Source organism: Octopus sinensis, linkage group LG1 (assembly GCF_006345805.1).
Source record: "Octopus sinensis linkage group LG1, ASM634580v1, whole genome shotgun sequence".
Classification (NCBI taxonomy): Eukaryota; Metazoa; Mollusca; class Cephalopoda; order Octopoda; family Octopodidae; genus Octopus; species Octopus sinensis.
In genome coordinates, this window is record NC_042997.1 from 185404815 (window position 1) to 185476903 (window position 72089).

Sequence of the window (72089 nt, forward strand, 5' to 3'; positions counted from 1 at the left end):
ACTCTAGCTTCCTATCAATCAACCTTTATTTTCTTATACATGTATATATATTCACGCACGATTCGAACACACACAAAACGAAAACTGAAAACGCAATATTTAAAGATAAGAGAAGTGAGATACTGAAAAGCCAACAGAAAAAAATAAATAAGGAGAGAAAAGATAAAGAGAGGAGAGGAAGATGAAATGAAAAGAGAACGATATTATTTTTATTGATATTTGTTTCTTTAGCGCATAAATTTCGAAATTTCGATGGTGAACTCGGAAGTAATTTTCACAATTTCTAAGTTATGTTTTTACGCAAGCACACGAATTTCTACTTTCGAACTCATATATGATAATCATATTGTTGAAATGGAGGAAAAAAAAAAGAAGAAGAAAACTACAACTTAGTTTAATACAAGGATAGACTGGTGAATTCGTCACACAACACGCACATACATATAGATATAACTAAATAAGATTCGGATAAATATATATGTGTATGTATAACGGAGTAGTCTTGTTATTTATATAAAGGGGAAAATCACAAACTTAGTAAAGAGCTGAATGCTTTGAATGCTGAGTATCAAATCTTTTTTTTATGGAATGTTGAGAGAGTTACTATTGTGTTTCATTATTGATGTAGAATTCTTCAGAACATTTGGCAAATGTTCCTAAATTTGCATATATATAACATGGAGCGACAAGCAAAAGTGGAGAAAACATAAAAAAAGAAAATAGGAAACGAATGAAGTTAAAGAAAAAAATTAAGGTGGAGAGAAATGAGTGAAGTAGGGGGTATAAATAAAACCATTAAATTCTATTTTGAGTCAGAGATATATGGACAAGATATTGATTTAAACTCTTGGGCAACATAACCAAATATGTCTGATCGATTAATTGTAAAAAAAAAAAAAGGAAAGAGAATTGCATATGTTATTTAAGAAAAAGAAGCCATTTTCTGCCTGAAAATGGAGAAAAGTGGGGGCAATTTTGAAAATTTCCATTTTGAAAGTCTACTGTTATATCAAAGCAATGATTGAATCCTTATGTACGAAGATTAAAACGGCTCGATGTGTAGGGATGGAAGATGATAATTGAATGTTGTACTTGAATAACTTGTTTCAGCATTTAATCGTACATGATAAGTGTTAGCCCTACTGATATACATATGTATGTATGTATGTATGTATGTATGTATGTATGTATGTATGTAAGTATGTATGTATGTAAGTATGTATGTATGTATGTATGAAAGCATGTATGTATGTGTGTTTGTGCATGTATGTATCAGTGAATATATATATATATATATATACTTCTCACTACTGTTTGTCTCTGTGTGCGTACAATATTGGAATATAGGCGGAAACAGACCTAACTTTTCAAGGCAAAGAACGTTGAAGTACACATGGTAGAGCACAATAATTTAGGCGAGGAGTCTGAATGGGAGGTACACTGATTTTGACGTGTGATATTGTAGCATATAGGAATTTTGTGAACAAAATTTTGATGTAAGATGCATGGAAAGGAATAATTTAGAACGGGTTTTTTTATGCATCGGCTGCGTGGTATTTGAAAGAAATTAAGGAACTCTTTCATTGCAATTTTTTAAAGGAGTGAAGGATAGCAGATTTTGCAGATGAGATCGTTTTGGCTAGGATCCGCAACGACTAACGAAAATTTAGGAATGAAGGAACTTGCATACTTTACGCTTCATTAATGCTTCGGTTGCTTTGCTAATGGTTATCTAACAGCATTGCAGTAATGCGGGATTTCCTTAAAAACTAGCTGGGAATACCTTTTATATTTATACTTGAATGTATTGTGCGATATATGGAGACACGAAGACATATACGCATGAGTTCGGTAAAAGTTTAGCAGTGAAGATGGACAAAAGTGAAGTACATTTTCTACTAAAAGTTTATTCGCATTTCGGCCAGAATAAATGACTTGATTTGCATTACTACTGCTGGTGTGTTGCTTTTTTAGGTCATCTCAAAACATTACTGTTTATATGAGCACACAACACCAGAAACAGTGAGGCATTTAACACTATTGTGCAAAATCTCCCTTTACTAACTAGAGATCCAAAGATGAACGACATCCTGAAAACGTAAAAGAGGAATAAAATGCCGACACAAAAATAGCTTTACGTATAATCAAATGAAAAGTATATGAAAACATACCCCACCCCCAGTATGTAATCTCTTAAACAATTACGAGGAAGATTGTTAAATGTAGTTTTAATAGAACAATATAATAATATTAGATTAGATACGGATATACAGGCGCAGGAGTGGCTGTGTGGTAAGTAGCTTGCTTACCAACCACATAGTTCCGGGTTCAGTCCCACTGCGTGGCACCTTGGGCAAGTGTCTTCTACTATAGACTCCGGCCTTGTGAGTGGATTTGGTAGACGGAAACTGAAAGAAGCCCGTCGTATATATGTATATATATATATATATGTGCGTGTGTGTTTGTGTGTCTGTGTTTGTCCCCCTAGTATTGCTTGACAACCGATGCTGGTGTGTTTATGTCCCCGTCACTTAGCGGTTCGGCAAAATAGACTGATAGAATAAGTACTGGGCTTACAAAGAATAAGTCCCGGGTCGAGTTGCTCGATTAAAGGTGGTGCTCCAGCATGGCCGCAGTCAAATGACTGAAACAAGTAGAAGAGTAAATGAGTAAAGAGAGATACCTAAATTCAAGAATAAATGTAAAGAATATTTCCTTTAAAAGGATTATACAGGCCACATATTAAATAAAATAAATGTTTAAATCTTGAACACTAGAAAAAAAATCCAATTATACCTAAAGATAAGAGTATCTTATTGTTATCTCCCCTTGAATTCAACCTCTCAAATGATATCAGTGTCGAAGAATTTTTTTAGAGTACTGTATTTTATTCCCATAATACTTAGCCCAGTACAGAAGGTGCAGCCATTTGCACAGGTTAAAGGAGTAAACATCCAGATAAGTAGTCTTCCTTTATTAATTATTGTAAATAGTTTCATTTACTAGTTCTATTCAATTAATTTATAACATATATAGAGTTTTTTTTTTTACTTTTTAAATATTATTCACTTACGTTTGACATCAATTCCCGTAAAGTTTATATAGATAGGCGTTTTAATTTACCGTGGTTATAAAATAGTCGATGAGGGTTTCTTTATGTTTAGTACTTTCTATAAATATATATATATATCGCTATTATATTTGCAGGTGTTTAGTTTTATTAAATTTTAATGAATTTTTTAAAGTTTATATTTTTTAATTTTTAAAATCTTGTAAATTTTGTAAAAATATATTAGGAAGTTATATATATACATATATTTTTATTTTTAATGAGGATATGTCAGAATTTGTATGATTAAGTTGGATCCGTTAATAATAATAATAAGAAATATAACCTGAGGACGTAATGGTGGATTTATGTATTAGGTATAGCCTGTAAAATAAACCACCAGGGCAGAAACGGCGTTGATTAATATTATCTTTTTTCTCCACAGACTAATAACAGGTAAGGTATATATATATATATATATATATATATATTATATATATATATGTTTAAATATTACTTATTTAATTCTAATGTACCTTATTTTATTGTACGTTATAGTAGGCTTTAAAAAGATTATATTATAAGATTAATATTTTGGATAAAACATTCTATGTGTACTCCATATATGTATCTATATACATTGATATATATATACATAAATATATATATACACACACACATACATATATTCATATATATACGTATATATATTTAGATATATACATATACAAATTTATATATATATTTACCTGCCAATTCTGTACAAGACATTGTAGATCTTTAGCTGGGCTAAAATGTCACATTCGATCACAGCACCAATAACGGTTAAGATTCGTGCAATGGCCATACTCGATAACGAGGGGGCAGCCATCATATATATATATATATTCTTTTAGTCTTTTCAGTCATGCGGCTGTGGTTATACTGGAGTACCACCAAATATCCGCAGCCGCGTAATAGCCACCTTCAAGCTTTTGAAAATGAACTCTGGTCTTTAATTAAGGACACGCATATCTCGCTTGTCTATGTCTTTCAGGTGTTATAATACCTGACAGAACATTTTCCACCAACACAAATCGCGACCTACCGGCAAACAGCCTGATTGTACGCCGTGTATATGTGGTTGATATATTTCTCTCTCATATATATATATATATATATATATATATATATATAAAAACTCGTAGGGGAAACAGAGGGAGAGGGACAGAACTGAGGGGGATAATAATGAGGTAGATAAACAAATCATGCAGCCGGGAAAGACGGACAAGATATGCAACCTACTATTGACAATAAAGCAATAACTCATCGAACTCTCAAATACTTTTATATCGAACGACGACTTTTTGCATGATTTTCCATCAGTTCAATTTACTTCAAAAAGATACCAAAATATAAATCTTAAGGCAAGCCAGAAGATTTAAAAAGATAAACTCGAAGCAATAAATTTGATTTCTTGCTTCAGTAAGACTCTCCTAGCTTTGATCATTTCATTGGTACCATTCACATCTTTTCTAACAAAAATTACACATGCATGTAAAGCCATATATATAAATGTATATATATATATATATATATATATATATGTCTATATATATATATATGTCTATATATATATTATATATATATATATATATATATGTATGTATGTATGTGTGTGTATATATATATGTATGTATGTATGTGGTGTATATATATATGTATGTATGTATGTGTGTGTATATATATATGTATGTATGTATGTGTGTGTATATATATATGTATGTATGTATGGTGTGTATATATATATGTATGTATGTATGTGTGTGTATATATATATGTATGTATGTATGTGTGTGTATATATATATGTATGTATGTATGTGTGTGTATATATATATGTATGTATGTATGTGTGTGTATATATATATGTATGTATGTGTGTGTATATATATATGTATGTATATATATATATATATATATTATAATATATATATATATATTATATATATATAGTATATATATATATATATAGAGAGAGAGAGAGAGAGAGAGAGAGAGAGAGGAGAGAGAGAGAGAGAGAGAGGCGTAGTCTCGTGTATTTACCTAAACTTAGATATGCATTCAAATACATATACACAAACATAAACACTCGCGCACATACACATGTATATGCACATATAGTATGGCCTCCAACAGAACTAGTGATTTAAAGAAGTATGTTTTATGTATAATCAAACTATTTATTTAAATTAGTATACGCTATGCATAATTTATTCATAAAAACTCTCACTTGTATTCATTGAGATGAATACATGGTGTCGACTTGGACATGAGCAGAGAGAAAAATTTCTGACTGAGCGGATCATCGCATAGTATTTGATTTACGACCCGTCCAATTTGTTGCGAAACTTTTATTATTCATTATAGTAGATACTCTGTGGAACACGAGAAAATATTTGCTGACATTGTCTCTTTCTTTTACATAAAAATGATTTCTTTACAGCAAAATGCTCAATGGAATGAGAATTATGATCCATTGTCATTTGCTGCTCTCTTGAAAAAAAAATCAAGCGAGAAAGTTTGTTGCGGCATAACATTCATGATTATTAACTATAATACACCAACTCAGAAGAATGATTAATCATGCAGAGTGATGCCTTGAATCAAAGATTTTGAAATGTTTCAGTAAGTGGGGGGGGGGGGGAATGTGTCAATACAATAGTGTCGATAGTTATTGCGAAGTTGAAAAACAATAATCAAAAATGGTCCTTGATAACTTAGAGAAGAATATTATCAAGATTTGTGAAAGCAAATTCCAAAGTGATACACCAGATGCCTATATTAGTAGTTAAATGGGATTTCTATCGTCCTTGTGTGGGATTCTAAGGTGTTACAAAACACCATTTCGGGAAACAAACATCTTTCAATGTTGCTGTAATCATGTATGATGGTTCGAACAAAGAATTTTGTAAAGAGATATCATCATGGCGAGAATTTATAGATACAAAAGAGCCTGACAATATTGAAAGATGGCATAACTGCGTAATATTAACTGAAGAGCAAAGAACAATAATAACGTAATATAAACACGGATAGTAATGTAACATACTTGGAGCTGTTACAGAAATACAAGGTGGATATTTTGGCTGGTACAAAATTTTAAAAGATTTAAAAAGGAATAAGTGAAGCTGCACGGAGTTGGGGCCGGTAAGCTTCATTACATATTTCATTTCATTTTTCATTTCATCTTGTTTACATACGTTGTTTCTTTTTGTTTGTTTCATGTCCCCACATGTTTTGTATTGTCCCCCTTCAGTGTGTACCCCTTGTGGGAAATAAAAAATTTAGTTCGTAACTTAGTCTTCGAAGTCCAAGTACAGTTTACAGTTCGAGTTAGTGTGTTGGAAATATTGATTGTTGGTTCGTAAAAGATTGTTAGTTCTTTGCCGCTGTGTCTTTTTTTTTTTTTTTGCTGTTATAACTCTCTTACAGTGTATTCTTTATCTATTGTCGACAATATCAACAGTACTACGATATTGGAGGCGTAAGGATATAACACCAACTATTTTAAAGCATTCAATATGAAGTTGATCGAAATATTAAAATATACTGCAAAGAATCAAAGGTTTGTTTACTGAAATGAATATCAGAAAAGAGATCTACAAAATTTGAGATATATTCATAAATTCTAAACTGCGATAAACCTTACACAATAGAAGATTTCAATATCTCTATTTTTACTAATCTTGATGGAAGATATCAAAGTATAATTTGAATGGTTTTTGAACAAGGTAACTACCCTTTAGATGATTAGCATCGTCTGAAAGATTATGCTCACAGCCTAAAGGATTGATTACTTTTTTCTAAGATCAATTTTATTAAACCATACAAATTTTTCGAGCATCACTTTATTGACAGCGATTATATTTACATTACGGATATTAGCTGCAAACTGGTACATGTAATTCGAGATTGTGGATTCACTTTTAGAAATAAAACACCTTTAATGCCAGGTCTTGTGTGTGAATCTATAGTTAGCTTATTTTGTTATATTTTGCAAAATGGCTTATTGTTTGAACGCAGGGTTATTTCCAGACGATTCTTGATAAGCACACCTTATATTAAATATAAATAAAACAGGTGCAGCAGCTATCATGTATATAGTTATAAGACATTCCTCGTCTTGAGAGAAAGTAACGAAACTGAAACTGAGTATCCGGCAACAGAAACGTGAGCAATCTGATAGCGCCATTTGCTTTCACCGTAGAGAGAAAAAAAACAGAGAGCGGGGAGACAAAGGAATTCCGATGACAAGAACATTTCCAAATAATGTTGAAACTATCGAATGAACGAAAAATAGTAAATAGTAAATCAATTTTGGGACGTGTTAGAACGTCAGGGACTGAATAGTCTAATCCTTTGTGCTTATATATATATAAATATATGTATGTAAGAAGTTAGTGAACAAGGATTATTTGGTCTTAAAACTTCACCGTGTTATTTAAGGATCACCCCAAAACGATGTATATATGTGTTCGTAATTCCTACGTACTATCCCCAGCTTATGTAATCTAGTATATGTTTGTGGCAAATGCACACCTTTTGTTCTTGGATGTTAGATGTACATTGTCTCTTTGTTTAGCACTATTGTCTCGCACTTAGGCATCATTGTCTTAGCTAAATCTGCCGTAAAATTTCGGATCCGATTTCTAGTCGAGGAAAAAACATGCTATCTTGATGTGCTCTTTATTGTGGCAATGGATAAGGCGTTGTTAAATCAATTTCGGAAACCATGTAGAAAGGTAATAAGTGCACTCTTTTCTCCTTTCGCTTATATATATTTATATATATAATCACATACAGCAGCACCATGAAGTTCTCTTTTCGTTATGAATTCCGGATAATAAAATTTACATTTGCACGAGTAATAAAAAACGTTCTAAATGTTCGTTGCTTTGGGTGTGGCTCTAGTGACCTTGCATATCATAAAGATAAAACGAAAAGTGCTATTTTCATATAAATGTAGCAATAGAAGCCAACGTTTTTGCTGAGATTTGCAGTTGCAAAGGTTATAAAAGCAAATAAAATTGATATTGGTTTTTTTTTCCTGCTGCACCTTTTCAGGAATTTATGGGTACATATTAAAATACCAGTGTCTGTGAATCTAGTTGATATTGAGTGAAATCTAAAGTTTACTGTTTTACGAAATTGCTTATCTGGTTCAAATACTCTCAAGCAGACTTTACTAAATTTACAGACAAACACACACATATACACACATACCAACTCGCACACACATGCCCTCGCGCGTTTGTGTGTTAAAATAATGTTGGGTTTTTAATCAATTTTAATATCAATGAAACATTTACTTTGTAATGTGTCCTAAAAATGTCTTCATATGCGTTACCTTCGGTGACATAAAATGAATGATACATCAGATTACTTTCAATTCTGTATTGAGATTTCACGAGCGTCTTAATAGCATCTATAGGGACATTGCATATAAACTCGCGCGTTAAGCGATTTTCTTAAATATTATATAGTATAATACCGAGTATACCAGTAAAATTTAATGAATTGTATGTTATAGACAAATGTAAAATTCTTCATAAAATATCTGTAAATACCTCACACTATCTACACCTGTCTACTGCTTAAATTATTAGCTACAACCTATACACTTCGGTGTATATTGTTGAAAAACAATATTAACAAACTAGTAATTTATTAATCGAATTAGCAGTTAAATATCTTATGTAACTTAGTCTCTTATGTACTTAAACTATTACTAAGCAATAGCCGTGTGGACAGTTGAAGATGATACTCAGACAATAAACTCTCAAAGCAGTATTGTAATTAGTCTAATTCTTCGCCTTTTTGTCCAGTGTATTCATTTGTCTACTACATACACAGTTGAGTAAAATCATTAGATATATTCTGTAGCACATAATATATGTGCTAAGAAAACGGTTCTCTCTTTTACTTGTTTCAGTCATCTGACTGTGGTCATGCTGGAGCACCGCCTTTAGTCGAGCAAATTGACTCCAGGACTTATTCTTTGTAAGCCCAGTACTTATTCTATCGGTCTCTTTTTGCCGAACCGCTAGGTTACAGGGACGTAAACACACCAGCATCGGTTGTCAAGCAACATTGGGGGAGGGAACAAACACAGACACACAAACACATACATATATATACGACGGGATTCTTTCAGTTTCCGTCTACCAAATCCACTCACAAGGCTTTGGTCGGCTCGAGGCTATAGAAGACACTTGCCCAAGGTGCTACGCAGTGGGACTGAACCCGGAATCATGTGGTTCGTAAGCAAGCTACTTACCACACAGCCAATCCTACGGTTATTAATAAATTCTAAATGGTATAACATCCTACTGTTTAACAGCAAATGTACAATGGTCATATAAAGCCATTCGCCTCGCCTACTAAGATAAATTGGGTTTTGTTGCAATTCCTGAAGAATCTTCTTAGATTGTTGATCCAACAATTCCCTTATTTGTTCCATAAGTAGACTTAGGTCACATGATTATATGTGAAGGAATTCATGCAAAGTTTTCAACATGGAAGGCGTTGTTTATTCTAAGACAAGCAAATACAACTTTATAGTTATAGGAGTAGCTCAAACGATCAGATATTCCATTATCAAACACATTCAAAACTGTGTAGCATTCTTGACTTGTTATACGCTGATGCTGTAAGCGTCGACTTGCCGTAGGTTATCCATCACACCGATATAAATTTCTAATCTAAAACCTGTCAGATCCTGTAAGATTCGAAGAAATATGGATTTGTTTGTTATCATGTAAATGTTTGTTTGGAGCAGTAGATTATTTGTGAAAGTCAAATGCTTTTAGAATATAATAGCCTTGCATTAATAAGCTATTAATCTTAAGACACCATTCCTAAGTTGAATGATAGTGATCAGGACGGCTGTCAGCCTATGTGTGATGTATACATGCGGGTAGAGCAGACGATAGTGGCTGAAACAAATGGAAACAAATCTGACAATGTTATAAAGAATGATATCAGCTGAATGGTCTCTTTTAAGCAATAATAATTGTAATTGGAGTTCAAGGGTTGGAATTTAAACAAAAATGTGTATACAGTGCTTTTATAAATGATATAAGGCGCGGAAAATTTTGGAAATAATCCAGAAAAGAAATTGGTTCAGATGCAAATGCGTCAATGTACCCATGATGGAAGACCATTTGAATATTGCTTTTATAAGGCCGTTCTATTGCAGCGAAGAGAATGGGTGTATACATAGTATATGCGTATGATGTATGAATAATTGTTTCTAACAGAGGCAAAAACTACGAAATTTTTGTGAAGATATGATAAGAGTAATCGCCAAAGTACTTGATCATTACTTGATTTTATTCTCCGAGAACGGTTTAAGGCATTCCAGTCTTGACCCGGTTTTGATTTAGACTAATTCAATAACACAAGGAATTTCTTTTTTCCAGCTCGTTGCTAATTCAGCGTTTTGCTACTCTTAGTGATTACTAACGGTAACGACAAAAAATGTCGCGTACGAATCTTCTATCAATGTACAATACGTGTACACACATATGAATACACAAATACACACTGGCCCATATGCACACACTATGAAAGAAAAAAACAATAGCATTCGCTATTTTGGTTGTCTTCGTTAGCCCCAGCACAACCAGACTGAAAGGCTTCCGTGAAAATCCGAGTAGCCTTAGTCAAAATAATCAACTTTATACAAATAAACAAACACTAGCGAATCTATTCATTACTCTTTTTCACGTTTGTATTCCAAAACTGAATATCTACATAAACAAATGATGTATATCTATGTGTGCGTATGTAGAAAAATGGTGAAAGTGCACAGAGCTTCATTTAGAATTTTTTTTTTAATTAAAGATATTTAAAGACAACTGGTTTTACAGATGTCTTTGATTTTCAAAAGTTGAGAGGTAGGCGTAGTAGTGGCTGTTGTGTGGTAAGTAGCTTGCTTACCAACCACATGGTTCCGGGTTCAGTCCCACTACGTGGCACCTTGGGCAAGTGTCTTCTATAGCCTCGGGCCGACCAAAGCCTTGAGTGGATTTGGTAGACAGAAGCTAAAAGAAGCATGTCGTATGTATATATATGTGTGTGTGTGTGTCTGTGTTTGCCCCCCACCCAGCATCGCTTGACAGCCGATGCTGGTGTGTTTACGTCCCCGTAATTTAGCGGTTCGGCAAAAGAGACCGATAGAAGTACTAGGCTTTCAAAGTCCTGGGGTCGATTTGCTCGACTAAAGGCGGTGCTCCAGCATGGCCACAGTCAAATGACTGAAATAAGTAAAAGAGAGTAAAGAGAAAAAGACCGGGAACTACAGTACAGTTGTCTTGCTTCTGATTGTATTTCAAAAATTGCCTTGTTTTTATAAAGAGAACATGGCTCCAATTAGTATGTGTTTTGAATAAGTTTTGATTAGTCGAGGATGATCACGTGATCCGGATCTGGTTTAGAAATTTTTGTAAGTTCTCCACTAAATCCATTATTTAATGTCATGATAATATATTTGGTGCTGTCAGTTGAAGCTGTCACGGTTGTGTGAATATGACTAGTGATAATTCATCAACGCTGTCTGAATTCTGTCGGTCAAATGTAGGCTACAAAGAAACAACGACTATCCATTCTACCAGTTGACAGATTAAATTTAGAAAGCATTATTTTCGGACTGTCACTCAAGCAACTTTGATTTTCGGCACAAATATATAGTCACATGATATTAACGCTCGGTCGTAGTGGGGATCCTACAAGTGCTTCTAAGATTTCTAATCACCTGATCATCCTCTACTACGTTTGGAAGATAAAATTCAGACAGCCATAACAACTGAACATTATAACCTATCCTACACAGACAACACCAGACAGACTACTATAAGACATAAGCTTAATCAGTACTCGGTACTGTAATACGAACAACTCATACCCTACCCAATTACCACTCAATAATGTAACACAACTCACAATTCTCAAGGCAAAAACTGTACACCATATCTTACACTAAATGACATAATAGGATAACTCACGTATCGAATATCAAACACAATTCGCATTGCATATGCTATAAATTGTATAAACTAGGGTATTCGTCTATGACTGACAAGTATATTCAATTTATTGTAATTAATGATACACGCCGTACAGGGTCAGATGCCGAAGTTTATTTTAAGATGTCATAACATCAAAATGGACACTGGCTATGTGACAGTAATTTAATAGAAATAAATGCCAAGAAAACATCAGTTATGAACATTAGTTGTTCAGATACATAAAAATATACCTACCTATCTACCCACTCACACACACGTTTATAAATACGTAGTTCACGAAGTACAATCATAACGACCTTTGAAACTTTAGTCCATTTGACTTCTCTTTTCTCTGTCGACGGTGGAATTGTATTTAAAAAGACAGTCATTTACGGCTGAATGATATATTTGATTAATTAAGATTAATTACGTTCGCAGTGCAAACTCAGATCTACAGCTTTTTCTGTTGTGTATCATTGAATCAGAATTTGCTTAGAGCATAAATAACAAAAGTGAAGTGATATAACCTCAAACAGGAATCTAAACTGCTTTTTCTCTTTCGCGTTACGGAAACCTGTGATTTTTTTTTTTATGTTACGCCGCTAATAATCAAGTGAAGTCAAATTCTGGCAGCTTTTGAGGGGGGGAGCAAGTCAGTGACATCAATCACAGTACTAAATAGGTATTTATTTATCGACCCTGAAAGGATGAAGAGCGAAGTCGACTTTGGTTGAATTTGAAATTAAAACGTAAATATGAACGGAATGCCGCTAAGCACTATGGCCAGCGTGCTAACGATTATGACATCTAACCGCCTTTTTCCTAATAGTAATATCCTTTCTACTAAAGTTACAAGGCCAGAAATTTTGTGGGAAGGGGACTAGTCGATTACATCGACTCCAGTGTTTCACTGGTACTTTATTTATCGACCCCGAAAGGACGAAAGGCAAAGTCAACCTCGTCGGAATTTGAACTCAGAACATTAAGACGGACTTGCTAATAATTCTGCCAACTCGACGCCTAATATCATTAGTATATTACTTATTTCTTTATTGCCCACAAGGGTCTAAACATAGAGGGGAAAAACAAGGACAGATAAAAGGATTAAATCGATTACATCGACCACAGTGCGTAACTGGTACTTAATTTATTGATCTCGAAAGGCTGAAAGGCAAAGTCGACATCGGCGGAATTTGAACTCAGAACATTAAGACGGACGTGCTAATGATTCTGCCAACTCGCCGCCTAATATCATTAGTATATTACTATTAAAAGAAAGGCGGCGAGCTGACAGAATTATTAGCACCCCGGGCAAAGTGCATAGAAGCATTTCGTCCCCCTTTACATTCTGAGTTCAAATTCCGCCGAGACCAACTTTACCTTTCATCCTATCGGGGTCGATGAAATAAGTATCAGTTAAGCACTAGGGTCGATGTAATCGACTTACTCATCCCACGAAATGCTGGCCTTGTGCCAAAATTTGAAACCAATATACTAATTATATCGGAGTACTAGGAATGGCGAAGATCTACATGAACAAAGCCATAAAATAATGATATTCGATGTACATTTGAGATTTGGTTTGAGGTAGCTTGCACTCTCCTCGGGTAGTATTTTTAGGCAAACTGTATTTGGTTAGTGGAAGAACATCATATAAAATCTGAGTTAAATACGGAGCCATGACAAAATCGAACGAATTTATAAATATCTTCCTCTCCAAAAATATCAACGAAAGTTATTGATGTGACCCGTACATTTGAGAACAATTTATGAAAATACTACGTAGCGCTCTTTAGTGTTTCGTTTACACGGAATTGTTAGCTCAAATATATTATACTCACCTGGTTGTGTTGATGTCATTAAAAAGTTGATGCTAGTGTCATTAAAAAGTTGACGCTAATGTCATAAAAAAGTTGACGTTGTGAAGCACATTAAAAGTATTAACTGTATAAAATTTTTTACTGACTCTTTCTAACAAAACACTAAAATATTTTGATGTTGTTAAACCCGTTTATTATTTTAACAAAAGGTATTTATGACGTTGACAAACTGTAACTTATGACACTCGTGCAGAATCATAAAGTGTCTAACTGACCAAATGTTATAAAATATCTTAGTGAGTCAATATTGTAAAACGGCTGCATCGATAAAACATTTTCCTGTCAAATACTGCAAGACAATTCCCTGAATTACAAAATAACTTCTAGTAAATTGTCTTACAGAATTAGTGTCGTAAAATATTTTCCTATAGTTATTGTCATAAAATTACTTACTGTGGTAGAGAAATGTTTGATTACAGATGTTATAAAATACTTGAGTGTAATAAAACATCTTAAACGCTTAATGCATTAATATAATGAAACATCTCTCCCTCTAACTCTCCCTTTGTCTCCAGACTTCTATATGAATGTAGTGTTTTGGGTATTTTTGCTCTGTCACGTTAAATGTAAATATATATTCAGTTATTGTAGTCTGTAATCTAGTGACTGTTAAATACATCGACGACACAATGAATAAGTTTAAATAATAATGTTTAAATAAAAGCATCACCGGAATTAATACTATTCTGCTTAACGCTGAGGAAACCACATATTATTCATTGTTTCATTAAACATTTTTTAATGTAATTAACATTTTATATAGGTTTCTACCTCTAACATAAAAAATGTGGAAACACCATAAAAATATTTCATCCCTCATGGGTGTTGTCTGACTGTCTCATAACGAATATAAAAAAATGATTAGGTTTTCGTTTTCTTAAAAGTGTTTCATCACTTTGTGAATACCACGTGAATCATGTTATTGGTTTTGAGAATTACTTTACAATGAGCGTGAAGTGACAAGAAGAGGCTAAAAAAAATTCTGCTGTATTTGAAGAAGGTAAAAGCCTGCAAAAAATTATTGTATAAAGGAAAAAAATGGGTGAATTAGCTATCACAGAGTGCGCTTAAAAAAAAAGGAGTAAATACCTTTTTAAATTGCGGCTCAGACAAATTCGTCGCGAAATCATTTAGATCAATGTTTCTCGTTACAAGCTCTTAATAATTTGCAAAATGTTATGTTGTTTGTCGGGAGAGAAAAAAAGTGAAAAGAAAAAGAGGAACAAGCAAGGAAAAAAACGAAAAGCTGATGCAAAGAATATAGGGGGCAGAAAAAAATAAGAGAGAATGGGGAAAAAAATCTTTCAAAAATAAAGGTTTTAAGAAAAGTGATAGAAAAAAAATATTAAAGAAATGAGAACGAGAGAAAGAAAGAAAGAGGCTAGCAAATATGAAAATACGTTGTTGTTCCTACTACTTTCTACGTTTTCAACGTTCGGAGTCCTATGTCAGCAGGGACCAAGAAGATCTGAAGTTTTTCAACAATGATAATTTCACCGCTTTTTTCAGGTAAAGTCTATGTAGGATTTGCTTCCTTACCTTATGAATCCTGGTTCAGTCCCAGTACGTGGCACTTTGGGCAAGTGTCTTCTAGTATAGCCTCGGGCTGACCCAAAGCCTTGTCAGTGGATTTGATAGACGGAAACTCAAAGATGCCTATCGTATATATATATATATATATATATATATATATATATATATATATATATATATATATATTTGTGTGTGTGCTTGTATATTTGTTTTCCCCCAATACCGCTTGACAACCGGTGTTGGTGTATTTACGTGTCCATAACATAGCACTTCGGTAAAAAATACCGATAGAATAAGTACCAGTCTTTATATAAAAAATAGTACTGGGGCCGATAAGTTCGGCTAAAATTCTTCAAGCGGTGCCCCATTATGGCTGCAGTCTAATGACTAAAATAAGTAAAAGGTAAAAGATACATCTTTGCTTCGTAGTAAGTTATCGTTTCAGAGATCTTTACTTCCTATTTCTAGCTGGTCATATGACTGCAGGGAATCCATCTCATTAGCAAGTAAACGTTGTCACAATTTTTAGTGTTTTAATAAAATTGTAATATTTCAGACGTCTTTCCATCCTTGGAGATAAGAAATAGATCGGTATGCTTTCATCTGCATTACATTTCTTTCAGTTCAATCATATATCCGTTTCTACTTTAGGCACCAGGTCCGTAGTTTTGGGGTGGAGGTCAGTCGATTAGACCGACCCAAGTACGCAAGTGTACTTAATTTATCGACCCCGAAAGGATGAAAGGCAAAGTCAACTTCGGCGGAATTTGAACTCAGAACATAATGAAAGACGAAATATCGCGAAGCATTTCGCCCGGCGCGCTAACGTTTCTTACGTCTTTATTGCCCACAAGGGGCTAAACACAGAGGGGACAAACAAGGACAGACAAAGGGATTTAATCGATTATATCGACCCCAGTGCGTAACTTGTACTTATTTAATCGACCCTGAAAAGATGAAAGGCAAAGTCGACCTCGGCGGAATTTGAACTCAGAACGTAGCGGCAGACGATATACCTATTTCTTTACCACCTACAAGGGGCCAAACACAGAGGGGACAAACAAGGACAGACAAACGGGTCAAGCCGATTACACCGACTCCAGTGCGTAAATGGTACTTATTTAATCGACCCCGAAAGGATGAAAGGCAAAGTCGACCTCCGCGGAATTTGAACTCAGAACGTAGCGGCAGATGAAATACTGTAAGCATTTCGCCCGGTGTGCTAACGATTCCGCCAGCTCGCCGCCTTTGTTTAATTATACATCGCCATGATATACGTTCTTTGTGGAAGTGTACCAGCACTAGACCCGATTCGAACTTGGAACATTATTATTAGACTAAGAGTAAGCACGATTTTTTTTTATCAAAAAGTCAATGTCACATTAATCCACACTACATTATTCAGTGTATCTTTAAATTTTCCAAGACGTAGAATTTACTTTGACAAAGGTTTGTCTGTCTACTATTTCTACTAGATTGAAGTGATACATTTGTTAAAGTCGATTTATTGGTTTACACGAAGCAATTTTATATATTTGAAAATATTGCGGATCTTTTCGGCTTGAACGGTAGTTTTTAACATAATTTCTAGGTAACTAAAAAATTTTAAACTTCGTATACTGGTAGAATGTGTTTGTAAAACATCTTTTTCTCTTAGCTTTATTGAAAAAAATTCTATAGTTTGTAAGATATTTGTTCTTTTCTTCAATTTCTGCAATTTCAACCAATCACTGATGTCCATCGAGGTAAACATTCTGTGCCGTATGAATATGTCCTTGGTTTAAGAAACAGATTGGGTTTATTTACATTTGTGAAGAAAAAAAGATACCCTTCCCCCTACCCCTGAAATAGATTGAAATGCAATAGATCGATACTAGGGTTATAATTATGGGTGACAATTTCATATGACACCACTAGAAAAAACTGCCGTTCAAACCGAAAAGATCCAATATTGCAATGGCATTAATGAACAGATGCTGTTGTCTATCTCAGAATGTTTGCAGAATGAATAAAGAATATATTCCTCATAGTGTGTTGGATAGGGTGGGTGGGGTCTCTGTAATACAAGCTAACACAACATACGAGCCAACCAGCGAGCGTCTATGTGGTGCTTCATCTGCTAGAAATTGCAGTAAATATCCCTTCAACCCAAATACTACCAGTTTGAAAAGAGAAATTTCCAGAGACGCTCTGTAGTATTACTATAAGGATTGGGTCATTAATAATTCATATTGTACTAATAAAAAAACGATACACCAACCTAGAAGTATCACTACTTGGAAGGAATCCACAACAATCCAAAGGTTGTTGATAAAATATTTTCAAAGCTATTTTGTTTATGAAATTCCGAGAATCATAGCGGAATCCAGCCGACACAAACTTTACTGAAGCTAAACAAACGTGAGTGTATTTCGAATCTATAGTTATCCGTCTGTTTAGCAAGACCATGTCACGCGCTCGTTCAATGTTATCATAATCATAGAACATTGTCGAGCGTCCAGCTCCTTGATGTGTGACACTTACACATGCTATTTTGACCTTTCCAACCCATTCGTGTATAGTATGATTTGCTGTATATAAATACAGTACTTATACAAAGATATATGGAATGCGAATCATATAAACAACACCATGGATATTTTAGAAGACAACCAAACACTCTGCTGTCTGAGATACTGTACGCGATGGAATTTCAAAGAGAGAATCTTCAGCGAAAATCCAAGCAGCCGGGTGGTTTAAAAGAAAGTTGGTAATAGGAAGAAATAAGAAAATGGAAAACCAAGTCAGAGACTAGAAAATGAGATGTAGAGAAATTAATAATTAAACAGCGAAACGGGAGTTAGGGAGAAGACCAATACAGAGGGAGGATGTAAAGAATGTATATAAAAGTGTATACGAATTTCAAAAACTGTATAACAAGTTTATAAGTAAGACTCTAGAGAAGTCAAGAAACATGCGAGAGACAGGAAAATAGAAAAGAAAATATCATATTGATATTTAGCTACATTTTCAAACTACATTGCAACCAACATAAGTTGTTAGGTGGTGCATTGAACTGAGGGCGAGACCCCTATCAAAGCTGATAAGCTTTCCTACACATCTCTGTGTTTCTTCGGGAGTATGTAGTGGAAAGTTGGAATCAATTTGGTACCCGTTATGTTAACTGAATCAGTTAAGTAGCTTGTCTAGACACGCAGTAAAAAAACAAAATCTAGGTACTTCGGTTAGCAACAAACGTCTATATATTCGATTTTATTTTTATATGGACAGAAAACATAAAAACTGTTATATGTCCGAGTTAATAAGAGCATTGAACTATTAACCGAGCAGTCACAATTTATTAGCACTAGTGTCTGGGAGAGACATATAACTCACCATGGCTGTAAATAGGTGTAAGTAGCCATTCAGGTTCACCTCTCACCCCAAATTTGGAGTATCTTAAAGTGGATAGATCTACTGTCAGGTTCCAAAAATGTACTGAAGTCGAACGATTTACCAGAATTTCTGCAATCTGGGGATGCTCATGAAGTTACTTTCGGTGCTACATGAGTTCTTTGTTTATCTTCTGAGTAAAAATACCAATTTAACTGAAGTAATATTTTACTGGTATTAAATATAATGTATTACAGATATTCTTTATATTTTAGTGATACTAAAACGACGAAGTACCGTCTTCATCCAGTCAAGAATAGTTTATCATCTTACAATTGCAGCTGCCACGAAAGTATTATATAATTATAAAATATATTACATCTTTACATTACTGTTATAATGTAGATTCTCGTCCACTTGTATGTTATTGTCGGCACTGTAATATTCTTGTCACCACTATTATGTTGTGGCGGTATTCCACGTCTTATCTTTGACTGGTCTGTCGTGCTATCGCAATAGAATGACTTTGAAATGTCAACCTTAACGGTAACTCGAACTCTTATATATCACGTAACTGACACTAACTCCAACTGAGAAATCGTTCAACGACTCCGCTACTACCGACCTGTTTCTTTATCATAGCCATAAGTGCTCAACATAGAGGTGGACAAACAAGAACAGACAGGACAACACAGAGAACTATTATGAATGAAATGGTTATATAACAATGAAATTATGAATGACTGCATGCGCCCCTTATCACATGCAGTACCATTAATCTTGTTTACAATAAATTATTATCGGATTTTTAACTAACAAATAACTAACATTTAACATTCTATTGCAAGTCACTAATCTGTGTATTATCCGGTGGGCCACATCGGATTAGCGACGCATTGTCTTTCCAATAAAACAGTCTTATTACTCGCCATCCACTGACTGAGGGCCATCTGAAGGACAGTCCCTTATTAGCGGTATCACGTCATCTCAGTCTATCACCGGATCCACCCTTTCGAACTCGACCTCAAACTGCACCACTTTCATGTCGCACCCTCCTTTCAACTCCTCATAGCAATTCGGCTCTATTATTACTGCTCTTATCTTATCCTTGCCAAAATCCTTAGGCAATTTTACCCGTATTACCGACCTCATTTTCAGGATCTCCGCTTCCGTATGTATACTCTTCTGGTACTCTACATTATAACGTCTCTTTCTCTTCCAATTCTCAGCCCCCCCCCCTTCATTCCTTTGTTATTCAACCCTCTTGAACCTCACCTCGGGAAAAGAAGCTTCCTCTTCTTTTCTTCTTGTCACCATTTCTTCTCCGTTACCTCCCATCGCCTCCTTTTCCTTTCCAATCTCTCCGGTGGAGAACCCCTCCTACCCTTTCCTTTCTTCGGCTTCACCTTCACGAACTCCTCTGTATCCACTGTTTCAATCCTCTCTCCACGCTCCACCACGTCTGCCTCTCTCTCAGCGCCAAACCTTCCCTTTCTTTGCTTTGAGGGCAATCCGCATTTTGTGTCCTATTTCGCTACACAGAAAACATTTCAAAGGCCTGCCCTCAACCGCCACACTCAGCTTGGTTCCTTTGGGCAGTACCACTTCTTCAATTATGGAACTCCGATCCTCCAGAGTGGCTTGAATTTTCATTTCTAGTCTGCACCCCCAGATGTCTAACTTTTGAATTCTTGTTGCCTTTAATATTTTTGGGCTCCGCCTCATGTGGAACATGACCGCCGACATAATCCACGTCTCATCGTATTCAGGTGGGATTTTACTCACCCTTACTCTCACCATTCTTTTCCCGCAGCAAATCTGTAGGAAAGCCCACTCGTCACTCCTAATCGCGTCCACTGCATGCCCCGCCGCTACCTTTTCAGACTTGAATCCGACTTCAACCACTCCGAACTTCCGACTTCTTGTGACAAAAGTCGTCAGGTGCTTAATGACTTCCAGTGTCCTTTCTATACTCTCAATCGTTGCGGTTTCGATCCTTCCTGTGGACAATCTTATAAAGAACCGTTCCTCTTTGTAAGCCTTCCAAAAATTCCCCTGGCCGTGCCGGTGAGAGTGCTGCTCCTTGTTTCGTTAACAGCCCTCCATATTCCTTTATTTTATCTGCTTCCACCCCCACGTCCATCACTATTAACGAGGCAACATTGTTACTACCTGCTGCTGCATAGCCTTGGCTCGAGGTATTCCAATTCTCCATTATACCAATGAATCAAAAACAACAGAAATATATTAACAACAGGCACACCCACGCAGGAAAAACCTTCAACAGTCAATTAACAATCAATCAACAATGCAGCTCACAAAAATTAACCCCAACACTCTCTGACGACTACCGATCCTCCTACAACGACTGACTGTCTGACTTTATAGTCACGTGAGAAGGGGAGTTCCATTTTTCATTACAACATCCCTTTTAGTTCTTTCTTTTTTCTTTTGGGAAAGCAAGTAATTTGATTTACTTTGTTCACCCCGCCTCCCTTTTTGAGTTTTTTTTCTCTTTTTCACATAAACTGTGGGAGCCGCCCACTTGGTTGGCCTTAACCACTTGAGCATGCGTCTCTGATCATGAGCTTGAGTAGGTGGGGAGCATCATAGCCATGTGTGGAGAGGAATTCTTTGGTGTTTGAATAAATATAAGAAAAGCAAATTTTGAAGGAAATATTAACCATTTTTCATAGTTTCTAGGGATATTAAAGTAGGAAATAAAAGTTACTACCTAAGGACAAAGATCGTGTTACACTCTGTTATTAGCGATCTGGTATAAAGCAATAAATTGAAGAACCAAGAAAAGCAGTTCTGCAATTTATAACTGAACAACCGGTACAGATGACTTGTTTATAGGCGCAGGTGTGGCTGTATGGTGAGTAGCTTGCTTATCAACCACATGGTACCGGGTGCAGTTCCACAGCGTGGCACCTTGGGCAAGTAACTTCTACTATAGCCTCGGGCCGACCAAAGGCTTGTGAGTGGATTTGGTAGACGGAAACTGAAAGAAGCCTTCAAAGAATACCAGATAAGCCACCCATAATTGGATACAACTCATCCAACAAGAACTCACTACTTGAACAAAACTTGACTTAAACAGGATTCGAATAATCCTATCAGGTGGTGCTATTAAGTTAGACATGGCCTGGACCAATCTCTGGTCGAAACATATCTAAGTTTATCTAAGTCTAAGTTTATATATGTATATATATATACATATATGTGTGTGTGCTTTGTGTTTATCCTCGCTACATCACTTGACAACCGATGCTGGTGTGTTTACGTCCCCGTAACTTAGCGGTTCAGCAAAAAAGACCGATAGAATAAGTACTAGGCTTACAAAGAATAAGTGCTTGGGCCGATTTGATTCGACTAAAGGCGGTGCTCCAGCATGGCCGTAGTCAAATGCCTGAAACAAGTAAAAAAAAAAGTTCGTGCTGCACATTGGCTCACTGCCTTTATCAAAGCAACATTAGCTGTAGAGGAGTACGTTGAGCAACGTGTTTGATGCCCAAGCCATCGCTGAGCAACATGAAAGGAAGTGTTTCGCTCAAGAAGACAGCGCACCACTCCGTCCGGGAATGAAACCCATAATCTCGCGCTCATGAATGCAACATCCGTAGAGTTATGCACACTCTGAGACACATATAAGATATACAAGACACATAGGGCGGCGAGCTGGCAGAATCGTTAGCACGTCGGGCGAAATGCCTAGCGGTATTTCGGCTGCCGTTGCGTTCTGAGTTCAAATCCCGCCGAGATCGACTTTGCCTTTTATCCTTTCGGGGTCGATAAATTAAGTATCAGTTACACACTGGGGTCGATTTAATCGACTTAATCCGTTTGTCTGTACTTGTTTGTCTCCTTTGTGTTTAGCCCTTGTGGGTAGTAAAGAAATAGGTATTTCGTCTGCCGTTACGTTCTGAGTTCAAATTCCGCCGAGGTCGACTTTGCCTTTCATCCTTTCGGGGTCGATAAATTAAGTACCAGTTACACACTGGGGTCGATGTAACCGACTTAATCTGCTTGTCTGTCCTTGTTTGTTTCCTCTGTGTTCAGCCCCTTGTGGGCAATAAAGAAATATATATAAGATATACAAGACACAATCTTACTCGCACAATCACAAGCACAATGCATACAGGAACGCACACGTACACATATTTACTTATTCCATAACTCAATAAAACTCGGAAACCATATGCGCTTGGACACGCACACACACACACACACACACACACACACACACAACCTCCAACACGCCTGAATATATATCTTAATAACAAAACACTCATATAAATTCGCATGTTCATACAGAGTCATACAACGAGTTTAGACGATGGTATGTATTTCTAACTTGGAGCTAATCGTTCCCACAGGCTTTGAGCCAATCTAGTCTGTCGCCTGCCAGCCTACATATATTCTTCATAAACCAGGAGCGCTTTCTGACAGACTTATTAAGGTGTCATACAGACCTAACTAATGGCTGCCATCGCAAATTAAATTTAAGGCCGCCACAACAGGAAAGAAGAAACTAAAAACATGAAGAACTGACAACATCAACAACGACGACAACGATGACAAGAATAACAATTGTCAGAGTAGCAATAATAGCAGCAGCAACAACAACAGCAGCAGCGGCAGCAGTAACGGCAGCAGATGCAGCATCGACATCAGTCACAGCAGTATCAAGGGTAATAAGAGAAAATTGTAGAATCCCATTAAAATACCTAAAATACGTTGCACTGTAAAGAAGTAGTGTTCAGTAATATGATCGTTTCGCCTCTCTCTCTCTCTTTCTCTTTCTCTGTCTCTCCTTCACCCTCTTCCTTTCTTTACTTACGCATAGACGTTCCTACCTACTTAAAGATATACACACACTGACACACGAACACAAATATCTGTATATAAATATGTGTATGTATATATATCTATATCTATCTATCTATCTATCTATCTATCTATCTATCTCTATCTATCTATCTATCTATCTATCTATGTAAATGTATGTATGTATCAATCTATCTCTCTCTTTCTCTATCTGTCTTATTTCTTTATTGCCAACAAGGGGCTAAACATAGAAGGGGAAAACAAGCACAGACAAACGGATTAAGTCGATTATATCGACCCCAGTGCGTAACTGGTACTTATTTAATCGACCCAGAAACGATGAAAGGCAAAGTCGACCTCGGCGGAATTTAAACTCAGAACGTAGCGGCAGACTAAATACCGCTAAGCATTTCGCTTGGAGTGCTAACGTTTCTGCCAGCTCGCTGCGTTCTCTGTCTGCCTGCCTGTCTGCCTGCCTGCCTGCCTGCCTGTCTGTCTGTCTGTCTGTCTGTCTGTCTGTCTAGATTGATATATTGATGCATAAATAGAGAGATACGTATGCAATATATATATATATATATATATATAATATTATTAGAGACAAAACCACTATTTTGCAAAACAAACAAGGAAAGACTTAATCAATACATAAAATTTTAATAAAAAGTCAAAAAAACCGCCACTACAAATGTTTCTTGTCCTGATCGACAATCTTCAGGTGGACTTCCAATTTTCAAGTCAGTTTCATTATAATTTGAAATTTGAAACTGACTTGAAAATTGGAAGTCCACCTGAAGATTGTCGATCAGGACAAGAAACAATTGTAGTGGCGGTTTTTTTGACTTTTTATTAAAATTTTATGTATTGATTAAGTCTTTCCTTGTTTGTTTTGCAAAATAGTGGTTTTGTCTCTAATAATATTATATAATATTTTACTATAAAATTGGATTTAATCCTAAATCTGATTTTTTCCCTGTAAATTTGGATTTATTCCCTAATATTTATTATATATATATATATATACAGGTATGAGAGTATGTGATATAGAGAAATCGATGTCTTTTGTATATTTACGTAAGCATTCAGACGAGTTTAGATGAATCACTTCTAATGATATCCTCTTTGAATAACATTAGTCGCCTCACACATACAAGTAGAAAGCACATAAACATATACACGTGGGGATCCAAATATCAACATACGATCGATCCGAAGTTGACACTATCAGATAAGCCATTTACGCACGCATAAATTCATCCGTACATGCCTGCAGACTGGTGCATCCGACAAGTAGAAAAACAAGGGACCTAACAGCGGAAGAGTTAAAAGGGAAATGAGAAAAGGTGGGAAGCAGAAACAGAATGAGAAAGCGGATGTAAAACTGAGGAGGAGTGTACACTTACATACTAATTATCTTTGAGATTTGGCAGCAGAAATGTCTAATTTTCTTCAGCCTGATTTTTCCCGACCATCCGAATTTTCTGTGTATCATGTTTTTCTTTCCTCCTCGCTCTTGTATAACTCACGTACTCTCTATAGATCTCTTCTTTCTTTCTCACTCTGTGTGTGTGTGTGTGTCTGTGTGTAGAAAGATGTTGCGAAGGATGGTCGTATCTATACGTGATATAATTCGGATTGCATTTTAAGGAATTATTGGGTTGTCTGGAAAGTTATAGTAGCTTACCTTTCGACTTATTTTAGAACATTGTTGAGTCCATAAAATAGGATTTGACTACACTTCCATTTAGAGCATAGTTTAAGCTATTTTTTGGTGGAAGAAGGTTTATGTTCCTATAAACTGTGTTCTGTAACCCTTTAAAATGGAAGTTCATTTTCAGCACTTGATGCTTTGGGAACCAGACAAAAATTGCTGCAGCTTGGCTGGAATGTGTTACCCCACCCTCCATATTCACCAGATTTCCACTTATTCAGGTCTCTGCAGAATAGTCGCAATGGTAAAAATTTCAATTCTTTGGATGACGTAAAAAGATACCTTGATGAATTCTTTGCTATGAAACCACCTCAATTCTGGGAAGAGGGTATTTTTAAGTTAAAGGAAAGATGGAGACGCATTGTGCAACAAAATGGTTCATATTTGGTTGATTAAAAATATAATGGCAAGTATTTATTGACCTCTTTCTTTCCTTTAAAAATCTGTACGAACTTTCCGGACAAACCAATATTTTGACCAGATACTTTATCAGTGGCAAAATTGTACAGAAATGCTTTTATTTTGTTCTTTGTCCTTTCAACGAACATTCACCCTTGATTTAATTTTTTATTCGTCCAATATATGATGAAAATCGATTACGTGCGATATGAGATATTGATATTTATTCTTTCTCCATTCTTTCTCCAGCAATGCAAATTCACTTGTATTTTAATGCTTATCCTATTGTTGCAATGGTTACAATTATAATTCTTAATTTAGTTATTATACTTGTAAACGCTACATCAGTAGAATAGAAAAGTCTTCTTTATCTTGCATTTATTTATATCAGTCTTTTACATTCTCATACTCATAGAAATAAAACGTTCAAGATGAAAGCAATATTATTAATAATTTCAGATGTTTAATATTGGGTGAATCAAGTGCAGAGTATCTGATTCAGTACGAGCTGCCACGTGCTGAATAATAATCAATAAAGGAAAAGTTTACGATGATGATTAGGATGATGATGATGATTTCAAATTTTGGTACAGGGCCAGCAATTTTGAGGAGAGCGGGAGAGTCGATTATATCGGCCCCAGTACTGAACTGGTGCTTATTTTATCGAGCCCGAAATTATGAAGGGCAAGGTCGAAATCGGCGGAATTGGAACTCAGAACGTGAAGACGGATGAAATACCGCTAATAATAATATCTACTCTAGGCACAAGGCCTTAAAATAATTTGGGAGAAGGGGGCTAGTCGATTACATCGATCCCAGTGCGTAACTGGTACTTAATTTATCGAACCCGAAAGGATGAAAGGCAAAGTCGACTTCGGCAGATTTTGAACTCAGAACATAGCGTCAGACGAAATACCTATTTCTTTACTACCCAAAAGGGGCTAAACAAAGAAGGGACAAACAAGAACTGGCAAATGGATTAAGTCGATTATATCTACCCCAGTGCGTAACTGGTACTTATTTAATCGACCCCGAAAGGATGAAAGACAAAGTCGACCTCGGCGGAATTTGAACTCAGAATGTAGCGGCCGACGAAATACTGCTGAGCATTTCGCCCGGCGTGCTAACGTTTCTGACAGCTCGCCGCCTTGATGCCGCTGATAATAATGAAAATAGAATGATAGTGATGCTAATAATGATAATTTTTAATAATAATGATAATCATAATAATTATTATTATTATTTGATAATGATAAAGGTGTTATTGGAAGCACTCCGTCGGTTACGACGACGAGGGTTCCGGTTGATCCGAATCAAAGGAACAGCCTGCTCGTGAAATTAACGTGTAAGTGGCTGAGCACTCCACAGACACGTGTACCCTTAACGTAGTTCTCGGGGATATTCAGTGTGACACAGAGAGTGACAAGGCCGGCCCTTTGAAATACAGGTACAACAGAAACAGGAAGTAAGAGTGAGAGAAAGTTGTGGTGAAAGAGTACAGCAGGGATCACCACTATCCCTGCCGGAGTCTCGTGGAGCTTTTTAGGTGTTTTCGCTCAATAAGCACTCACAACGCCCGGTCTGGGAATCAAAACCGCGATCCTACGACCGCGAGTCCGCTGCCCTAACCACTGGGCCATTGCGCCTCCACAAAGGTGTTAATGACCACACACACACATATACATACACATACATGTGTGTGAGTGTATGTGAAGTAGAAGTATGTATTCGATGTACAACGGTGAACGTTCTTTCTAACACTTCAATTTCTTCTATGAGAGTGGATGAATTTAAAAGAGGTGAAGAAAAATCTGACTGTTCAATTTCAGACCTACCAACAGAAAAACAGCAACTTTTTCTATTCCTTGCGGCAGCCGTATTTAGTAATAAGCAACATTCCAGGTTGTAGTGCTAGTGTTGGCCCTCAATGTTATATCCAAGGATTCTAAACTTCTAAAATACATAGAAGGCATCATAGCCCAATACCCATGGTTTATATATACACCGATAGTGTTCTTAGTAGGACGTTACGTAGGCGTCTGTGTGTGTGTGTGTATATATATATATATATATATATATATATTAAGTCGATTATATCTACCCCAGTGCGTAACTGGTACTTATTTAATCGACGCCGAAGGGATGAAAGGCAAAGTCGACCTCGGCGGAATTTGAACTCAGAATGTAGCGGCCGACGAAATACTGCTGAGCATTTCGCCCGGCGTGCTAACGTTTCTGCCAGCTCGCCGCTTTGATGCCGCTGATAATAATGTGTGTGTGTGTGTGTGTGCATGTATATATGTATGTGTGTGGATACGTATATGGATAGATAGAAATACAGATAGATTGGTACAAAGGTAATATAAAGGTAATTTATATAAGCAGACACACACACACACATGCATACACATATACATACACGCACATACATACATACATACATACATACATACATACATACATAGGTGTATGCGCAGGCACCCTGACACACACGCATGCATACGAAAAGAAAAGGGCGTACTTCCAATGACGGACACAATCAACAACTATTGAAAAGGCTGCAAGTCGCAACAAAATTGTAGTAAAAAATAATAATTTAGTGGAAATCAGACCCGTCAGTCTATTAAATTAATAGGGCACTAAAAGAGAATGACTCTCTCCAGAAACAATAAAATATGTTTCAACACACGAATTCACGTAAATAATCTTAAAAGAGAAAACGAAATAATCTTCAACAATTGTATTTCTAGTTCTCGTATTTGTTAACTATTCTCTTTTCTATTTTTTCCCCTTCTGATGTTTTCTTTCTTTTTTTCTTTCTTTCAACATTTTTTTCACCACCCTCACTCCCTCTCTCTCTCTCTCTCTCTCTCTCTCTTTTACTCTTTTACTTGTTTCAGTCATTTGACTGCGGCCATGCTGGAGCACCGCCTTTAGTCGAGCAAATTTACCCCGGGACTTATTCTTTGTAAGCCCAGTACTTATTCTATCGGTCTCTTTTGCCGAACCGCTAAGTGACGGGGACGTAAACACACCAGCATCGGTTGTCAAGCAATGCTAGGGGGACAAACACAGACACACAAACATATACACACACACTTATATATATATATATATATATATATATATATTATATATATATATATACACATACATATATACGACAGGCTTCTTTCAGTTTCCGTCTACCAAATCCACTCACAAGGCATTGGTCGGCCCGGGGCTATAGCAGAAGACACTTGCTCAAGATGCCACGCAGTGGGACTGAACCCGGAACCGTGTGGTTAGTTAGCAAGCTACTTACCACACAGCCACTCCTGCGCCTTCTCTTCACTTTTCTTTACTATTTCCATTCTTTCTTTCATTCTCACTCTCTCTATTTCTCCCCCCAACGCTCTCTCACAATCTCTTTATATACACACGCGCGCACACGCAGAATCTTCTCTTTCTTTCTCGTACTCTAATTTCTTTAATTCCTTCACACATTGTCTTCACTTTTTCTACCATTCAAATTCTGTCTGTCCTCGTCTCTATATTCTTTCTTTCTCTCGATTTCACGGTCTCTCTCTTTATTCCTATTTCGCAGTATCTCTGTTTCTTTCTTTCCCTCTCCCCATCTCTCTCTGTCTTTTACTGTCTGTCTGTCTGTCTGACACTCTGTCCGGCTATCTGTCTGTCTGTGCTGCGTGTCAATCTATCTCTGTCTCTATCTCTGTCTCTCTCTGTCTTTCTCTGTCTGTCCGTCTCTCTCTGTCTCTCTCTGTCTCTCTGTCTCTGTCTGTCTGTCTTTCTGTCTCTGTCTCTCTCTGTCTTTCACTATTTGTCAGTCTGACAGTCTGTCTATCTGCCTGTCTGTGTATCTCTCTCTGTCTCTCTCCCTCTCTATCTATATCTACATATCTATCTGTCTCTACATTTACTTCAGTCACCCTTCATACTCTCTCTCTCTCTCTCTCTTTCACTATCTGGCTGTCTGACAGTCTGTCCGCCTATCTGCCTGTCTCTCTCTCTCTCTCCCTCTCTATTTATATCTACATATCTATCTGTCTCTACATTGACTTCACTCACCCATTTCTCAGCCTCTCCGTCTCATAACATCCATTACCATATAATCCCACCTTTCCTCCCTTCCCCTCCCCGTTTTTCCGTGCCCCATTTTTCCATCTTTCTCCATTTCACCCCTCCACATATTATTAACTCTCCAAGCATCTCCCTACTTTTAACAACATTTTCCTTTGTCTATTTTTAACTTCTGTTATTTTTCTCTCATGTCCTTCTCACCCATTCCTTCTCTAATTCAGTGTTTCTTGCAAACGATCTCTTCTCTTTAGTATATCCTTTATGTGAACCTAAATGTTCCTCCACCGGCCCCCGCTTTTCTGTCAACTGTCTACTTCATATACATTACCCATTTCTCTCCCTTTCCTTCACACACTCTCCTCTCATCTAATGATACTCTTTTCCCTACCCTCCTTTCGTCTTGTCTCTCAATCTATTTTTCTTCTGTCTAACAGTATCCCTCCTAAGGAGATAATAGTGTTAAGTAATGTTGCCTGGATACCACATGAACCAGATGATACTGTATAATTACAAATTAGGACGTCTTTGGAAACGACAGCTTTCCATTCCGCCTGACACATGTTATTCTCACTGAGATATTTATACAAGTGTAATGTGCTATTTTTTGTAACATTGTTTATATCCGGCCATGTGAAAATGTTGTAGACCCAGTCAGAGGTTCTGTATGTGTATATGTGAAATTATGAGCGCAAATATATACATACACGCACACACACATACACACACACACACACACGCACACACACACACACACACACAACACACACACACACATATATATATATATATATATGTATATATATATATATATATATATATATATATATATATATATATATATATATATAGGCGTAGGAGTAGCTGTATGGTAAATAGCTTGCTTACCAGCCACATCGTTCCGGGTTCAGTCCCCCTGTGTGGCACCTTGGGCCAGTGTTTTCAGTTATAGCCTCGGGCCGACCAAAGCCTTGTGAGTGGATTTGGTAGATGGAAACTGAAAGAAGCCCGTCGAATATGTGTATATATATGTGTGTGTGTTTGTGTTTGTCCTCCCAACATCGCTTGACAACCGATGCTCATGTGTTTACGTCCTCGTAACTTAGCGGTTCGGAAAAATAGTAATCAAGGGGGTTGCAATTTGGGAAGTTAGGTGGCCAGATGTTAGGGGTAATGTGGTCACAGAATTTGTCTAATAGCCATGACTGAGTTCTCCTGCTTCTGTGACATGGTGCAGAGTCCTGTTGCAAGACATAGTGTCTTCCAGCAGCCACCCTCTTGACTCAGGGCAGCACTACTTTCTCCGGGCACTTGATGTACGTCTCTGTGTAGAGTCTGAGGCGTGTGGGATGATGAATGGAAGTATAACATCGCCATCACTAGTGATCACTCCAAACACCATGATGTTGACTGGATGTTTGATTTTTATCACTCTCGATACATGTCCTCAAATTGCACTGTCCTCAGATTGACAGTCTGAAATGTTCGTATTAGAACTTCTGGCGCGAGTGCCAAGCAGTATCGCATGTCATTTCCAAATTTCTGGCACAGTGAATCGCACCATGATGCTGTTTTTCTTACAGACGGTGCCCAGTTGACCCTATTATACTGTGTAGTCGACAAAATCAAAAACATACTATGTGCAAGCGCGAAATTGAAAATATAAATGGCGACAATTTACCCATCGCATCCTACACCAAACATGTCAAATGTTCCTTTATCTCTTTGTAGACTGTAAAAATGATGAACAACCTTAATCGATTTCCAACCCTTAGTGTGATCTCATCTGAGGTGTCACCATTACTTGAGCAATTCTAAGAGATTGGCTAAATAAAATAGACACCGCATTGTAGGACGGAAGACATAGGACGCCGAGTGTAAAGATTGAGCTAAAAGTTCTATGAAATTTGAATTTATTCTCTTTAGCCGGAGATATGCCACATTATCATGCATCAACAGCCTCGGCTTGTACTATAAAATTATTAAATTCTCCAAGAGGTACTTTTTTCATTTATTATCATACCAGTATCTTTAAGAGAACTCAAAAAGCTTGAATTAATATGTGCATTTGAAATTTTGGACACAAGCTGGATTGCAAGCAATCCAAGACGTATATTTAAAAATATAAATATATTATATTTTAGTAAAATAAACGCTAAGTCATACGCTTTGGTTGGTTCCCCTGTTTTTTTTTGTTTTTTTTTGTTTTTTTTTTTTGTCAAAGCTGAAAGGAGAAAGAATTTGGTGTGGTGAGAGAGAAAGAAAATATTGTAAAAAAAAAAAAAAGTGGATCGGATAGATAGATAGATGGATGGATGGATGGGAAAGAGATTGCCTGAGTGGAAGGAGGAGGAGAACGAAAAAGAAAGGGAGCCAAATAGTCAGCAGTTTGTGTGAGAATGGACAGTGAGGGAGTATACTGCAAAAGGAGTGACAGATGAAAAATGAACGCAAGTAAGAGAGGAAAGTGAGGACGGAAAAAACTCTGAGATCTTTCAAGAACAGAGAGGTAATGTGATAAAATAACATAAGTATAGTGATAACATGATTACACACGCACGCACACACACACACACACACACACACCGAGTCACATATGTACAATAGCAAGACGATACATATTGTTGGAGCTAATATATATATATATATATGTTGTATGTTCGCATGTAGTCTTATGAAAGAAATCTTATTTAAATAAGGCAAATATTTATTTCATTATTTTAACTATAAAGATTATGTTTTAAAAAAAAATTTCCCCCATATATTTTCTTTTTTTGGTCTTGGTAATGTGATTAGCAAAATGCCTTCCAAGTTTGTGTTGCTGATAATGTACTGGGTTTCTTTCATTAAAACTTACTTTAAACAAGATATTCGTGAGAAGTACAGCTAAAATATCGTAATGCGTAATCTATGAATACATCACATGTTGTAACAAATTGTTATCGGTAATGTGTGTAATTCAATTACGTTCTTACGATTTCCATGTTGTTATCGTATACATGAAATTGACATGTATTGCGCTCGAAATTTTTTCAGTTAGGGAAGAAAAATTTATTTTATTTATTAATGTTTTATTTGCATATGAATGCATATAAGGCTTAGAAGAAGAGTCGATTGAATCTATCCTTGCGTTTACATGGTACAGATTTTATCCAGCGCATTGGATAAAATCGTCCCACAGTAAAATTTAAGCTCACAAAATAGCATTACAATATTACATATCTAATCAAGTTTATTTATAGTTTTTCTGTTCTGTCGCTCAGGCAATATTTTTGCTGTTCTTGTTTCATTTATTACATAATTATAATTATGCTATGCGTCCTACGTATATCTTAAATATTTTGTAGGCTTAAACGCTCATAAAATGATAATGCAATGGTATTCCATTTCATGCCTATAAAAATGTAGTGTGTGTGTTATGTAAGAATGTAAGTACACTAAAGAAAGAAAAACTGATTTCGAATATTGACATACGTCGAGTACTTAATGGTCATCAAATTAATCCCAGTTGGAATTGAATTCAAAAGGCTAATGCAGTCTATCTATAAACTTGTACACAGTAGGCCTGGGCATTTTTTTGTTTTGTTTTTGAGAAAGACAGACACTTACCCATTCTTACAAAACTAACACTGCTGTCCCCGTTACTGAAGTTTATCTAAGGGAATATCCACCGATTTGGCATCAGTGTCCTCGCAAGTGATGCTTTCAAAGCGCGTTGTATTTGAACAGATACTATGGCGGTACTTTCGCAATTCTCTAACAGTTCTGTTGACTCACTGCCGTGGATTGGTAGTATTTCTTGATTCCAAAAGTATGAAAGGCAATGAGGACCTTGACTGGACTTGAACTCTTTACTCTTTTTCTTGTTTCAATCATTTGACTGCGGCCATGCTGGAGCACCGCCTTTAGTCGAACAAATCAACCCCAGGACTTGTTCTTTTAAGTCTAGTACTTATTTTATCGGTCTCTATTGCCGAGCCGCTAGGTTACGAGGACGTAAACACACCAGCATCGGTTGTCAAGTGATGTTGGAGTACCAAACATACACACGCATATATATATACATACATATATACGACGGGTTTCTTTCAGTTTCCGTCTACCAAATCCACTCACAAGGCTTTGGTCTGCCCGAGACTATAGTAGAAGACACTTGCCCAAAGTGCCACGCAGTGGGACTGAACACGGAATCATGTGGTTCGTAAGCAAGCTACTTACCACACAGCCACTCCGGAACAAATATTGTGAAACCTTCTATTCAACACGCTAACATCAATGCTAATTAGCTGATGTCAAAACACTAACGGATATAATTAACTACCACATGGTATTTAGTTCGGTGCTCCACCGATTCTGCTACGACCAGCCTCTAAAAGAACAGGTTTTAAAAGCTGTATAAGTAATTATCTACAGTGTATTTCTATGGATCAGCCCCTTTGCGACCATATATTCATAAGTGTGCATGCGTGTTTGAGTGTGTGGGCGTACTTTGTGTGTGTGTGTGTGGTGTGTGTGTGCACGTGCACAATTTCTTGCATACTAGAACTGATATTACAAGAAGGTTGCGGAAAGGCTGTAATACTATGGAAGTCACTTGGTCATAGTATTATATATTCATGCGGGCGCGCGTGTGTCTATACATGTATATATTATCAAAAAAAGGGCACCGTGAAACACAACATGTGGCGAAATACCGGGGTCGTTTGTGGATTTCGCATTCTACTCTAGTAACCAGTATTGTACGACGTGCTGTATCAACCTCAGGATAGACTAGTATGTGAAATTGGAGCCAATTAATAGAAGAGAAAACGAAAAAAAAGGTAAATAAACGAACGTGTCGACATAGCACAAGCAATATATTGATAAGACGTTCAGGGAAAGAAAGGGGTACTAGTTTTACGTTTCGAGCATAGCTCTTCTTCAAGAAACAGGAAAAACAAGAAAGTCAAAGCGAAGGACAAAAACAATCGCCAACAATCACTTGCGGTTACATTTTTGACGATTTTTTTTAAACAGTGAGTTAGAGAATTGAATAGAGGGTTGCCTGCATTGAGGAGGTAAGTTGGAAAGAAAATGTGAGAGAATGTGAAGATACTGGAGAAAGTGTGAGTGCAGGTGTAGGTGTGGGTGATGGCAAAGAGGAGGAAAAGGAAGGAGAGTGGAAGGTGAACTGAAGTAAAGAGAAGGGAAGAGGAAGATTCACGGACAAATTATAATGATTCACAATCAAAGGTACAGAATAGCGTACTACGAATGAATAAGATGACGTAATCCAATGGCAGAGAGAGATCCATGAATATGAATATGCAAACATACTAACACCTACACACAAAAAAGGTGTGTGACAGACATGGAAAAAATACAAGAAACCAAGAGAGAACGTGTTCGTATGTATGTGTGTGTGTGTGTGTGCAAGTGAGTATGTGTATGAAGCTTCATTTTATTTATACAGATATATAGATAAAGCGTTTTTTACATCATGAGAAAAAGGAAATATATGTATATTCGTTATTTTCTTCTGTTTATAAGTAGGGAATGTTCTGTAGGTGTGTATATAAACACATGTGTATTTGTGATTAGGTGTATATCACTTAGACTGTTTTATTTTTTGTGCATGCCTATGTACTCTCTTGCATTTTTATTCAGTAAAATTAAGTAAACAAACAGATGTTTGGACACCTGTAACTTTGAAAAGTTATCACCTTTCCAAAAACAATATTTGTGTATACATAAACCATATTGCTTAATATTCCTAACATACAGGCACAATCACACATCTCCATTCACACGCATTCAAATATACAAACACTCATACAAACGTACCAAATCTATACATTTGCATGTTTAAGATAGTTTAAATATAATATATCGCTATGAAAACACTTGTTGAAGCTGATGTTCAATTTGTCTATCTATCTCTCTGCACACACACACACACCACACACACACACACACATATACATATATGTATATATATATATATATATATATATATATAAAGTAAACAAGTAGAGTTTGTGTTGCGCTACATGGATATATCAAGGGTTAAACGGAAAGACCACACTAAAGAGAAAAGAAGAGAAAAATTAGACGAAAGCGGAGCAACGGAAAACTATACGAAAACTTAACAGACAGAAAATTGGCGAAAGCACGATATACGGAACATTCGCAGCTGTTTCCCTCGTTAGTTAATGAACCAAGATATCATTGTAGCTTCGCGCCTTTTCACATTGAGACCGCTCAATCTTTGCAGCGTCAGGAGGCACGAAAGTACTATAATGCCTTCAGTCATTGACTGACGAAGAAATCAGCTGCGAATGTTCCGTGTTTCGTGTCTTTGTCTAATTTTCCCTCTGCTAATTTTTCTTCTAGTTTTCCGTTTACTCTGCTTCCGTCTAATTTTTCTCTATATTATGTATTTGGTTAATGACAAACGGAAAATGCAAATTACGAGAAATTTTATTAATCGCTATAATTGTTTCGACCCGTCTAGCATCGGTCTCTCACCTAAAAGTGACCTAAAGTGACCTACTTTTAGGTCACTTTAAATAAAACCGTCGTTTCAGTAATACTGTGTACAAACTCTATTCTTGGAATGACTAATTTTAAATACTAATGAAATTTACAATGACCAATATTAAATACTACTGGAATTTACTCGTAAGGTATTGTAATCTTATATATATACAATTCTGTCTAAATAATGGATCTACAGATGCAATATCCCTGCATATCTAACATCTATTTTCATTCCTTCACTTCAGTCTTTTTATCTCGTATCTTATCTAAATTAACTACTGCTTAAACATTTTCTCACACCGTCTCCGATGAAGGGATATAATAAATATCCTAGAAACAGCTGTAAGACTTTCTATTTATAAATGTTCTAAAATCTTCACTGCCCTGAAAAAAAATTGAGATGCAATATTGTCCTCTATAGCACCGCCACATTTAGTTGACAAATATATTTTACAATACATACTCTTTACTCTTTTACTCTTTTACTTGTTTCAGTCATTTGACTGCGGCCATGCTGGAGCACCACCTTTTAGTACTTATTCTATCGGTCTCTTTTTGCCGAACCGCTAAGTGACGGGGACCTAAACACACCAGCATCGGTTGTCAAGCAATGCTAGGGGGACAAACACAGACACACAAACACACACACATATACATATATATACATACATACGACAGGCTTCTTTCAGTTTCCGTCTACCAAATCCACTCACAAGGCATTGGTCGGCCCGGGGCTATAGCAGAAGACACTTGCCCAAGATGCCACGCAGTGGGACTGAACCCGCAACCGTGTGGTTGGTTAGCAAGCTACTTACCACACAGCCACTCCTGCTGTATATATATATATATATATATATATTCCTCCTCCATATTTTTAAGAGATCTTGGGCCAACTGGTTTTGCTAACGGCACGCCATAAGCCATAAAGCTAAACTCTTTATGGATAGGAAACCTAAGGTAATCCCATAAACTGGCCTTCCCATTTTTAATATGTATTTATTTATTTTTGTGTGTGTGTGTGTGTGTGAGTCTTTGTGTTTGCACCACTACCACCGCTTGACAACCGATGCTGGGGTGTTGAAGTCCCTGTAATTTGTTTGTTAATATGTAAATATAGCTATGAGCTTATAAATACGAGATGCTTCAGGATACATTTAGATTTTGCATATATATATATATATATTCCTTTATTCTTTTACTTGATTCAGTCGGCATTTCGGCAAAAAGACTGATAGAATATTACTAGGTTTACAAAGAATAAATACTGCGGTTGATTTCTTTTACTGAAAATCTTTAAGGCAGTGTTCCAGCATGGGCGCAGTCAAATGACTAAAACAAGTAAAAGCATAAAATTATATATATATATATATATATGCAAAATCTCAGTATATTCAGAAGCATCTCGTATGTATAAGCACATACCTATCTTTATATACTGACAAATAAATTAACCTTTAAATGGAGTATAAATAATGGATGCATTCTCTGCTTAGTTTTCGTCTATCCTAACATGATACTGATTATATCCAATCAATTGGAATGACACCCCAAATCTTCCAGCCGTCAAATTTAAGCTCACAAAATGGACCACGAAACAAAACACAGACGATGTTTTCATTCACAATGCTATCATATCGCACGCCACCCCTCCCTCCTACTCTCACGAGTTCTCCATTCTCCACCCTCTCTCCACCTTCTGTTTATTATCACTTCTTGCTCTTCCTCTACATCTCCACTCTCCCTCCCTGGTTCAGTTGCATCCTACCTCTCCCTGCCTTTTACTCCTGTTTTCCTCCTCACCCATTGAACATTTAAATCTCTCGTACCTGGATGTGAACTGCAATCTTCCAGTTTTTCCTCCTGGAGGAAGGAAGCCGGTATTACAGTAACGTCTTCACCTACTAGTCGCATATTGATGTCTTTTTGCAACATTGTAATTCCGAATTGCGAACATTACAACTGTTACGTAAATATGAGATCACAGAAGCACCTGTCGTGTGAAAAAAATTATAATTTCTCTTAGTTTTCCGTATTTTTTGTATGTATGTATGCATATATTGCATATGTGTGTGTATGTACTTCTTAAACTGATATGTTTAGATAACAACTGAGTAGTTTTAGTAAGCTGGAATTGCTGATGTGATAGGAGGATTAATTCAGTATTTCAAAGCCAGTGGTTTGAGCATATTTTATCTGTATTAAAAAGCAATAGAGGACACACATACACATACGCCTTCACTCATAATCCCATTACTAATGTAAATATGTGTGTGTGTATGTATGTATGTATGTATGTATGCATTTATACACCTATGTTTGTGTTTTTGCAGGTTTGTGTTCGTATCCCTTAATAATATCAGTCGTTTCAATGTAAACTCTGTTTCAATTCTATTTTTTCTTAAAGAACACATGATATCGATTAATGTGTCAGCGTAAGCACGCTTGCGCGAAGACACACATGCACGTTCATATATCTGTATGTGTGAGTATGTGTATGTGTGTGTGTGCATAATACGTTATGATATGATACATGATATACTAGAATTTGTACATGCAGGTGTGTCAATAGCCACTGACAGAGAGAAAAGCAAGAACGAAAAGGGAATAGAGAGTGAGAGGGAAACAAATATTCTTTCCACAAGAGTGACTAAATATAGGATGACATTCAACTTTACTTTATTATATGTTATTACCTAAATACACACACACATACACACACCCGTACATGCACACCCATTTCCTCACACGCACAACAAAAATAAAATCAATTCTTGAACCATAAAACTTTGATAAAATGCCCACTTATAGACTAGGGACTTAAAAACTTATTCGTTTCTGCTAATATTCATAAACATTTTATTATTTCAAATCTGTTCTACTTTATTTGCAGATACGTTTGACGTTATTTGACGCAGTTTATGCGGAAACGATGGCAATATTATTTTTACATTGAAGTTTTTTTTCACTAAATCGTATTATAGAATAAGAGGGGGCGAGCTGGCAGAAGCGTTAGCACGCCGGGCGAAATGCGTAGCCATATTTCGTCTGCCGTTACGTTCTGAGTTCAAATTCCGCCGAGGTCGACTTTGCCTTTCATCCTTTCGGGGTCGATAAATTAAGTACCAGTTACGCACTTGGACCGATCTAATCGACTTAATCTGTTTATCTGTCCTTGTTTGCCCTCTCTATGTTTAGCCCCTTGTGGGTAGTAAAGAAATAGGTATTTCGTCTGCCGTTACGTTCTGAGTTCATATTCTGCCGAGGTTGACTTTGGCTTTCATCCTTTCGGGGTCGATAAATTAAGTACCAGTTACTCACTGGGGTCGATGTAATCGACTTAATCCCTTTGTTTGTCCTTGTTTGTCCCCTCTATTTTTAGCCCCTTGTGGACAATAAAGAAATATGAATAAGAGGAACGCGCGCGAACTCACACATATATACGCAGTCATTCATGTTTCTATCTGAATTAGAAATTCATTTCCTTTTAGAGACTGAGTTAACCAGAACTGAACGGTAAATATATGCTGATGTATATCTTTGGTTCAACAGCTTTTTAGACGATATATTCGATGTGAATGTCAGCTGAAATCGAGAGTCTAGTAGAATTGGAACCCACATCTCCATGTTGATATCTAGTTGAAATTATCAATATATCATAAAACATCTGATAAACGACAGATTTTCTCCCAGATATATATATTTATGCTTCACTAGAGTAAGTCTGCAATCGGTTTGGGCCTTTGGTATGTGTATTTACAACTGAATTCGATTTCCGATATCTCTTTCAAGAACATAAACAATCAACACTAATAAAGGCTTCTCGCATCGAGAGAAGGTTACAGGTTTGTACAAGAGGCATGAGGTTGTCGAATATATCGATGCTAAGTACATGAATGACTCCCTATCGTATTGATTATAGAAGAATGAAAGGCAGGTTTGAATTTGTCTGATTCGAATACATAACGTTAAAATCATAATTTAATATTGTATTGTCAGATGAATTTGGTCGTATGTTTTACTTATTTTACATATCGTCATACACCTGAAAAGAGATAATAATTATTCAAATTTCAAAAACACTAAACAATAATTGTAGAAGAACATTACAGCTACAGTCATAGCCAAAAGTGTGGAACAAAGGTCTGAAAACTAGACTAGCTTCTATTTATTCCAAGTAAGCAGTTAGGTCTAGAATTTTGATTTTGCCTAGTTTTCCTTCTGGATATCGAACCATTGTATCAGATATTAGTTAAGTATATCTCTATGTTGTATATATTTGAATTGAATTCTCCGTAGCTATAACAATTTGTTTTTAAATGTTCAAAACTTTTGGCCACGACTGTACTAAAAAAAACCCCACAAGACAACGATAAATCTACTTTTCGTGTTAATTCAAATATCGTTGGAAAGGATTAAAGTAAATGTCGGGAAAAAAAATGAACGATTTTTTTTATGACAACCCAATATTACAAAGTATTTTTAACTGACGAGATTTGAACTTAAGTAAAAAAAAAAAAAAAAGAAAAATTCTGTGGAAGTGAACTTCATGAAATAAATTAGTTCATATATTATATCTAAGTCAAAGAAAACGAATTTCTATTTGAATAAGAATGAGCGATGAAATATTTTGGACTGGAAAATTCTATTTACATTAGTGGAATAGCAGAGTAAAGAAATATCGAAAGCACTCAGCTTTGTCCAAAGTAATAGTTGCATAAATCTTGATTTATTTTTTCAAAGAAATCGATCACATATTAAAAATCTATTAATGAAATCAAGTGTTTTAAATAGGATGTATTTTTTCAATTAACAATATTTTAATCTTTAACAATGTTGATAGCATTTTAGAAATAATAAATTTACCTCATTAAATCTCCTAATGAAATTTATAATTTCACTGTCTTTATTTTCTTTTTTTTTTATGTGACAAATTAGATAAATGTTGTTGCTAATATTATATATTTTATATTTTAGATGTAAAAAGTATAAAGATTTAAGCTTTAAAAATAATTGGGTACTTCATATAAAATTGTATATTTTATCCAGTATTACATTCTATATTACAATATTTATGTCCATTTACGAAATACACGAATTTATTTATTTATTTTTTTAGGTTAGGTGTACGCTCAATTTAATGAATTCTAGTATATTACCGATACGCATTTTTTGGTTCTCGGAGGAATAAAATGCATGATCAAAATTCAGGGCGATTTGATATTGTAATGTTTTAATCATATCACCCCATTCATTTGATAATATTTTTGCATTTTTTCAGTCCAATACATACATTGAGAAGTGTCTAAAATAGCAGCCTCATCTTCCTTAAATCACGGTCCAACACGTTACGTAAAGAGAAGTACACTGGATAATGGATTCCTGATATAAAAGTATGAGATGGTCACGGCTGGAGTGTCTGGTAAGTTCCACTCATTTATGAATTCACATTTATCTTTCCAGTCCCAAGTTTTATAAACTGATATTAACCGTATAATAACGTCACATGATCTAAAAAATAATATGCACATATATATATATGTTTTTGTATCGAAATAAAATTTTATGAGTGAGATAACATGCTTTACTTCGAGATCTTGTATCATGATTTCAATTTTCCTGCAACCGTTGTATAGTGTTTCTGTACCGCACACTGCATCGTACTTATAATTAAACTAGGTTAGTGGAACAGATTCTAAATTGTCAAACAACATATGTGAACATCATAACTACTTACAGTTGGACAATGCATCATCCTATAGTGTATTAGTTATTAAATAAAAAACAAAACAAGAAACTATGCAGAAACATCACGCGAATCACCACGTGATATCTTCCCATCAAATTTTAATTTTTTCCCTTCTGTGTAAACTATGTATTTCTATATTATTTACTCTTTGCATTTTTTTTTCTTCAAGTAAGTTAATCAGAGCAAATTTATTGAATTTTTTTTCTCCCTTTACCATTTCTGGAAAACAATACAATACCGTATTTAATATCCTTTGGGAATTTTTGTCATAATATCTCTGTTACTATATCTGTTTCCCTTTTGCAGCATTATTTAGGTTAAACATACTTCTTTAAAATCGACTCCATTTCTTCTCATTCCTTCAGTTCAATCCGCAGCCATCCTCGGAAGATGGCCATCACTAGTTGACCCAAATATTTTCAATGTTTATTCAGTATCAGTCAAAATGTTCCGACGCCATTGTATTTGTGCAGACGTGAACAGACAGCTGTAGCTTTATTTCTAGATATCTAGAAATGTATATACATGTCAGATGAATTCTTCAAATATCTCAAAGTGATAGCTTTATATCGGTTCAAATATTTACATTGAAAATGTTTGATAACAATTGTAAACAATATGCGCAGGTCTGGCTATGACTGTGTGGTAAGAAGTTTCTTCCCAACCACATCAAAGTGGGTTCAGTCCCTCTGTGTGGAACCTTGGGCAAGTGCCTTTTACTATAGCCTCAGGCCAACCAGAATCATGTGAGTGGATTTAGAAAACAAAAACTGAAAAAAGACCATAGTATGTGCGTGTGTGTGCTTGTGTTTATATATATACGTATATATATATACATCCATATCTCTCTCTTTCTCTCCCTATATATATATATATATATACGTATATACATATACATCCATATCTCCCTTTTTCTCTCCCTATACATATATATATATATATATATATATATATACGTATATACATATACATCCATATCTCTCTTTTTCTCTCCCCATATATATATATATATATATATATATATATATATATATACAGTCTACTGAGAGAAAGAAGTAAAAGATAAAAGGTATTTTATACAAAGTCCTATCTTTTCTGCATATTCCGGTAAATTCTTTCTATAGGATTCTTGTTTTAATGCAAAGTATTAACATGTCCCTGGTGGTTAGACAAGAATACATAGCAAGAAGGAAAAGGATTTAATGTATGTTTTATTCTAAGATGATGATATGCCAGTATGCATGAAATGTTCACCAAACAAATCTCTAGACATGCCATGATTTAAGTTGATCTAGTTCATAATAACAGCCTCTCTCAGATGCTATATACTTATATAAAAGCTGAAATGTATGTTGACCGGTCGTACGTAAAAATTGTGCATGACTGTATGAAGGTGAGTTTAAAATCCCACTGTATAAGAAAGAAAAAAAAGCATTATGCTCGGCAGTATGATGTACATAAGAACATGCATGTTGTAGAAGAATCATTATACTGTGCTTGACTCAGCAGTACCTAATTACGAAGTTTAGTTTTTATTTTATACAAGCAGTATCGCCCGTCGTTGCTCGGGTTTGTTCCGACCCTTTAGAATTGGAATTTTTGAAAAGTAAAAATTGTGCATTATGTAGCTTGTTATTCTCTTTAAGTGAACATTTTTCTGGTTGAAATACACCGAAAAATGGCCACACAGCAATCAAAAAATCGTAAAAAATGGGGATTTTCATAGAAAAAAAGCTCGTTTTTGATGTAAATAATTTTTGGTGTTAATATGGTCCGATTTGAATTTTTCCTTCTACGGAATGAAGAGCAAGCCTTCTTCTATCATACTCTCAATTTTTGGTCAACTTGCCCCGCAGGGTCTCGGAGGAGATAGTGTTAGTTGAAGGCTACCAAACCTGCCACACACACAGACAACTTCAGCTTTATATATAGAGAGATTGTCCCATGACGAAAAGTTCAACTACCTATGTAGATTACTATATAACTAAAGAACCGTAGCCTGTACATAGTTTTAGTTCATACATATTTATAAAGGGTAAAGACCCCTTTCGGTCATGAATATCCATGGGATTGCTTCTCAGAAAGTTACCCTCTGCGGTACAAGATTCGGCAAGGTTCTTTATGGAAGACCAATAGTCGCCCATGCATACCAGCTTCCCCTCTCAATGCCACTTATGTTATCCAAGGGTAAAGCAAACGGCAATACAGCTTAGCCCCTGTGTCATATACGCACATCTACATACATGGTTTAGATATATGCAGCCCGCCACCCTTTTACAAGTGTCCGCGACACACTTGCTGCTTCATCTATATATTGTACTTTCAAAGCGTTATCAAATAAATTAAAAATAGAAAATTTGTTTCTTTTCTAAAATCGGAGAGTATTATTGATAAATCTATTTCTAAAACGTTATTTACATTGTTAAGGAAGGTTAAGAAGAAACTAAACCAGCTAAAATGACGTCAGCTGATGTACTTGATAAAGAGAGCGAAGTAATTTTGAAGTTTTCTTTGCTTACAATTACGCCAAACCGGTGGCTGTGGGCTAATTTAAAAGTGGGCAAATTTAAAAGTGCATCATAATAATGTAAAATGAATTGTATTAGTAGAAAGTTGTATTGTCTACTGCTGCTAGAGTGCAACCATTTCTCAGTAGTATTTCTTGTGGGGATTACAGCAGAAACAAACAGAGGGAAATACAAATTGTTAAAAAGAGAAAAGACAGAAATATTTCTATTGTCTTTTGAAGTAGTTGTGGCATTGTACACATCCAATTTGAAAGTTTTCATTTTTAACCCTTTCATGGCTTCGAAGAGAAAAGTATTTCTGAAGTGTGCCATGTACTTTTTCGTTGAAATTAATGTAAAACAAACATGTTTGATTTGCTTTGCAGCATTCAACTTTGGTCAAACAATATTACATCCGAAATTTAAGGAGTTGGAGTGGTTAGTCAAAAAAAAAAAAACAGTAGTTAAAGCCTATTAAAGTGGCAAGCCGGAAAAATCTTTAGCATGGCGGGTGAAATAATTAGCGGCATTTCGTCTATCTTCATGTTCTAAGTTCAAAATTACCGAAGTCAAATTTACATTTAATTTTTCCGGTCGATAACATAACTGATTGTTCAATACTTGTCGATGTAATCGACTTCTCTCTTCACCCGAAATTTAGGGCTTTCTGCCAAAGTTTGGAACCAATATCAAACCTACTCATCTTGTAGTGAATGTTGCATTTAAAGCTCAATTTCTGGGTTTGTCAATGAAATAGCTGTATCATCGAAGTCTTTTCCAGAAAGGCGTTTTATAAAGAAATGCATCTTGACGGTTGCTAAGTATATTTTCCCGAAAATCCGTGAAACATTTGCAAATATATGACTCCTTAATATATATGACTCCCTAATATATGACTCCCTAATATGCCGTTGCAATAAGGAGTGTTTAATTATCAAAGCATGTTAAAAGTCAAATGGAAAACAGAGATCAGTTGCAAGTTTTTGTTTCAATAGGCAAAATTACGGAAATGAATGATTTGACACAGCATACAACCTACAAGTATGATGTAGATAAGAACATGCATGTAATAGAAGAATCTTGTGTGTTGTTATCAATGAATGGAACAGAGGGTAAGATCTTTGTGATTTTATTAGGCACCCTAAATGAAATAAGTATTTAATGGGCTCATATTGTAAGTTTTGTTCCAGAAGGCGTACGGCTAATGATTCGTTGAAAAGTTGACGTGACAGCTAAATTATAGGAAAACCTGCTAGCCGTGAACTCCAACCATCAATTTTATAATGTTTGTTGCATTATTTTGAGGAAAATATTGAACATTGTTCAATGTTGTAAACGTTATAAAAGGAGTGAATTGCATATGCGCGTGAAGCCAACTGCGTCTTAGGGAAGATGTATAACAAATATGGACTGCTGTATCACACGGATGATTAGTAGTTAACTCTCCGAATCTTACGAAATCAAGTTTATTAACTGTGATGAACAACAGAGATTATTCGTCAGGAATTTTGAGAAATGCACGTGATCTAGTGTTCATTGTAGCAACGGTAGAACATTTCAACTACCGGAATCTAATAAAGCTGTCAAGATGCAATACATTGATGACAGATTCGATTGCATTTTGAGATGAACTTAACCTTTTTGAACGTCGACTATTAGCTAGTATTGTTACACAATTTCCAGCCTTGAAGTCCTTCCAAGTCACATATATTTTACATCATCAAGATTTACAAATCAATGAATTCCATGAAAAAAATTTCCACTTACATATATCGTTTCAATGCTTTAGGGCCTGACTTATGTTGGAATTATCATGGTACGAGAATGTTTCTAATGTAATTCGATGTTCAGGAACAACTTTTCAAGTACCAATTGGGGAAAATTTTATGAATTGCATGAAGAAATATATCCTAGGTTTAAAACTGGCTCCGATGATTATGTTCATATTCGCAAGAAAATACTTTTACGAACAATTATATTTTGCAAAATATTCGATACTGAAATTAACAACAGCTCAGGAACCAAACATTTGTTACAGTAGTCACATGTCACCTTTTTGTCTACTCCAAGAAAAACCCAGCAACAGGGAGCAGTAGTACAAGATGGGTAACTAATTAGTCATAGGAGTTTATACTCACGATTTTTGTTATTTATTTCTTATTGCCTACATAATATGCTATCGTAAATTATGCATAATCATATATATTCCAATTATATCTGGTCTGCCAATAACAAATGAGTTTGACTCCTTGCATTAAGTACATGTTTTCGAGAAAGAGATTTGACAGGAGTTCGTATGTTGAAACTAGTAGAAGTACATCTTACAAAAAATCATGACAGTCATAAAAGAAAACGAATATATATTTACTATTAACTGCGACCTGGTAAATACACAATCAGAATCTTAACAGGTTTCACTAGATATACAACGGTTGTTTTGAGATTTTGTAGCGTACGATACTATTACAAAGTAGCTAAAACATAACGTGTTTATTAAAAACATTATCATAACATCGCCACTATGTAATTGGCATATCGACAAATATATATGCATGCATACAAAGTTGTTTCAATACAATCTTGTATTTTTGCAAAGGAAAAAATATTGCCTTTGAAGAGATATTTGACTGTACTTATATTTGTCAAGCATGATCTAGTGGATAAAAGATTTTCTTGAGATATAGTGTACTCCATACCGAACAAAGATGCAGAGTAAATACATGCATGCCTGCATCTACTTGTCAATATATCTATCTATCTGTCTATCTATCTATCTATCTATCTATCTGTCTATCTGTCTGTCTGTCTGTCTGTCTGTCTGTCTGTCTGTCTGTCTGTCTCTCTCTCTCTCTCTCTCTCTCTCTCTCTATATATATATATTATATATATATATATATATATAATATATATATCTGCCTGTCTATCTATATGGATGTGTGTGTTATGTCTATGAATATGTTTTTGTATATATATATATATATATATATATATATATGTATGTATACATGCATACATAAGCACATATGTATGCATTTGTATATAAGTGTATATGTTCGTGTGTATCCATGCTGGATACGCGTGTATAAGCTATGACTTCATTCAAATCCAGTTTCATAAAATGTAATGGGAACACATGCTACTTCTCTTCGCATAAATAACGCATTTAACAAAATTTGCATACTTCTTTCCCTAGCCTGGATGCATACTTATTAGCATGCACACCTATCCACATAGGCACACATATCACATAGGCACACGTACGCACGCACTCGCATACACACACGCACGCAGATACTCATATAAAGGCACACACAGACACACGCGCATACATATGCATGCTTTTTCTCTCTCTCTAAATAGTTATGTGTGTTTCTGTGTGTTTTGTATGTATGTATATGCGCGTATGCGTGCAAAAAAGAGGAAATGATATACATTATATATATATATATATATATATATATATATACATGTATATATATATATATATATATATATATATATATACATGCATATATATATATATATATATACATGCATATATATATATATATATATATATATTATATATACATGCATATATATATATATATATTATATATTATATATACATGCATACATATATATATATATATATATAATATATACATGCATACATATATATATATTATATATATATATAGATATATACAAACATACATATACATATATATATATATATATATATATATTACAAACATACATATACAATATATATATATATATATAACAAACATACATATACAATATATATATATATATTATATATATATATATATATATACAAACATACATATACATATATAGGTATACATATAGATATATATATAATATATATATATATATATATATATTACAAACATACATATACATATATAGGTATACATAATATATATATAATATACATGCATATATATATATATTATATATAATGCATATATATATATATATATATATATATATATATTATATATACATGCATACATATATATATATATATATATATATATACATGCATACATATATATATTATATATATATATATATATACAACATACATATACATATATATATATATTATATATATACAAACTACATATACATATATATATATATATATTATATATATATATATATATACAAACATACATAACATATATATATTATATACAACATACATATACATATATAGGTATACATTATATATATATATATATATATATATATAGATATATACAAACATACATATACATATATAGGTATACATATATATATATATATAATATATATATATATATATATATAATATACAAACATACATATACTATATAGGTATACATATATATATATATATATATATATATATATATACAAACATACATATACATATATAGGTATACATATATATAATATATATATATATATATATATATCAAACATACATATACATATATAGGTATATATATATATATATATATATAGTATATATATATATACCAACATACATATACATATATAGGTATATATATATATATATATATATATACAAACATACATATACATATATAGGTATATATATATTATATATATATATATTATATATATATTATACAAACATACATACATATATAGGTATATATATATATATATATATATATATATATATACAACATACATATACATATATAGGTATAATATATAATATATATATATATATATACAAACATACATATACATATATATATATATATATATATATATATATATATATACAAACATACATATACATATATAGGTATATATATATATATATATATATATATATATATACAACATACATATACATATATAGGTATATATATATATATATATATATATATATATATATATATATATATACATATACATATATAGGTATATATATGCATAGAAAGACAGAGAGCGGGAGAGAGAAATAGATAGATACATGGTTAGATAGATATTTGCAACACTAACCTGTGGCCAATGAGCCGTGTGTAGATTGAACGTTGGTGCAAATTATTTCTGTCTACAAGAATGGTTTAGACAGAAAATTGAATTTCCACTTAAGTGCTTTTAATTCCACTTTCGATTATTACAATGGAAAACATCTGCTACGTCGATTCAAAATGAACAGAGACACACGCATACACGCGCGTGTATATACACATGAGTGCATACAGGCCCACACAAAAGCACAATTGCACACATGCATACAGTTACAAATATTGCTACCTATGGCAATAAGCAGGTATGCATATATATATATATATATATATATATCTACATAAGTGTATATATGTATAGATACACACACACTGACATATATATACGTATATATATATAATATATATATATATATATATATATATATATATATTATATATATTTTTCACATGTGGGTGTGAATATGTTCACACACACATATATATATATATATATATATATATATACACATACATAAATACATACATATACACAGAGGCACGTCTATATATACTTGCGCATAACCACATTTATAACTATCGATGTGTCTATCTATCGACAGATCTCAATGCATCTATCCATCCATCTAGGTATGTGCTCTGAGAGAGTGGGCTTTATATACCAATACTTAGTCTATGTGAATGTATGTATATATGTATGTTTTGTATATGTATATATAAAAATTTATATATATATATATATATATATATATATATATATATATTTATATATATATATGAAGAGATGGAGTGAGACACAGAGATGGAGACAAATAGAGAGAGTGGAGAGAAAGTGTGAACTAAACTTACAGCAGAAATCTGTGAATGCTTATTGATCTATGTGTGTGGTATTTTAACTAGGTTTGTGTGGTTAAATATCTATATCAGAAGTAGCTAGACAACTTTTCTATTGGAATCACCAGGATGAGCACATTTAGAAGCTACGGTTATTGATACACACCTACTTATATATCAAGCATAGAGTGGATTATTCAAGATAGAGGAATAGGTTAAGTATATATAAAGTTAATGGCATAAATATAATCATTTATTTATTATTACGTTTACTTTATATTATGCTTTTGTGAGCAATAGTGTCGTTGTTTTATAGGTTTCCAATGTCTCAACCATTAACCACTTTATTATTTTGATTACGTGTGTGTCAAGTCTTTGTTCTTACAATTCGTGTTGAACAACATAGTACAAGGCATTCTCTCCGATCTCGTGTGTGTGTGTGTTTGTGTGTGTTTGTCTCCATCCTTCTCTAATTCCCTTTTCTCCCCACCCTCCTTCACCGTTTACTGTCTCATTTTCTCTCCCTTCCTTTTCTTTTACTCTCTCTCTCTCTCTCTCGTTGCTCACACGTGACCATCGCCCATCTTTCTTTTCCTTGTGTGACCATCTTTCTTTTCCTGCCCGGATGTTCAAAAGAATGGATATTTTTTTTGTTTCTCTCTCTCTTTTCTCTTTTCAAAAAAATGTTTCCACAGCGTTCGCAATTTTCCTCTCGTTCTGGTCAAGCGACCCTCCATGTTTGTTTCGTTCGGTTTCCTTGTATGTCTCCACTGTCATGTTTTAGTTCCTAACTTTGACCCTCTATAAATCTTAAATTTTATTTAAAATTTATGGGAGCTACTGTCTTCGAAGAAGCATATTGCTAAATGCTCGAAATGACGAGTAGAAAGATAGACGACAATTGGTGAAGGGTCCTTTCTCTCTATTTACTTGTCCTGTTTTCCATTTTTTCTTGTTGTTTACGTATTTAAAATATTTTTAAATACTCATATATAAATATGCAGGCAAAATAGAAAGCATCAATATAATATAAGAATTATTGAATTCACGCGGTAATTATTAATTCAAACGATAATATACAAGGTAATAAACATTCACAAGTTACAGCACGGAGTCCAGTGGAAAGTCTGAAATTATAAAATATTAAAAGGACATACTAATACACGAAGATAATGTTCCATCGACGGGCCGTTTCGGAGACGTATCAGAGAATGACATAAATTTCATATTTTAATGAAACAGACACTCCCCTCATCAGGATGCTTCACAACACGAAAGACACAATGAAAATGATGATGGAAGTGTCTGTTTCATTCTCCGAAACGGCCCGTCGGTGGAACATTATCTTCGTATATTAGTATTATATAATCCTTTCTATTAAAGTTACCAGGCCTGAACTGAAATTTGGTGGGAAGGGAAAGTCGATGACATCGACCCCAATGTTTCATGGTACTTAATTTATCAACCCCAAAAGGATGAAAGGCAAAGTCAACCTCGGCGGAATTTGAACTCAGAAGGTAGCGACGGGCGAAGTACCACTAAGCATTTCGTCCAGCGTGCTAATGATTCTGCTAGCTCACTGCCCTAAATATATAATAGTAATAAGAATCCCTTCTGCTAATAGCACAAGACATGGAATTTAGAGGAGAGGTAGTAAATCGATCACATCGACCCCAGTACTTGACTGGTACTTAATTTATCGATTCCGAAAGGATGAAAGGCAAAGTTGACCTTGGCGGAATTTGAACTCAGTACAGAGTGACAGGCCGTAGTGCCAAAATAAAGAAACATTGGCGGGGGATTGCGCTCTCAGGGTGCCCTTATATTATTATTATTATTAGTATTATCAGAAACAGAAAGGAGTTCCGCAAGAAAACCCACATCCGAAGAACCCCGAGATATAATGATATGTACAGTAGTGGCCGAACAAAAGCATAGGAGCTCTTAAACGCGCGTAAAGAGGTTTTTACCCTAAATACATTAAACAAATATAATACATATATGCTCAGTGCTAGTTGCTCATGTTGAAGTTTGTATTTAAGAAATGATCTTTTTAACCCACTCACCTAGGCCTCTACTGAATGAGAGAAGTATTATTAGAATAATATAAAAGTTAAACCAGAGAAATTTCAGTATCGAATGTTTGTTTGTGATTTTATATATTGATAAAATTCTTTATCACATAACACTCTCTTCAGAAGAGAATTTTTCTGAGCCTGTGTGAAAAACAAAGATTGTATATCTATTTTCTAGAAATCTCCTAATTCTTGAAATCTCATTCTATCTTCAGTAAAAAAAAAACGCGAAATAATCTTTCTCATTATAGTTTTAATTACATAAATATTCATTGATAATAAAATATATATGATAATGAGAGCTTTAAATAATCATTGATACAATATTATAAGTATTTGATATCATAAGCCAGTGAGCTGGTAGAAGAGTTACTTCTACGTACAAAATGGTTAGCAGCATTTCTTCCGGTTCTTTATATTCTGAGTTCAAATTCTGCCGAGGTCAGCTACGCCCTTCATCGATAAAATAAAGTACAATCAAGTACTGCATAAATTAAAGTACAAGCAAGTGATGCTGAGTGGCATTTCGACCGCCTTTATGTCCTGCCTTGGGATTCCACTGAAGTGAACTTTATCTTTTAACATTTCAGCATGGATGAAATAATTAGCAGATTAGCACTGTGATCAAACCTGCTAGCTTTGAGCTTAATTTAAAACCATTATTAGAAATAGTAGGGAATGGTACTTTCGCAGTTTGGATACTTTTGGTTTGAGATCTAAAGTACAAAACCAAGAACTCATAGGAACGATTGTGGGAGCCTCTACCAAGTCAGCAAAAATTAATAAGCAAATCTCCTTCCCATTACACGATGACATCTAAAAATAATGGAAAGGTACAGGAAATATTGTTATATACAATGCGTCCGATAAGGAATGTTTCATTCTGACGATCACGTCCGCTAGGCATTTGAACTTTGATCCACTCGAGCAGGTTTGAATGGGTTAAAAGAACAACACATGTATCTCGTATAGCAGAAAACAATTTCTTTGGAAAACCAAACGAAATTCATTTTAGAAGCACTATACTTACGGAATAAATATAATCAGTAACGTCAATATTAGTAGAAATAGCGATTTTGTAGCGAATGTAGTTAGTAGAAGAAGCTGTGTAGAAAGTTGGTCGACGTCTTCCAGCTACGAAAATCTTTTAGTTGACATAGAAACTGCGCTAACCCGCCACCCCAGGTTATTAGAAAATATCTCTGTATGTAATATACATTATTGGAAAACAAAACAACAACAAAAACAAAAAACGGATGTGATATCAGCAGTGACAGCAATATTGATGTACCGATAACAACAGTAGGGGTTTATGCGTGTTCATATATTCTAATAGAGAAAAACAGTCTTCGGCTACAAAAGAGAACTTTGCAGAAATCATGTAGTAGGTATAATACATTAGACTATCGAACAATTTCATTGAATCAAGGAAGAAGATGGTCGCCAAATTTATAATAGCGCCGGTTTGAGATCATCGTAAATATCCAATCAGAAGTCATACCTCTGATAACGACTGAATATTAGCTATGTGCCAATATATGCACATGTGTGTATATATATGTATGTATGTGTGTGTATATACATTCACAAACCGACAAACACACGCATACAAATACACACAGGCATATATACGTAAATACATCAATTTATGTGTATGCGTGTATAAAGAGAGAGAGAAAAAGTGAAAAAGAGAAACAAAATGATTATGAATATGTGTGTGCGTGCGTGTGTGTGTGTGTGTGTGTATTTTATGTATCATAGATTGCTTTATCCTATGATGCAAGTTATTTTAATTCCTAACGTTGATAAATGTCTTCAGTGGTACTTTCACTAAACCAAATGTACAAAAAAAAATAATAACAATGCCAGAAGAACACAAGAATATAAGACATTGAACAAAATGATATCATTAATCACGCTGGCCAGCAAATGCATATGATTAGATCTCCCTCACACACTGCTCTTTCTTTCTTTCTTTCTTTCTTCCTTTCTTTCTTTCTATGTATGTTTATGTATATATATATATGTATACATATATATATGTATATATGTATATATATATATATGTGTGTGTATGTGTGTGTGTGTGTGTGTGTGTATAATTTTATATCTATAATGTGTTTATATATATATATATAAAGTGAGAGAGACAGACAGAAATAGATAAATCTATCTTTCCATATAGTTGTCTCTCTTTGCTGCTATCTCTCTCTCCGTCGCTTTTCCTCCGCTGTCCGCCATTTCTCTGTCCCGTCTTTCTATATATATATGCATAATATGTACACACACACACACACACACACACACACACACACACACACACACAGCATTAATAAATATTTATCCAGATCACAGCGTGTGTTAAAAATCCCAATATAAATTTAAATTAGTCAACCTACAGTCTTTGGCCGAATCACTGGGTTTTTAAACAGTTGTGAATACATATCCTTAGACACCTACACTTGAACATGGGAGATTGATTTTTATTTCACGGTTTGTTGACCACTCAACAGATGAAAAGTATGTGCTCATACATACATACATATGTGAGCCCACGGATATATGTGTAAACGTGCGCATGCACAAGTATTTGTATGTAATCATATGCAAATGTTTATATGTGCTTATATAGAAAAAGAAGTTGAGTGTGCACTGGGATTCGTTTAGAGTTTTTATTAAAATGTTTTTAAAGACCTAACCGGTTTCACAGATTTTTCTGATTTTCAAAAGTTGAGAGAAAAAGACATGGAGCTATGCTGCAACTGTCTTGCTCCTGGTTGGAATTCACAATGTGTCTTGTTTTTATAGAGAGAACATGGCTCAAATAAATATCGGTTTTGTATACGTTTTAATTTGTTGAGGATCATGACGTGATCAGGTTTTAGAAATTTTTGTATCTTCTCCGCTACGTCCGTTCCTTAATGACATGTGACAATATGTTTGGCGTCGTTAGTTAAAGCTGTCACGTATGTCAAATGTAGCACGGCAAAATCTCATAATTAGTAGTAATCTTAGAAAATGTTGTAGGTTCCCCCCTCCGTCCGTGCGTTAATATGTGACAATATTTTTTACTCCGAAAATCAAGGTTGGCATGATTGAATGAACCTGCCTAGTGATAATTCCAAAATAAAGTTCTCTAAACTTAATCTAACAAGTGTTAGAGTGGACATAAGTTGTTTTTTTAATGCAATCTAGTGGTTGAATAGCCATTGTTTGTGCTTATGTATGCAAGCATCAAATTTTGCTATCAAATGCTTCTTTTCTAACCATTCAACACTTATGTGTATGTAGAATTTGCCAGTTAATAGTCGCAATTGTGTCCATAGTTTAGGGTGTTAGCTGTATAAATTCGACATGTCAAGCAGTAGAATGAGTGAATGTAGTTTGTTGAAGTTTATTCAGTTTGGGATTGTACTTTTCTATGACTATATATTTTCTTTGTTTATCTGTGCTTGGACCGTGGTATTGGCTGAAAAAAGGTAAAGTGGAAAAACTTGAAACATGGAAGACTTATTTTTTGCACATATGTCTATGTATCCACTTAGTGGTATCTGCCTCATACTGGGGTCTCGTATTTGTTGTCTATGAACAGTAAGTCGATTTCTACGAGTGAGTTTTGCTTGATCTCGGGTTTCAGTTGCAGAAGATCTTCTTGATTGTGTCGGGAACGAAGAAAACTTTTTGAAAACCTTGCGTAGCCCTCTGAGCGGGTATTGCCAAGCTTTGGCAAAATTTGATGCAGGTTCTCTGCCCAAATTTCTCTGTCATGGTCAATACGACGATCTCACGCTACACAACTTCCTTCCAAACACTGCTGTAAACAGCGGGAGAGAGCTAGACCGTTAAAACTTAGTGCACTTGCACACTAGAGTTTAAGGTCAATCTATGCCAAGCAGCTTTACTCTGCGTGCTTTAGCTCCATTACTATGGCAATAGTCCGGATACTTATTGATCAGAGCAAGTTTTATATATATATATAATATATATATATATATATAATAAACACGCGCGCACACGCACACACAAAAACACACACATGTTTGTATGTGCGTACGTTCGTGTATTTGTGTGTGTGTACATATATATACGTATATATACACACGGTTATATACGTATATGTATGTTCATATCAATATATTCTTTCGTTCTGTTATTCGCTTCAGGCATGCAGCCGCATACGTATGTAAAAGGTATATTGATAGACAGAAAGATAGATTGATATATACATACATACATACGTGTGTGAATATCCATATATAGATTATATGTATAGAGGTATATATATATATATATATATATATATATATATGTGTGTGTGTATATTAATATAATACATGATTATATAACCATGAGTATATATCTATTTGTCTGTCTGTGTATCAGTTCATCTTTTCTGCATGACTATATGCATTTATATATGTATGTGAACGCGTATGTATACATTTGTATGCATATATTCATTTTACATATACATGTATATACATAGATGGAAGCGCATGGATGTGTAGATATATGCCTGATTATGTATCGGATGACAGATAGAGAGAAAATATAAATGGTTGGAGGAAAAACTGTGCGTAAAATTATAGCATTTAAGAAGCAAGGTAACTGAAGAATGAAGTGCAAAGCCAAGGAACTAAATAATAGAGAGGCAAGCGAATATTATCGATTTGAAGAGATTTTTATAATAGTAAAACTAATAAGGAAAAATATATTTGCCGGCTTAATAAGTGTAGTAGTAATAGACACATTATCAGTGTCAGTATTAATACCAATGGCTGCAACAATAGCTGTAGTGACAGTAAGAGTAATAATAACTACAACCGTGACTTCATTTTAAGGTGTACGAGGCAGCAAGATTATGCCAGACGAATTGACACCATTCTCAGTTTAAGGTATGAGTTCATAACCATATGTAGGTCTATCTATCGATTTATCTATCTATCTGTTTGTCTGTCTGTAGGTTTGTGATCTGTCTGTTTATCTATCTATCTATCTATCTATCTATGTATCTATCTATCTATCTATCTATCTATCTATCTGTTTATCTATCTATCTATCTGTTTATCTATCTATCTATCTGTTTATCTATCTATCTATCTGTTTATCTATCTATCTATCTATCTATCTATCTATCTATCTATCTATCTATCTATCTATCTATCTATCTATCTGTTTATCTATCTATCTATCTATCTATCTATCTATCTATCTATCTGTCTCTATCTATCTATCTATCTATCTGTCTCTATCTATCTATCTATCTATCTATCTATCTATCTATCTATCTATCTATCTATCTGTTTGCTTGTCTGTCTGCCCTCTCTCTCTCTCTCTCTCTATCTATCTATCTATCTATCTATCTATCTGTTTGTCTGTCTCTCTGATTGTCTGTTTATCTATCTATCTCTCAGACTGTCTGTATTTCTACCTACCTAACTACTAACCTATCTGTTTGTCTATCTCTCTGTCTACCTGTCTGTCTGTCTGATTGTTTATCTATCTATCTGTTTGTCTGTCTGTTTGTCTACTTGCCTCTCTGTTTGTTTATCTATCTGTCTGTCTGTCTGTATTTCTACATACCTACCTACCTACCTACCAATCTATCTATCTATCTATCTATCTATCTATCTATCTATCTATCTATCTATCTATCTGTTTGTCTGTCTGCCTATTTATCTATTTATCGCTGTCTGTCTGTTTGTCTGTCTGTATTTCTACCTACCTACCTATCTATCTATCTACCTATACCTCTCTCTCTCTCTCTCGCTTTGTATGTATGTATATATAAGACGATTCGATGAATAAAGAAAATAATGCATGTACAAATTTTTGGTTATTAGTTTTATTTATATATAGTATAATTAAATTGAATATGTGCGACATATGTTTCGCTATGTGGTTTTCATTTGCTTTCAGTTTGTTCATCCGGTTGCAGCTTTATTGAAAATATTGTACCCCGTTGTGGTTTGAAATTTCAAGCCACATTATTGCAAGATATCCATGTACCCGAAACGTAAATCTGATAAATTGAAATTAAATATACTGATTAACTAATTTTAAAGATAAAAGAATGCATAAATTTATTCTTATTCTTATGCATTGAAATATCTTGGATATACACTCTGTAAACTATTTTAAATCCAGAGAAGCGAAATCAGGATTTACCCATCGGATGAAATACTTCTAGTCTGTTCCTTAGCATTCGTTGTGATTAGCCATATCTTGGATTATAATAGAGTTCTCAAACGGTACCCTCCAATATTAAAGCATCTATTTGCGAAATGACTAAATCCTTCAACAATAAAATTCTTCATATTTATGAAGCAAACAGACACTCGGTGTAATTTTTAAATTCACAATCAACAAACTGTTTTCTCTCTCAAGAATGTTCCAATGATCTGAAAAGATAATAATCGGATAGAATAAGACTGCGTGAGTATGGAAGATTCATTGCTCTCCAGAAATTTGTTACTCGGGGAGAACGAAGATTATGTTTCACTATACATGGAAGCATTATAGAAAACAAAACCCAGAAGGTGCAGTTTTCTTATCATTTCATAGGCCATAATGTAAGGGAGTGAAAGACCAATTCAGCTCAAGTAGGAAGATGCTTGAAATCTGTTCTGGCTCAAAGAACCTTTATCACATGTGGCAGGCTCTATGCTACGGCCGACGTCAGATTTTTCACGGAGATTAAAGCAAGAAATCTCTCACGATGAAGAATTAATCCCGATGCTTTCATATCGTGATCAACGCGTGGCGGAGGTGAATGTAGGAGATTAACGGGCAGAAATAAATATTTATTGAAGTACTGGTCAGCGATAGGGATAAAGTTCTTGGTCCAAACATATCAATAGGACTTCCAAGCTATCATCTATCTCTTATATTTGACAGGTTGAATCCTTTTGTTGATAGTAGGGTGCCGAAACTCAAGATACCACTTCTGTGGCGCTATCCACTCATCCAAGGACTTCCTGCTTGCAACAGAGGTCAATTGGAAGATCCTCTTGGACTGCTGCCAACGTTTCAGCCTCAAAAACAAGAATAACAAAAGCAGCAGTTACAACAGTAAAATCATCAACACAAGCTGAAAAAAAAAAAACGAAAGCATTAGCAGCATCCGTAGTACTAGCAGTAGCAGCGGCAGAAACAAGAGCAACAACAGCAGAAGTGGAGGCGCAATGGCCTAATGGTTAGGGCAGTGGACTCACGGTCGTAAGAACGCGGTTTCGATTCCCAGACCGGGCATTGTTAGTGTTTATTGAGCAAAAACATCTAAACTCCAAGAGGCTCCGGTAGGGTGGGCGGTGAACTCCGCTGTACCCTTTCACCACAACTTTCTCTCACTCTTTCTTCCTACTTCTGCCACAAAGCAGAGGAACCATGGTGTAACTCACTATGGTGTGGTAAACTTTCAGACCCTAGTCAAAATTGCGTATCCTCTGTACCCCAGGATGGTTCAGCTCTCCACCCGTTAAAAGCCACCGTTTACGGAATGAGGATAACAACGTAGTTTTGGCGCCCGTGCAACCGCCGGTCTATCGCGTATGGTGGGTGGATCTTCAAGTTGCCACATGCATTCTTAGTAGCTTAGAGTAGGCTCGAATTAGAGATTATTCTTTGTGGCTAGTGGCGTGAGTCGTGATTGGAAGAAGACAACAGCATCAACAACAACAGTGACAGCGAAGATAATAACAGGACCCCACTAACAAAACCGACTAGAACAGAACGCACGCACCATTGAACCACCCTAAAAGCGTCGCGTACAGCACCACACAAACGCAGACACTGAAACACACAAGGCTATGACTCTCTCCTCCAGCACTATAGAAAGAAGGGGACGAAGCAAAACTAAAAGTATATAAAGCGTTAATCTTCCAAATATCTCGGAAGTATGAAGAAGCGGTAGTTCTCCTCTCAAACAGCCATTGACTGACATCTCCATGACCAATGCCTTTAGAAAAAAACATAAACAACCAAACATGCGACTACTTCATCAACACAACCACCACCAACAACAACAACAACAACCAAAGCACACACACAACTCGTATGTCTCGACTAGGGTAGCTCTACCGGATTTTTTCAGGTATCTGAAAGTGTTATTGGGAACGATACGCTATTTAATAATTATTGGTGACTGGAATGGCATCTTTGACACACAACGCGGTTGTGGAACTAGCCGACAGAAAAAGAGATATAAAATCTGTACAAATCTATTCAGATGATTCCGGTTGAAAAATATTATTTGGATTTCCTGAATATAACACAGTGGACATGGGATAAACGAATAGAATCATCCAAATTATACATAAATAGGGCATCTATTAAATCTGTAGATATGGATAGTGAAGAATGTGCAAAATTTCAGCTGGTCGGTTCCAATAAAATCCACAGCTTTGTGATCTGCACGGTTGATCTAAATGGAATTTGTGAACTAGAAGTTCAAAGCGCAGTTCTTAGCACGTTAAACCCTATAAACACTGGAATAGTAATTTGAGAGAGCGGCAACTGACAGGGACGGTTGCCGACAACCGGCGGTGGGACGCATTGAAGAGGGTGAATCAAGAAGAATCGGTAAGGTTTTGAAAAGATGTTTTTAAAACATCATCAAATATTTTTTCTACGAGTAAAAACAATATGAAATGATGTTTGAAATAGTAAATTACAAGATCCGATTGAGAAAGACATTGTGACCGACATTCTTGCGATAAGAATGACATTTGACGAAACTTGAAGGATGTTTATCAAAGCTAAAGCATGTGCTCTACGTCATGAGGAAACAAACGTGTTCAATGAGCAATGGTGGTAAAAGTGCAACGCAGAAGGACAGTTCTAACCAAAAATGTGCAGCTTTTCAACAGTTATGTTAAAATCCGCTGGGGAGCTGATTTCCACCCCTGTTAAGTTTCTATTCTCTGTCTCAAATCCCGATGTCTGATCTATCATATTCATATTTTAATGAGGTTTTCACTGTTGCATTCCACCATATTATGAGTGGCTATGACCTCTAAAATGATGTGGGTTTTTATCTCTTCGTTCTCAGAATTATGCTTCCAGAACATCTCATTACACTGCCTTGGATGCATCATGTCTCATGGTAAATAATACTACGATGACATTTTTGGACAACTGCTTATGGTATGGGTGATATCTTGGAAGTTAACTGCACAAATTCTGCATTGCTTATCAAATTTTAGTGATTTTCCTGCACCTCTGTCCCTTTTATGCATCAGGTATTTGGTTAATGTTTCCTTTTCCTGTTTTGATAACGCAAATGAACCAGCATTTCGTTCAACTATTCGTATTGAGAGGTGAAACGAAGAAGGTGGTGGACGTTACTACCTACTTCAGTGATCTGACGTGATCCAGCGATATACGCAGTACTATGGAAAGCTTATAACATCAGTCGACTTACTGTATATGATAAATGATTCTGAAAGGCGTATATCGCTTGGTTTGGATTGTGAGGGGCCCATCTCAGTTGCCCTACAAGATTTTCGCAAGTGTAAGAGGCTTGTTCACCGACGTCTTGGTAGGCTCTACTGCAACTGGGAAATAATGGAATAATTCCCAGTTCTGTTATCCGAACATTGGTGCCCTGAGGAAGGGTGTAAGCAAAAGAGAAACAACAAATAATTTCCGGCATATAACTCTGCAAGCACTCGTTCATGTGGAGTTATGCCGAACTGCTGTTCTCACATGTAAGACTTATCCGACTAACAGCCGAGTCCATCCTGAAGATCGTCCCACCACCGTATTTGGACAGCTAAGTCAAGTAGTTTTTCTGTCTGGTGAGTATGGAGGACACAGGTTGTGTGGACTGATTTCATGCAAAAGATTTTTTCCATGGCTGTTTTTTCTCTTTCTTTTTTACTCTCTGAGAGAGAAAAAGATTCTTTCAAAAGCAATAACTGAATCAAGAATAACATCTTGAATTTTGATTAAATTTTAATGGATAGACTACATCGATGCAATATAATTGAAAAGGATCCTCTTTCTCTCTGTCTTTCTCTATCTTCCCCTCCATTCTTTGCTTTTCTTTCTCTTTCTCGATTTCCCCCTCTCTTTCTCCCCATCTTAAAAAAAAATGTAAATCATCCGCTCTTCGATTGATATAAAAGACGAGAAAACGTTGTGTTTTGTTATCTTGGTCTTAATTGTTCTGGAAGTGTTCATTTAAACGAACGAAACGCTAATAAAGAATTATCCAAAATTCTGACTTCCACATTTTTTCTTAAATATATACATATATCTCGGAAGTAGAGAATGGAGTATGTAAACACATTATACATGCTTCCAACGGAAACTGAACGAAAGCTATGTATTAAGGTATTAAATATGTACTTAGCTTTCCCCTTTTCCAGGTACTCAAACCATAAAGGTACTCAAAGCATAAGTGTAACAATTTGAGCTACATAACTTCCATTCGGCTTCCCTTGGAAACATATGTAGTACGTTCTTATCTACTCCATTCCAACCTATTTATACACGTATATTTAGCAACATTTTCTATAGTGGCTGTCATATGAATCTCTAATTCGACATTGTACAATGTGCTCAACATACATTGAGTAATAAACTTAATGAATATTATCTGCCTTATGTTATCTATACAAGCCGTGTCTGTGCTTGAGATTAACGAAGCGGTTGTAACATGATGATATTCGATCTCTGTACTTTATTATTAAGCATAGATCTTTTACTTTTTGCTTGTTTCAGTCATTAGACCGCGCCCATGCTTGTTCACCACATGGAAAAATTTTTAGTCGAATGAATTCACCCCAATACTTAATTTTTAGAGCGTGGTACTTATTTTATCGTTGTCTTTTGCCGAACTGTTACGTTACGGGAACGTAAACCAACCAATACCAGTCGTCGAAAGGAGGTTGGGGGACAAACGTAGATACACACACATGCACGCACGCTCACACACACACACACACACAAACGCATATATACTATTTTACTTGTTTCAGTCATTTGACTGCGGCCATGCTGGAGCACCGCCTTTAATCGAGCAACTCGACCCCGGAACTTATTCTTTTGTAAGCCCAGTATTTATTCTATCGGTCTCTTTTGCTGAACCGCTAAGTAATGGGGACATAAACACACCAGCATCGGTTGTCAAACAATGCTAGGGGGACAAACACAGACACACAAACACACACACGCATATATATACATATATACGACGGGCTTCTTTCAGTTTTCGCCTACCAAATCCACTCACAAGGCTTTGGTCGGCCCGAGGCTATAGTAGAAGACACTTGCCCAAGGTGCCACGCAGTGGGACTGAACCTGGAACCGTGTGGTTGGTAAACAAGCTACTTACCACACAGCCACTCCTGCGCCTATATAATATACACACACACATACACCGAGCTTTCCGTCTACCAAATCCACTCACAAGGCTTTGGTCGGCCGAGGCTATAATGTAAGACACTTACTTATCCAGGTGCTATGCATTGGGACTGAACTCGGAACTATGTGGTTGGGGAGTAAGCTTCGTCCCACACTGCCATACCTATAGCATATATATATATATATATATATATATATATATATACAACCCCACCATTTATTGATCTATATATATATATATATATCTTTATATCAGTATGTAAAAGTGGTTGTATATATATATTTGTTATGTGCGTGTACACTCATACAACACACAAACGCGCACACAAACACACACACACACACACACACACACTCACTCACTCACTCACTCACTCACAAGCGCGCACACGTTCAGACATGCATTCGTATTTAGACACATATCGCTAATAGCAAATTGAATAAATACATAAAAAAAAAAAAAACTCTGTGAGAAATGTCAAAAGAATATACCCGCTTCGTAGCATGCATTCATGCATGGCATGTAGTAGCACACGCTGAAATATGCTGAATAAATATAACAATAAGAAATATATTTCAAACATAAAATCTGCTTAACGATCTGAAAATATCTCTTTCGTTACTGAAACGTAACAATTCTTGCTAAAATATGATATTAACTTATCATTCTAGCAACTTCTAAATCGATAGAGTTTCTAAATAATTTATGAGCCAAAATTCTTGCATTGGACTTTGGTAATTTTTTTTCGTTTCGTTTTTATCTATTTATTTTATTTTATTTTATTTATTTAAAATATCATATGCAAGATGAATGAGTGAGTTGAGACGTACAGTGAGATAAAGAAATGTGCAGATATATACCTATAAATATTAAGGAAGATATCGATAAGGATATGTGCGTATAGATGCGTATAGATATGTATCCATACGCATACAAATCTATACGTGCATGTACATGCATACACACACAAACAGACGCTCGTTCTCGCACGTACACACTACACACATGTTCATAAATGTGTATATATATATAACAGACACTGAAGTATATGTCAATTTATAACAGAAAACGAAAAAAGTTAACTGATATAGTTTATCTATTAAACTGAGAAGAAAAAAAACACATGAACGGAAAGAAATAGTTAATATGGCTGATCACAGCCTTACGTATGTTATATCGTTCGTTATTTAGGTTTATATGGATATTGTGGTTGATGTTGTTGTTTAACCTCGATCAAAGACCCATGATCAAAGAAAATCCAGCTGTGCGCCTCCCATCATTTTTCAAGCACAGTGCATCAAGAAATACGTTACACAACGTGTCTTCTTGCTTTTTTCTCTTTTAAGATGTTAGGCTGAATAAAGTGAGATATCTGTTTTCAGAAAATCGAATGCCAATGTGAAGGCTCTTCGAGAAATTCAATCTTTATATTGCAAAAGAGTGACATTGTGGTCTAGTCACCGCTGTTGTTGTTGTTGTTCTTGCTGTTACTGTTCTTCTCATTTACCTATAGCTGGCTTTTAAATGAGCAAATACCTTTGTATATTATATAACTAGAAGTATCACCCGGCGTTGCTCGGATTTGTTTCGACCCTTTAGAATTGGAATTTTTGAAAAGTAAAACTTTTGCATTATGTAGCTTGTTATTCTCTTTAAGTGGACATTTTTCTGGTTGAAAAATATCGAAACATGGCGACACAGCAGTCAAAAAGATCGTACAAAATAGGGATTTTCATAGAAAAAAGGCACCTTTTTGATGTAAATAATTTTGGATCGTAACATGGTCCGATTTAAATTTTATCTGCTACGGAATGAAGAGCAAGCCTTCTTCTATCATACTCTCAATTTTGGTCAACTTGCGCCGTAGGGTCTCGGAGAAGATAGCATTAGTTGAAGGCTACCAAACCTGCCACACACACACAGACAACTTCAGCTTTAAATATATATAGATTTGTCCTCTATTAAGATTGGATATAATTAAAGTGAATTTACTTCATATTTCTTGCACGTTGTGTTCATGTTGTTGTTAATACGAATAGAGTGTCCATATTCTTGTATACTATCAATGTTTTCTTTATAAAACTCTGTTTGCAATATGATCATATTTTGTGTATGTCTTCATGTTTGATGTGTTCTTTAACCCCAGGTCAGCAATAATGGATCAGTTCTGTAATCAAAGGCGCTCTCGTCACGACCAGACCGTATTTTTTTTCTTCGTAGACATACTGTATTTATACTGAGTTATCTAACACACACTTCTTTTCTTATATAGATAAAATGATTTACGGGAAAAGTAGCTTCTAATATTTTAGACTGCTTCAGGAGTTCTACAGAAACCCGTCTTTGATATATGCATGTCTGTTTATAAACAATCCCTTTTATCTTGAAAGTATTGAAAAGTATATCAGATTTACTTCCTTTAGTTCAGTGGGAACAGTATTATATGAGTAAAGTAATAGTAAGACTTTAATACTATTTTCGTCGGATAAGGAATAAAGAATACGTTACACGAGAGCAAAGCATTCTTGCTGATTCTGCAAGAATGCATTGCAGCGCGCGCAGACAAACGCTTTCAGTCTCAACTCTGCTCTTTCCCTTTCATATGCACATGTGTATACTATATATACGTATATATAAAATATAAATATATATATATATATATGTATGTATGTATATGTATGTATGTATGTATGTATGTATGTGTATGTATGTATGTATGTATGTATGTATGTATGTGTATATGTATGTATGTATGTGTATATATATGTATGTATGTGTATATATATGTATGTATGTGTATATATATGTATGTATGTGTATATATATGTATGTATGTGTATGTATGTGTGTATATATATATATATGTATGTATGTGTATATATATATATGTATGTATATGTATGTATGTATATATATATATGTATATATATATGACTGCGTGGGTTCGTGTGGGTGTGTGTGTATCAGACGCAGTTCTTTCGGTTTCGGTTTCCGTCACAAAGCTCTTGTTTGGCACGAAGTTGTAGTAGAAGGGTTGATTGTGCTTTTAAGGTGTACGCATACAAGCATATGTATATGTATTTATATATCGAAACAGTAGTTTATAAAAAAAAAAATTTATTATTATTCATTCATTTGCTAATAAGTTACAAAATTGCAACTGTAGGAAAAACATGTAAGATATCCCCTATCAGAAATTCTTCAGGTAGAGAATCAAATAACATTAGCAAATGAAGCACGTGTAATGCTCAATAAATGATACAAAACTTTTTTTTCCCCAATCTCCTCGTTTCATACGTTATATCGCTGCAAATACGATTTCCCAGTATTTTTCAACTCATGCATGTCTTACACTATTATAACATCTACATACTATTTTTAAAGTACTGGAATATACAGATGTGCTTCATGAAAACACAGCATGGATAATAGCCCTATTTATCTGTATATAGATAGACACACCTACTCACAAATGCATATTTGTGGGTGCATGTTTAAATTTGTGTGTACTGATGCGTGAGAGTGTTGTGTAGTATATATTTCGTATACTAATCTGGGATTACAATATGATTTTCTCACTCTTACTCTTTGTTCATCTATCATTTTTGGTTTCAAATTTTTGCACAAGGCCAGTAATTTCGGAGATGTGTAAGTCAATTACGTGAGTGCTCAACGGTTACTCATTTTCTCGACTCAGAAATGATGAAAGGTAAAGTTAACCTCGGTGGTATTTGAACTTAGAACGGATTTTATCCGGCGTGGCACCGATTAGGCCAGCTTACCGACTTTAATCTATCTTTCATGTTACCTCCTATATTACAAAAACAAAAAAAAGTATGATGACGATGATGACGACAATGAAAGTTTGCACCTATTCTGTTGCTGTTGGTGGTGGTGGTGTAGTTGTTGTTGCTACAGTTCATAGGCGCAAGAGAGGTTGTGTGGTAAGTAGCTTGCTCACCAACCACATGGTTCCGGGTTCAGTCCCACTGCGTGGCACCTTGGGCAAGTGTCTTCTACTATAGCCTCGGGCCGACCAAAGGCTTGTGAGTGGATTTGGTAGACGGAAACTGAAAGAAGCCCGTCGTATATATTCTGTATATATGTGTTTGTGTGTTTGTGTGTCTGTGTTTGTCCCCCAACATCGCTTGACAACCAATGCTGGTGTGTTTACGTCCCCGTAACTTAGCGGTTCGGCAAAAGAGACCGATAGAATAAGTACTAGGCTTACAAAGAATAAGTCTTGGGGTCGATTTGTTCGACTAAAGGCGGTGCTCCAGCATGGCCGCAGTCAAATGACTGAAACAAGTAAAAGAGTAAAGAGAGTAACTATGATAACGAATACAGTGGCGAGTAAACTGGACAAAAAGTCGACAAATTAAAAACGAGATATCTCAACTGTAACTAGACTAGTCCTTATCAATATTCTATACTATTATGATATGATAGAGCTTCAGAGCCTCAAAAATATACTATTATATTTGATAGAGAGTACATGACACATGTTTGTACGATACGCATGTGTGTGTGTAGTGTTTATGGGTATGTGTAGTGATTGTGTATGTGTGTGTAGGAACAAATCATAAGTAACATGTATACATGCACACGGACACATACACAGATATTTATATGTTTAAATTTATGCATGTGCATTATATATGTGTGTGTATACGTAACTACCTTCCTACCTACCTACATACATACATGCATACAGAAGGCGGGAATGGAGAAAGGTAGAGTAAAAACAGAAGTTATATGCAGAGAACGGCTGACTATAAGTAGTCCAGGCTCAATTTATAATAACAGTCCAATTATAGAACCTCTTTTTCTTTTATATCCTGTCTGCAAAATTTGACTAGAAGAAATTGAAGATAGCACCAGACTTATTTATTTAAAAGAAAATGGAGTCGGGATAATTCACATTTTCTCCCGTACACTTTCCACGTCAAGCTTTTCCGTTTGTATCTATCTTTATTTCAAGAGAGTATGAAGTAATTTGAGCGATACTAGGTCACTATTTCCAGTTGTTCATGCGATCACTTATAAAGTTTGTATTGTTAGATCACTGAGTGTGGTTTACAACTGGAACGGTTTTGATAACAATTTTGTTGCTAAATAACAGCAAAAAACACTTCTACATTGCGCGTTTTTTCTCTCCCCTATACAGCATATCTTCATTCATTTTTAATGCTATAATTTTAGGGGTCGGGATTGGAATATTGTTACTACTCTTGGAATTTGCTGGAATAATTCATTTGATTATTAATCTTCTTTGGAACAGTGGATATTTAAGAATATAAAACTATAAATAATTGGGTTCATGATCCTTTTTGAGTAGAACAGTCGAAGGCTGACCGCCGAGCTCAAACAAACATCTGTACGTATGGCATATGTTCCACCATTAGACTACTGCAATCCTTTTAATTTCTCGATCAATTGCAGAAGCTTTATTCTTACTCGCGAGAATTATATGTTATTGATGTTATAGGGAATTATAAACTTTCGAGACATGAAACAATACTTTTTTGGCATAGTGGATCTCGAAACACATAAAGCTATAAGTAATAGCATGTAAATATTGGGATGAAAATTCCTTAAGTCTATAAATTCTTATGACCTCAGTAATTTTATATTTATTTAGCTATATTTTTTACAAGACCTTGATCTCCCTTGTATGACTTCTAATTCTGCAATATCTCAATAACATGTTCATAAAAGATGAGAAAAATGTCATTCGTATCTTGCCTGTGATGCAATATTGAACTTAGAGAATACGTTCAGTAGTTATTTATGGTCCAGGTTTGTTTACTTGATTGGCTCAATTTCATATTGTGGAAGATGTTTGCTTACCAACATTAATTGTATCTTGACATTACTTTGTGCGGCGAAACACAGTTAATGGATTTTCTGAGAAGTTGTAAGTAAACAAACATGAATTTGAAATCTTTACATTTCCTTAAATAAAAAGCAATTGCAAAAAAGAAAGTCACCCATACAAATTCAACTGTTATATATCATGCGTTTTGCATCTTAAAAGTAATTCTTATTTCTTTATTGCTTACAAAGGGCTAAACATAGAGGGGACAAACAAGGACAGACAAAGGGATTAAGTCGATTATATCGACCCCAGTCCGTAACTGGTACTTAATTTAGCGACCCCGAAAGGATGAAAGGAAAAGTCGACTTCGGTGGAGTTTGAACTCAGAATGTAGTGGCAAACGAAATACCTATTTCTTTACTACCCACAAGGGGCTAAACACAGAGAGGACAAACGAGGACAGACAAACAGATTAAGTCGATTACATCGACCCCAGTGCGTAACTAGTATTTATTTAATCCACCCCGAACGGATGAAAGGCAAAGTCGACCTCGGCGGAATTTGAACTCAGAACGTAGCGGCCGACGAAATACCGCTAAGCATTTCGCCCGGCGTGCTAACGTTTCTTCCAGCTCGCCGCCTTAAAAGTAATTCTTATTAGCTCCCTTTCTCAATGTCAAGAAATCTACATTTCTGTTTATTTAGCGATCCATCTGCTGGCACGTTAGAGCATCTTACAGTGAGGCTACTCTTCAGGTAAAATCCCAAATAAAGAAGCAACAAGCTGGCTTCAGCAATTCGCCGAAAAGAAAACAATAACATTAAGCATTACTCTTTTACTCTCTTACTTGTTTCAGTCATTTGACTGAGGTCATGCTGCAGCACCACCTTTAGTCGAGCAGATCGACCCCAGGACTTATTCTTTGTAAGCCTAGTACCTATTCTATCAATCTCTTTTGCCCAACCGCTAAGTTACGGGGATGTAAACACACCAGCATTGGTTGTCAAGCGACGTTGGGGGAAAAAACACACACACATGCATATATACATATATGCGACGGGCTTTTTTCAGTTTCCTTCTACCAAATCCACTCACAAGCCTTTGGTCGGCCCGAGGCTATAGTAGAATACACTTGTCCAAGTTGCCAGCTGTGGAACTGAACCCGGAAGCATCTGGTTGATAAGCAAGCTACTTACCACACAGCCACTCCTACGCCTATATTGAGCAATATTCTTTTCTTTCACCACAAACGAATCCCACAAGAGACTTTAAGTTTCTTGATTTTGCTCATTTAAATGTGTTTGAGAATTCTGGTTCGAAAACTTGTCATGTTTGCAGTCTTCTTTTACAATATATATTGTTTGTTTTAACCACCTACATGATCATGTACTTCCTTTCGGCTTTATAATTGTTTTTGCATGATTAGAAACTTGGGGTGTTTACTTGTGTTTTTCTGCTGATGGTTGATATGGGTCTTACAGTCAGGTTAACGTATTCTCGCGTCCTGTTAACCATTCTTTCTCGTCCTTTTCAAGCCTAGTCAGGCTCATGGGCCCGGTTTCCCGGTTTCTGTGGCGTATATGTTCCCCCCAGCTGGACGGGACGCCAATCCATCGCAGTGCTACCCAAGAAACAGGAAGAAAGAGTGAGAGAAAGTTGGGGCGAAAGAGTACAACAGGGGTCGCCACCCCACCCTGCCGGGGCCTCGTGGAGCTTTAGGTGCTTTCGCTCAATAAACACACACAACGCCCGGTCTGGGAATCGAAACTACAATCCTCCGACCGCGAGTCCGCTGCCCTAACCACTGGGTCATTGCGCCTCCACCCTGTTAACCATACTGAAGCAAAATCCCCAATGATTTCGTTCAGTGATTAGTCTAATGTGGATATCTCCTACATTTGTTCCCCCACTTGGATATACCTAACACTTATATGATGAATACATATTTCTTTACTGCCCCCACAAAGGGCTAAACACAGAGAGGACAAACAAGGACAGACAAACGGATTAAGTCGATTATATCGACCCCAGTGCGTAACTGGTACTTATTTAATCTATACCGAAAAGATGAAAGGCAAAGTCGACCTTGACGGAATTTGAACTCAGAACGTAACGGCAGACGAAATACCGCTAAGCATTTCGCCCGGCATGCTAACGTTTCTACCAGCTCGCCGCCTTGTATATCACTAATACAAGGGCTTCTTTAACTCTGTTCACAGTCAACCGAAGAAATTGATACGAAGATCTGGTTGATAGAATACTTGTGGAATGGCGCAACAAGTTACAACGTCGTTTGTATTATGGCGCAGTCACTATTTACT